Source organism: Bubalus kerabau, chromosome 13, assembly GCF_029407905.1.
Source record: "Bubalus kerabau isolate K-KA32 ecotype Philippines breed swamp buffalo chromosome 13, PCC_UOA_SB_1v2, whole genome shotgun sequence".
Taxonomy (NCBI): Eukaryota; Metazoa; Chordata; class Mammalia; order Artiodactyla; family Bovidae; genus Bubalus; species Bubalus kerabau.
In genome coordinates, this window is record NC_073636.1 from 35,732,251 (window position 1) to 35,804,339 (window position 72,089).

At 44.1% G+C, this 72,089-nt stretch overlaps 1 long non-coding RNA gene across 1 annotated transcript; it reads left to right on the forward strand.

The window, feature by feature from the left end:
- Positions 1-4,494: 4,494 nt before the first annotated feature.
- Positions 4,495-58,777, forward strand: LOC129625528 (uncharacterized). The gene is made up of 3 exons (XR_008701515.1): positions 4,495-4,561; positions 9,546-9,809; positions 58,354-58,777. It is a non-coding gene; the product is annotated as an uncharacterized LOC129625528 (long non-coding RNA).
- The last annotated feature ends 13,312 nt before the right edge of the window (positions 58,778-72,089 follow it).

Genomic DNA, 72,089 nt, shown 5'->3' on the forward strand with positions numbered 1-72,089 from the left:
GTGGAGGTAAGAGAGAAGGAGTGAAGGGTGACTTCTGGGCTGTCGTTTGGTGAGGGAGTGGATGGCAGAGCCCTGACATGGGGACACAGGAAGGGGCGCAGGTCACCACCACCAGCCTTGGAGGAGACTGCTCCAGCCTCAGCAGAACCCTCTTAGCGTGACACCAGAGTCATTAGTCATTGGTTTGGTTTGCTGGACAGATGACCAGTCAAGTTCATCCTGTTGGAATTGGTCTTTCCCTTCTTGATTTTTGTGCAAGGTGAGGATTTTGGCTGAAGGATGAGGAAGAGAATCAAGCCTTGCTCAAAAACGTGACACCATCATTTGAAAAGTTGTCGGTTTACAGCAAGTGATAGATACATGGCCCAGAGGAAATTTCCCAGAAGTTGTTATTGCCGTGTGCGGAGACTAAGCCTCACTTCACGATTAGACTGGCCTGGCGGGCTTCTCTCCCTGCTTCAGAGGAAAGGAACCCGTCTGCTGCTCTTTGTCGGTGGTCATTGATACAATGGAATATGTAGTTGGCATAACAATTTTGCTTAATGAGCTGTACACTTTTTAACACAGGCAGCTCTTCGTGTAAATACTAGTCAGGAAAGAGGTTTTTGGTTTTTTTTTAATGTTCAAGAGCTGTTTTAGTTAAACAAAGGGCAGGGAGTTCCTTCCTGAATGGTTAAAGTCCTCCTGATTGTATTAGCAATGTGCTGAATACAAACTGCTCCTTGGCTACTTTCATGACATTTATCAGAATTCTTGTTAAATAGCATTTTCCCAAAAATGATGTGAGGAAAATCAAACAATGAAGCATACAGGTGATTAACCAGGAAAAACACAATGAATAGAAAAGTTTTTATGCTTCTTCACTTTGACATAAAGGAAAAAAAATACACTTTTCTCTTTAAAGATATAATTTGTAGGTAAAAACTCAGTTTCATTGTCACTATTATGTATGTTAACTTTTCATGCTCAATGCAATCTTTTAAAAAATTAACATATTTTAAATAGATGCTTATATTATAGAATATTCAGACAATACAGGTAAGCACAAAGAAGAAAATACTCATCTCTCACAATTACTCCATCAGTTTTCTTTCCTTATGTGAAGAGAACAGCATTCACCGGTTTGTTGTGGGAAGAACACGGTCAGTGACTGGAAGGAACATACGGATGGTTTGATCACTGGAGGCCATGAAGGATAAACTCAAATACAGATACCCAGTCTGCTGGGGGCCCTGAGCGGAGATGTACTGGAGGATGGAGGTGTGTCATTTTGTGCTTCAAGTTGCAATGAATGGAATCTGCACTTCTGGATTCACGGGGCCAAAAACTGAACTCTTCTATGTAAGAGAGGGGAGAGGATTCTGAGGTCTCTTTTGGGAAGGAGCAAGATGCCAAACTAGGAGGAGGAAAATAAGATCAAGAGAGGTGGCCATGGCAGGAGGGACAGGGAGATGAGAAAAGTTCTCAAAGCTATAGTGTCTGGAAAGGACTTCTGGTTTAGTGTGAGATACATGGTGCATCCCGTGTCTTCTGAGATTCTTCCCCAAAAGTCAGGAAATTCTTCATCAGTCACTAATGCTTTTGAGGGAGTAGGTTTTTGCTTCTTTAAACATAGGATCCTTGCTACCTGGCTATTTATTATCTGAGTCCCCCCAGTTACCAGTTCTTTTATTTTCCACTATGGTTTATCTCAGGATATTGAATATAGTTCCCTGTGCTATACAGTAGGACCTTATTGTTTATCCATCTTATATATAATAGTTTGCATCTGCTAACCCCAAACTCTTAATCCATCCTCTCCTCCCCTCCCTCTTGGTGACCATAAGTCTGTTCTCTATGTTTGTAAGTCTGTTTCATAGACAAGTTCATTTGTGTCATATTTTAGATTTTGCATGTAAGTGATATCATATAATATTTGTCTTTCTCTGTCTGGCTTACTTCATTCAGTATGATAATCTCTAGGTCCATCCATGTTGCTACAAATGGCATTATTCCATTCATTCTTGTGGCTGAGTAGTATTTTATTGTGTGTGTGTGTATACACACACACACACACACACACACATATATAAAATCACATCTTCTTTATCCATTCATCTGTTGTTGGATATTTAGGCTGTTTCCATGTCTTGGTTATTGTGAATAGTACTGCTATGAATTTAGGGCTGCATGTAGCTTTTTGAATCATAGTTTTGTCTGAATATATGCCCAGGAATGGGATTGAAGGAGTAGATGGCACCCAGTTGCCTGTTTGTTGAAGGAAGTCCAAGCTAACTAGCGTTAACATTCCCTAATGCAGGGGCCAGAGAGAATCAGTCAGTGCTAAACCACCTCTCCCCATTTTTCACTCCAGAATTATGTTTTGTATTTTGTCTTAAGTAGGCGTTTTCTTTCTACCTAAAATGAAGAAGTAGAGTTGATCCCCACCCATTTTTCTCTTTTTCTACGTGATTGATGTGGTCAGCTTCCGGAGAGTGTGACCTCAACACAATGCACATCACTGCAAAGTGGATTTCAACTCTTGCAAAAGAGGTTGGGATTTCATGAAAGTTTGCAAGTGGTATTGGAAGAACTACTCAAAACATCTGCCAAGTCACTGACACGTGAGGACCTGGCTGCATTAGAGCAGTTGGTAATAGAAACCAACAAAGAAGACCTCAGATGCTGCTTCAATGAGTGTGACTTTCCTATCAAAGAATTAGGGAAGGCTCCTGGGGAAAGGGATGAAACACTTGAACTGGGCAAAAGCCCCCAACTAGCTTTCTGGATTCACTGTGAAACTCAAGAGTGCAGCAAAGCACATCATAGATCTATCTAGGATTAACTCTGTTCTTTCTGAAAATTGGTGTGTGGATAGTTTTAACCTACATCATGTGGGGCTGGCTTCCCTGGTGACTCAGTGGTAAAGAATCCACCTGCAATGCAGGAGATCTAGGTTTGATCCCTGGGTCAGGAAGTTCCTCTGGAGAAGGAAATGGCAACCAACTCCAGTATTCTTGGCTGGAGGATTCCATGGACAGAGGAGCCTGGCCGGCTACAGCCCATGAGGGTTGCAGAGTTGGACATGAACTTTGTTGGATTTATGAACAGATTATGAATGACTAGCACTTCGCTTTTGTTAAGTGTCAAATAAACTTGTTTTTGCCTTTGTTAGTTTAGTTTTCCCAGATGAAGTTTGAGTCAAACCTCATTTTCAGACTCTTGACTATAAAAATTTTAGTTCATAATAGAAAATCTAAAACATGAACGAATATAGAGGTAATAGTGTAATAACCTCCCTTGTATCCATTATCCAGCTTGAACAGTTAAGTCCCCTACATACAAACCTTCAGGTTGCAAATGTTCAAATGTGTGTTCCATCAATATCAGGCATGAGTGAAACTGCATCTCGCCCTCCGTCGCCTATTGCTGATGACCCTTCAGCTCTACCATCTCCCACCTCCTGTCCCTCCTCCAGTCAGTAACTCTTCTTGCCTGTCCACTCGATGCCAGCCCTGTGTGCCAGCTGTTGTACTCTAGTACTGTACTTCAAGGTACTGTACTGGCAGATTAAAAATGTTTTCCTTGTTTGTTTTTTATGTATTATTTGTGTGAAAGTATTGTAAACCTATTACAGTACAGTACCTATTACTGTATAGCCGAACATGTTAGTTGGGTAAGTTAACTTTGTTGGATTTATGAATAGATTAGACTTATGAACATGCTCTTGGAATGGAACTGGTTCACTTGTAGAGGGCTTAACTGTATACATATAATACACTCACTCTACTCTCCTCATCCCCAACTCTGTATCCTCTTGCCAATGAAAAATTAATCAGTTGATCTAGGAAAGAAACAGGAAATTTTACTTGAGTCAAATACATGTATATATTTGTATGTGCATATATGTGTGTGTGTGCGTGCATGCTCAGTCTTGTCTGACTCTTTGTGACCCCATGAACTGTAGCCTGCCAGGCTCCTCTGTCCAAGGGATTCTCCAGGCAGGAATACTGGAATGGATTGCCATTTCCTTCTCCAGGAGATCTCGACCCAGGGATCAAACCCACGTCTCCCGTGTCTCCTGTATTGGCAGGCAGACTTTTTTACCACTGCACCACCATGGAGTATAGAACATGTAAATCATATCTGTATGGCTTGTAAATTTCCACCAATTTAAAATTATATTTATTAATCATACAAACCAAGAGATGCAGTATCACCAGCACCCCAGAGGCATGCTTGGGCTCACTCCAATCACTTTCCTCCCAAAGGAATGACCATCCTGACTTTTAACACTGTACACGAGGGCTGCACAGCCAATCTTGTCCCCTCCCAGCCCACTCCACCCTCCTCTGCCCAACTCTGTATCCTCTTGCCAACAAAAAATTAATCAGTTGGCCTACGAAAGAAATGGAAATTTTTACTTGAGCCAAATTGAGGATTCTAAGCCAGGAAGAGCCTCTCAGAAAGCCTTGAGAACTGTTCCACCCATTAGAGGTCAAAGCACAGTTGTATGAGTTTTTGGAGACCGAGGGCTGCGCATTCGATGACATATGATTGGCGGTTTACACAGTCCAGATCTGTAAGTACAAAGTGATGGGTCATTGCGGCCCCTACAATATGGAGGAGGAATGTTTTCTTTAAGGAGTTGTCTTGTTGGTGCTGGGAGAAGGTTGCCCTTTGCGGTTAAATAGGTATTTCTGCTGATGGGGGAGTCTGGCCTGATGCATAACGCAGATACAAAATGCACAACTGGGGAGAGAGTGGGCCAAAGGGCAGAGAAAATTCTTTCATGTTTAAATTTTTCTTGTCTTGCCATAAAAATGAATTTTATATCATGCTACCATTTCATCTGAAAATATTTCAGTATGTAAGTCTAAAACACAGAGACCTAAAATATAACCATGATGCTGTAAAATAACATTTTAAAGCTTAACCATAATAACTGAATGTCAGCAGATATCCTGAACACAGACATTTCCTTGTTTGTCTCATATGCGTGTGTGCTCAGTTGTGTCTGACTCTTTGCAGCCCCATGGACTGTAACCCGGCAGGCTCCTCTGTCCATAGAATTTTCAGGCAAGAATACTGGAGTGGGTTGCCATTACCTCCTCCAGGGGATCTTCCCGACCCAGGGATCAAACCCAAGTCTCTGTTGTCTCCTGCTTTGGCAGGAGAATTCTTTACCACTGTGCAACTAGGGAAGTCCTGGTTTATCTCAAAGATTCAAGATATTGGAAGTTGCTTGAATTATGATCTAAATAAGATCCACAGGGGTTCTGAAATGTTTTTTAACCTGTAGGTTCCCCTTCTCCCTTTCCCAATTCCTAGCACTTTCCCCTCCTGTTTTCTCTCTTCCTCACTGAAATATTATTTTTTTGGTTGTTGAACTGGATATTCATTCTACAGAACATGGTCTGACCTTCATCACTGCATGCTGTGGTGGTGGTTATCACATCTTTCTGTCTCATTTTGATTCTGTAACTTGGTCGTTGTTGGGTTTGATCCGATTCAATTTTGCTATTTTGGCAAGAATCCTTCACAGGGGGAGTGGGGTTCTTCTAGACACATAAGGCTGGTTGTCTCCTGGTTGCGATGTTTGCAGCTGTAGATCATCATTGTTTAGACCCACTGTCCTTATGGATTTGTAAAATGGTCATATTCTATTATTTCTTTTTCATTTATTAGACATAATGCTTCTAAAAAGAGAAAATTACCCTCATCAATAATTTGATTACCCTGAGGGTCAGTTTATATAGGAAATGAAGAATAAATGCTCAATTTTTACCTTTTTATTTACAGCAAAATAAAAATGAGTTGGTGGCCTACTATCTTTGACAGGTGACTTTTGATTCCTGGGTCGGGAAGATCTCCTGGAGAAGGGAGCGGCTATCCGTTCCAGTATTATTGCCTAGAGAATTCCACAGACAGAGGAGCCTGGTGGGCTGCAGTCCTTGGGATCTCAAAGCCTTGGATACAACTGAGTGACTAACATTTGCACTTTCCCTTTTCATGAACTCTTGTCATGCTTTGAAACATTTTTAAAAAATGTAAACCTACTTAAAAATTAAAAATTTTTTTTTCTGATGTTGGGGGTCAAAAAGGGAGGGGGCGCCAACCTACAATATGTCTTGCCAACCTCTTAGAGACCTTGGCACTGGAATCCATCTTGGCTAAAAGATGTGCACATACATCAGGAAGGACTTTGAGTCAGATCAGAAATGAACAACGAGCAAGATGATTGGCCAGAGGGAACCTAGAGAGGTGCCCCTACAGAGACAATACAAGCCATCCTAAAAGCACAATGCCCTCCAAGCCCACTCATCCGCATGTACTTTCTCCTAATAAACACTTAATCTGTTACACTACTCAGTCTTTTAGCTGAATTTTTAAATCCTTTTTATTTTAGATTGGAGTAGAGGTGATTACTCTTGCCTGGAATAGCCCATGGACAGAGGAGCCTGGTAGGCTGCAGTCCATGGGGTGGCTAAGAGTCGGACACGACTGAGCGACTTCACTTTCACTTTCCACTTTCATGCATTGGAGAAGGAAATGGCACCCCACTCCAGTGTTCTTGGCTGGAGAATCCCAGGGACGGGGGAGCCTGGTGGGCTGCCGTCTATGGGGTCGCACAGAGTCGGACACGACTGAAGTGACTTAGCAGCAGCAGCAGCAGCAGCAGAGGTGATTAACCATATTTTAGGTGTATAGCAAAGTGATTCAATTATACATATACATGCATCTATTCTTTTTCAAATTATTTTTCCATTTGGGTTCTTACATAATATTGAGCAGAGTTCCCAGTGCTACACAGTAAGTCCTTATTTTAAATATAGCAGTGTGTACGTACATGTCCATCCCCAAATCCTGATCTAGCTCTTCTCCCCCACCCTTCCCTCAGGTAATCGTAAGTTTGTTCTCTAAGTCTGTGAGTCTATTTCTGTTTGTAAATAAGCCAAGGGATCTTTGTTGAATTTTTTTTTCTCCAAAGAAGACAAGGACCAGGGAGAGACTTACATCACACCCAGAGGCCCTCATCGACTAGTGGCTAGGATTTGGCACTCTAAGTGCCACAGTCTGGGCTTGATTCCAGGATAGGGAACTGAGATCCGGATTTGAGCTGCTGTACCCCAAGCCCCACCCATCAATCAGAACTAGCTTGCAAGCCAGAGCAGCTGGAAGGCTTTGAATGGATGTTTCCGATTCTCTGTCAATCTGAAGATTTGAATCTCAAAGGTGGGCTTCCTGTGCTTCCCTGGAAGGAGACCACCCTCTGCCAGAGAAAGTGATGGGGAAATATTTGTAGAAGAGAGACTTCATTGAGATTTCATTTTCAAAAAGACTATGATTTACTGAGCTTGGACGATGTGCTTTTATCTCATTACCCACTTATCTCTGGATATCACCTGGGTTTAATCCCTGGTCGAGAAGATCCTCTGGAGAAGAGAATGCCAATCCACTCCAGTATTCTTGACTGGAGAATCCCATGGATAGAGAAGCCTTTGCAGGCTACAGTCCAGGGGGTCACAAAGGGTCAGACACGACTGAGTAACTAACACACACCCACTTATCTCAGAAACATTGTGATGATATGAACTCAGATCCCTTTTTATAGAAGAAGAAAATGAGGTTAGCAAAGCCAGAAGCTCATCGGGACCACTTGGCTTGTCAGAAGCCTACAGGGCCTCTCATCTGTCTGCGTGGCTTCTAGGCAAAGTGGTTTCATATCCCCCTGTTCACAGCCCTCTGTGCTGGGCTTTCTGGGGCACAGAGCCCTGCCTGCTCCACAAGACACCTGCGACACCCTTGGAGGACCACATTTCAGGCTTCCTCTTGACATGATACCCCTCCCACCTCCCTCCCCCCAAGAAAGCAGGCCTTCTCGGACCCTCTACGTAAAATGGCAGCCTCCACTTCCTTGTCCTGCCCCCTTTCCTGGTTTTGCATCAGTGCCTTCTTCTATATAAATATTTTGCATATTTATTGTGTTTGTTGTTTGCCTGTCTCCCCATTAGAGTTTATGCTCCACGGGAGCAGGGATTTCGGCCTGTTTTGTCCACTGCTGTGTCTCTGTGTAGCATAGTCTCTCAGAGTGCACGCAGAGCTGTGTACCCAGGGCTCCGGGTTGTCTGCTGTCTGTGTGGGTTGGAGATGCGTCTAACCTTCAGGCGGACTCCCCATCAGCATTTTATCACGGTGATGCCTTCGGGGCCCGAATGATCTGCATTTCCCGGTTCCTACCAGGAGGTGGCAGTGTGCTCGCTCAGCCGGAACCGGCTCTGCTGAGGTTTCCCCGATGCAGCAGCTGCTTGGTGCCTCTGGCCCAGGACTGCCCCCACTGCTGCTGCTGCTGCTGCTAAGTCGCTTCAGTGGTGTCCGACTCTGTGCGACCCCATAGACGGCAGCCCACCAGGCTCCGCCGTCCCTGGGAGTCTCCAGGCAAGCACACTGGGGTGGGTTGCCATTTTTCTTCTCCAATGCGTGAAAGTGAAAAGTGAAAGTGAAGTCGCTCAGTCGTGTCCGACCCCTCAGCGACCCCATGGACTACAGCCTTCCAGGCTCCTCCGTCCATGGGATTTTCCAGGCAAGAGTACTGGAGAGAGAATTCTCTGTCGATCTAGGCCTGAAAGACCTGTCATAAAACCAGATGAAAAGCCCTTCTCTATTTATCCTGCTGAAGTCAGAACAAATCGTTAGTAACACTTAAACATAGATCATGGGGCCTGGTCAAGTATACATTGAAATTACCTGCAAGAAATTCTTGGGGGGCACTTTCATTTCTCTTGGGATGTTTCTTCGTTGTGATTGTTTAAATATCTCCCCTCCCCCACCTTCCCAAACACCTCTATGCCAGTTGTTTACTGAGCTAAATTGAACAACTATTTCTTATGTGCCAGACAATTTGGGAAAAACATAGAAATTTTCTTTTGGGAAAATGTTCTTTGTTAAAAATTAAAAAGCAGAAAAATAAGAGCACAGTTCATGTAGCTTTCAACATGAGCAAATATTCTGATGCTGCTGCTGCTAAGTTGCTTCAGTCGTGTCCGACCCTGGGCGACCCCACAGAAGGCAGCCAACCAGGCTCCCCCATCCCTGGGATTCTCAAGGCAAGAACACTGGAGTGGGTTGCCAGTGGGTTTCCTTCTCCAATGCATGAAAGTGAAAAGTGAAAGTGAAGTCGCTCAGTCGTGTCCAACTCTTAGCGACCCCATGGACTGCAGCCTAACCAGGCTCCTCCATCCATGGGATTTTCCAGGCAAGAGTACTGGAGTGGGATGCTAGGCATGTTTAATAATCATGCAAGAAGTATTACAGATTAAAGAGCAAGACAATTTAATAAACATTTCTTGGGCACCTCCTGTGTGTCTGGCACTAAGTTCAGTTCAGGGAAATAAAATATGAATCAAAAAAGGTCATTGCTTCCAAGGAACCTAATCCCTAGTGAGAGTCAAAGATATTTGTACAATAAATTATAATACAAACAGAATAAAATATATGATAAAAAAATAAACTGAAAGTGTTCATAGACTATTCACCAAGATTTTTTCTTTTTTTTTTCTGTGCAGTCATGTCTGACTCTTTGTGGCCCCATGGAATTCTCCAGGCCAGAATACTGGAGTGGGTAGGGAATCTTCCCAACCCAGGGATCAAACCCAGGTCTCCCACATTGCAGGCAGATTCTTAACCAGCTGAGCCACATGGGAAGCCCAAGAATACTGGAGTGGGTAGCCTATCCCTTCTCTAGGGGATCTTCCAGACCAAGGAATTGAAAGTCATCTCTCAAAGATACTACGGGACCAACTCATTTTTATTACGCTGTAAATAACAAGGTAAAACTTGAGCATTTATTCTGTATTTTCTATATAAAGCAGAGTCTCCTGCATTACAGGTTGATTCTTTACCAACTGAGCAATGAGGGAAGCTCATTCACCAGGATAGACTGTATATATTCTGAGTCATACAGAGACTTCACTTCAGGTGAAAGAATAAACTTGGATCTGTTACAACTGATTGCTATAAGAAAAACTAGTTCTTCATTGATATCAAAAGGTGTTATGTCATTAAAAACTTTGGTATGAATACAGTGATAAAATTAAAACCAGAAAAATTAGGATCTAAAAGAAAGTGCTTAAGGATTCCAAGGCTAAAGTGTATGTGTGTTTTGTGAGTCCATCAACTCCCAAAGAAGTCTATCAATAATAGATAGATGATGTTTTTGCTGATGTTTTGATGATGCTATTTATGTAAATCTACAGTTATATATGTGGAGTTAATAAATTAACAAATATTGATTAAAAATAAAGTTGATACCAGCAATGTTGCACAGGAATGTGGAAGCTGGAAGAAATAATTTTGGTCAGGGAAATCAGAGAAGACTTCCTGAAAGAGGTGGCTTTTACACCATTGCTTGAAAGATGAGCAGGACTTTGGTAGACTGAGAATGGGAAAGAAGTGTATTCCAAGCTAATACACAGGCAAAACCAGAAGCCCAGAAGTGTGATCATTTTGTGATCTTGTGTATTTGGAGTGTGGGGCTGGGGTTGAATGTGGATGGTGTGGATCTAGGAATGTCCAATTCCATTTAGCAGAAGAAGTGCCTAGTGGCAGGGGCTCAATAATTGCTTACTGAGGGAAAACAGGCAGGAAAGCCAAAAAGAAAGAAAGAATAAAGGGGGAAAAAAAGGGTCAAGGTCTGGCAAATAGACGCTTACTGTGGATTATGAGAACCAAGAAGTAAATCAGAACGTGCGACAGCAGGGCCCTCTTCCCACCTCCCAGTTCTTCCCATTTAAACAAAAATTCTTTCTTTCTTTATTTTCGGCTGTGCTGGGTCTTTGTTGCCACACAGGCTTTTCTCTAGTTGCGGCAAGTGGGGGCTGCTCTCTAGTTGCTGCGTGTGGGCTCCTCGTTGCGGTGGTCTCTCTTGTTTTGGAGCACGGGCTCTAGGGCATGTGGGCTTCAGTGGTTGTGGCACATGAGATTAATTGCCCTGCAGCATGTGAAATCTTCCTGGGAGAGACATCAAACCTGTGTCCCCTGCATTGGCAGGCAGAGTCTTAACCACTGGACCGCCAGGGAAGTCCTCCCTTCTTATTCCAGTTTTATTGGAAAAATAAAATGGAAATAGCAAAATATTATCCCTTCTTCTTCCACCTTTTGACTGTCTGGAAAGAGTATTTAATAACTAAAACTACAGTAAATGTTCTGTTGTTTGAATGTACAGTTTATCTCTCCATTCCCCTACTAGAGGGCATCTTGATTTCTTTCAAGTTTTGAAAATTACGAATAAAATAAGTATAAACATTCATGTCCAGGTTTTTGTGTGGACATGAAAGTTCAGCGCCTCTGGGTAAATGCCAAGAAGTTTGATTGCTGGATAGTATTGTAAGAGTATGTTAAGCTTTGTAAGAAACTGCCAACTGACTTCTGAAGTGTCTATACTATTTTGCATTTTCACCAGCAATGAATGATAGTTCCTCTTGCTCTGCATCCTCATCAACATGTCAGCGTTTTGAATTTTGGCCATTCTAATAGGTGTGTAGTGGTATTTCACTATTGTTTTCATTTGCAATTCCCTGATGACATAGGTGTTGAACAATTTTTCATATATTTATTTGCCATTTATCTGTCTTTGGTAAGCTATATGTTCAAGTCTTTTATCTTTTTTAAAATTAAGGGTTTTTTTTAATTGTTGATTTTTAAGAATTCTGTATATATTTTGGATAATAGTCATTTATCAGAGATGTCTTTTACAAATACATTATCTCAGTCTATAGATAGTCTTTTTCTTTTGACAGTGTTTTTCTCAGAGCAGTTTTTAATTTTAACGAGGTCCTGCTAACCAATTATTTCATGGATTGGGCTTTTGGTGTTATATCTAAAAAATCATCAGCTTAACCAGAGTTATTTAGATTTTCTCCTACTTTTATAATTTTGCATTTTAATTATAGATCTGTGCATAGAGAACAGACTTGTGGTTGCCAAGGGGGAGGGGGTGATGGTTTGGAAGTTTAGGGGTAACAGATGCAAACTATTATATGTAGAATGGATAAGCAACAAGTTTCTACTGTATAGCATAGGGAATTATATTCAATACCCTATGATAAGCCATACTAGAGAATAAGATGAAAATGAATGTATATTTATGTATAATTGAGTCACTTTGCTATATAATAGAAATTAACACAAAGTTGTAAATCAACTGTACTTCAATAAAAAATAAACAGAGGTATATGATCCATTTGAATTAATTTTTGTGAAGTGTGTGAGGGTGTGACAGAGATCTAGATTCACATTTTTGCACTTGAATGTCCAATTTTTCTAGCAACATTTGTTGAAAAGATTCTGTTTGTCTGTACTGCTCAATACATGAATGTGGGTCTATTTCTGGGCTCTCAGTTCTGTCCCACTGATCTATTTGTCTGTGTCTTGAATTCAAGTAGCTACCATCCTTCAACTTTGTTCTCCTTCAGTATTTGGTTGGCTATTCTGAATCCTTTACTTCTCCATACAAAGTTTAGAATCAAGTTGTCAATATCCATAAGATAACTCTCTGAGATTTTTATTGGGATTGCATTCAATCTTTAGACCAAGTTGGGAAGAATAGACATCTTGACAGCATTGAGTGTTTTTGTTCATGAACATGGAATATTTCTCCAGTTATTTAGTTATTCTTTGGCCTGTTTAATCTGAGTTTTGTAGTGTTTTCAAATAGATTTTGTATGTATTGCTATATTTATACCTAAGTATTTCATTTTTAGATGCTAATGTAAATGGCATTGTGTTTTTAAATTCAAATTTGATTTGTTCATTACTGGTATGTAGAAACTGACTTTTATATATCAATCTTACATCTTTCAGCTTTGATGTAACTATTTGTTAGTTTCAAGAATTTGTTGTTGTTATTGACTCCTTTGGAATCTACCGACAATCCTGTCATCTACAAAGACTGTTGTTTTCCTTTCCTGTCCTGTCCGTACACCTTTTGTTTCTCTTTCTTGTCTTATTGCACTGGCCAGAATTCTAGTATGATGTTGAAAAGGAGTGATGAGAAGGGATACCCTTTTCTTGTCTCTGGTGGAGCCATTTTAAGATTTCATTTTTATACTGTTCATTGCAAATGTATAGAAATACACTTGATTTTTGTATACTGGTCTTGTATCCTGACCACTTCATATGCAATCTTCACATTTATCATTTTAATGGTTGCACACAATTTCATCAAGTAATACCCTATAACTTCCTTAATCTCCTCAACCAGTTAGATTTATATGCTGTTTATAAGGTTCTCATGTTTATAAACACTCCTGCTGGAAATAATTTTGTACATTCAACTATTTTCTTTGTAATTATTTCTGTAGACTAAAGGGTTAAAGGGAATGGATATTTTGTATGTTTCAAATTTTTATTGCCAAATTGGCCTTCAATGGAGTGTTAAAGCCTGAAGCTGATGCATACATGTGCTTATTACCTACAGCTCATCTAGCATCTCATGACAGCTTATCCAGTCTACCACAGTACGCTGTTTTTTGAGGTCACCAAAATATGAATAAGTTAGAAGGAACAGATGGCCCTTTGGCATGATGGTGTCCTGTTTTGTGTTGGGTCACTTTGACTTCCTTTAACTGTCGTCATTAATTCTCTTGTAGACATGCACAAGGCTACTGACTTGGTGAGAAAGGTGGGTATAAGTCTTTGGGAATCACCATCACTCCCATCAGAGCTAGAAACACGTCTTGGAGCACCCACCCCATTGATGGTAAATTGGTATCATCCTCTGCGTTGCACAAAGCAAATGACTGTCATCAAAATCATCAACATGGATGGTGCTTATCCCTCGCTCGCTATGTACAGGGAACTGTGTTATGTGCCTAACATCTTCTTTAGTCTTCACAACCCTGTGAGGTAGGTAATGTTAATATTCCCATTTCATAGGTGAGTTAACTAAGTCTTTGAGAGAGTAAATAACCCTTCAAGCTCTCTCCAGTAATAAGTATTGAACCAAGGGTTGAAGGTAGGTTTGTGTGGTCAGCGTTCTTGCACTAAAGCATCATGACGTATTTGATGAACTGAAGGACTGTGCTTTGCAGAGATAATAGCAATAGTTTTATAAAGATACTAACATGGTAAATCATTTGCTCCACCTCAAAAATAGCTATGAGACATCACAGCACTGCAATGAAATGTTTAACCACCAAGTAAATAGCTTCAGGCCAGCAGATGAAATAATTTGATTGTCCAATTAACTTTCAGGGAAACTGGCCAGGTCTGCCTGTGGTCCACTCTGGCCATACGAGCTGGCCTTTCTGTTCACAAGGCCTGCACCTGTTTGGTATAATTCTACTTTCAAACCCTTCTTTTCCTTGTGCCAGCTCCCTCACAGATATGAAAATAACAGCTTTCTAGTAGGCTTCAAAACCTCCTTCTTTTCATATAAGATGTGGAAATGATAAGACCATGCAGAAAAGTTCGTGAAACTAGCACGGAAGTTTAGTAATGTTTCTAAAAGTAGAGCTCTGAAAGATTTAACATTATAAGTCACTGTGATCCCGAGAAAAAGCGATGGTGATGGAGATGTCTTCCAGTAAGTGCGAAAGTGTTTTTTTCTTACCCCCTCAAGAACATTTTCCTTTGTAATGTGGGGTCGCCTGGCATTTTTCAAAGGACATAGATAGTGCTAGTGAATTCAGATGACAGTGAAGTTGTGGTGGGGTGGGGACCCTGGGCAGTGTCGGCAGGAACTTAGGATCAGGTCCTGACTGTGTTGGGCGACCTTGGACAGATCATGAGCCTCTGAGTTTAGTTTGCTTGTATGTGAAATAGGAGGTCACAATACCTTGCATCACAGAACTGCTGTGAAAAACAGCTCTAAGTGAGATACTATTTGGAAAAGAACTTTGGAAATAACAGAATTACCCAAATGCCAAGTAGCGGTTGCACCACCCACTTTCAGCTTGTTTGAGCTGAGAGAGATTCAATCAGCTGAAGTGCCAGGGGCAAAGATCCTGTGTTTAATTTTTTTTTTTTTTTTTTTTTCCTGTGTTTAATTTGATTTTCTGATATTTTCCAAGATTCAGTTAAAAGTTCTTACTGACACAAACCTTCTTAGAGATTTTTCCAAGCTTCACGTGGCTTCTTGCTTGTTTTATCCTTCTCCACCATGCTGAATGAACTTCCTCTTCAGTTAATGTGGTGTCTACCAGGTTTCTCTTTCATAAAGTTTCAAATTTCTCCTTTCTGATTAAAAAGTAGTTTGTGGGGAGATACTTTGAGACTGCATAAGTATCCTGTTCCTATCAAGCCTTAACCGTTTGTTTTAATGGATTCTGATTCCCTTGTTCCTTCTACATCCCTTGGTGACTCTACTATAAGAAAGGGCTATCTTTTTCCCCCGTTTATTATTATTATTTTTTATTGTGTGTGTGTGCTCAGTTGTGTCTAACTCTTTGTGGCCCCATGGACTGCAGCCTGCCAGGCTCCTCTGCCTGTCAGGCTCTTCTGTCCTTGGAACTTTCCAGGCAAGAATATTGGAGTGGGTTGCCGTTTCCTACTCTAGGGGATCTTCCCAGCCCAGAGAGGGAACCCACATCTCTGGCATCTCCTGCATTGTCAGGTGGATTCTTCACCAGTAGTGCTACTTGGGAAGCCCATTTTGTTTATGAAAACTCACAAACTCATGGATTGTCATTCAGTGCAATGGGGCATAATCTATCATTATCATGACTTTGATGGTCAGTTGTCTCTACTTTGACCAGAGGCAGGGGTTTAAGGGTGGCCAGGATTGTTTTTGGAGAAGGCAATGGCACCCCACTCCAGTACTCTTGCCTGGAAAATCCCATGGATGGAGGAGCCTGGTAGGCTGCAGTCCATGGGGTCACGAAGAGTCGGACACGACTGAGCGACTTCACTTTGACTTTTTACTTTCATGCATTGGAGAAGGAAATGGCAACCCACTCCAGTGTTTTTGCCTGGAGAATCTCAGGGACTGGGGAGCCTGATGGGCTGCCGTCTACGGGGTTGCACAGAGTCAGACACGACTGAAATGACTTAGCAGCAGCAGCAGGATTGTTTTAATCAGGTATGGTGGGATGTACAGATATGACAATGACTATCATGAAAGGAGACCTATGTCTTCCTCATGGATCCCTAGACATGGGAGGATGCTCACGAGACCATGTGGGGAAGCACCATACAGGGCCAGTCAGGAGACAGAGGAAGTCAGGGGAGAATGTGGGAGCCTTTATTATCATTTCCACAGGAAGGAATGGGTGAGTTGCAGTGGGTGGGGTCAGGATGGGCTGGTTTCACCCTTTCAGCAGGCTCTGAGACCCAAGGACTGCCCTTCCTTGTCGAGAGCCTGGCCTTGCAGTGATTCAGGCAGGAGAATAGGGACCCTGACTCTGAGAGCCCAATAGAGGATGTGGTTGGGGTATGGGCTCCAGAATGGTTGATTTGCATATGAAATGGTTGATTTTCATATGATTGCATATGAAAAACAGGCTCTGGAGGAGTTATTGACTATCTCTAGGAATTAGCTAACCCTGGGAGGGGCAGTCCCTCCAGAGTCAGCAAGGCCACAGATGTCAGCGCACCAACTACAGAAACAAGGAAATGGCTCTTACAGGGAATCCCAAGCTAGCGTCTATATCCTTTTGACATATCCCTGCCAGTCTCTTGAGTTTTCCTTATTTTCTGGCACAAGAAGTCTGTCCTTCTTGTTTTGATATGAAGATCCATTTTGTCTGGCTTGTGAGCTTAGAATTGTTTTAACTTTCAAAAACCCAAAAGGAGAAAAACCAACAACCCTTAATTTCAAGTTCCTTGTTGTTGTGTCACTCAGTCGTGTCCAACTCTTCTCAACACCATGGACTGCAGCACACTGGGCTTCCCTGTCCTCCACTACCTCCTGGAGTTTGCTCAGACTCATTGAGTTGGTGATGCCATCCAACCATCTCAAGCTCCTAAAGGATTTCTAAATCCTGGCAACTGTGGGTTGGAGGTAGGCAGTCTTGTCTCCTCTGAGGATGTGGGTCTCGGACGCCAGAGAAAGGATCTAGGAAAAACTGTGGGAGCATTAAGTCTCTGTGATCCTGTGTTTTCCTCATGGGTCACCTCATTATTTCATCTATAGGGCGTCTTAGGAAGCAAAGTGGTTCTACTCCACTGGGTCTGGACCTAGTCTTTTCTTGGGAGTTTGGGCAAAGTCATATTTAGGTCTGGAGATGTTGACCTACTGGATAGGACACTGGTTGATTAGACTGTGTTTGCGGGGAGCCCTCAAAGTGGGGAAGCAAATATAGTATATTAACACATGTATATGGAATCTAGAAAGATGGTACTGATGAACCTATTTGCGAGGGCAGCCATGGAGACACAGACATAGAGACCAGACTTGTGGAACACGGCAGGGGTAGGGGGGAGGAAGGAGCGGGCGGGATGTGAGGAGACAGTAACATGGAAACATACATTCCATATGTAAAATAGATAGCCAGTGGGAATTTGCTGTGTGACTCAGGAACTCAAACCTGGGCTCTGTAACAATCTAGAGGGGTGGGATGGGGAGGGAGGTGGGAGGGAGGTTCAAGAGGGAGGGGACACATGTATACCTATGGCTGATTCATGCTGATGCTTGGCAGAAACCAACACAATATTGTAGGACAATCATCCTTCAATTAAAAACAAATAAATTAAATTATATATTAAAAAAGGAGGGAGGGGGGAACCAGTACTGAGATCTAATGTGAAAACGACAGCCATTGAGCTAGACCCGAGATCACATCAATTATGGGTGGACAGCCTGACTTCTTGTTTCTCCAAGTGTGGAGCACAGACCAGCGACCCTGGCACCCTCCGGAAACTTGGTAGAAATGCAGACTCTTGGGCTCTGCCCCAGACTTGCTGAATCAGAATCCTTGTTTGAACATGATCCTGGAGGTTCCTGGGTGTCTTACAGTTTGAGGAACACTACTCCAACAGCCCAACCTACTGATCTAGAGCTTTGGGAGTGACAGAAGAGCGAGTCTGTTCTGACAACCAAGTGAAGAAACCCAGCAGAACCTTTGAATCTTTCCACCTGGCTTCAGAAGGGTCCCCAGCACCAAGAGCAGAGGAAGAATGGAGGGGAAATGAAAGAATTATCATTCTGTGTTGTGTGGAGTCTGTTCAAGGTGCTGGGCACTTTGTTTTCTTAAAATAGATTCCTATAAAACCACATACAATCCTGTTCATAAAAGCATGTGGGGATAGGATTAGTGCTCTTAGAGAATAGACCCCAGAGAGCTGCCTGCCCCTGCCACCACTTGAAGACACAGCAGGAGATTCCATCTAGGAACCAGGAAGCTGGTCCTTGCTAGACCCCCAATCTGCTGATGCATTGACCTTGGACTGCCCAGCCCTGAGGACCGTGAGAAACAGATGGTTGTTTAAGTCACCAGTTTGCCATTCTTTTGTTATAACAGCCCAGGGTAGATTGCACATCTCACCCACAACACAGTCGTGTTTCTGGAGGCCAGTGGTGGTGGCCATTGAGGCAGGACCTCCTCCCTGGGCCTCACCCATGTACAGTGGGGAAGATGTCTGTAAAATCAAACCACCTCTCTCTTCTTCCAGATGAAAGTTTCTCAGTCATGTCTGACTCTTTGCCACCCCAGGGACTGTAGCCCACTAGGCTCCTCTGTCCATGGAATTCTCCAGTGAGAATACTCAAGTGGGTGGCCATGCCCTTCTCCAGGGGATCTTCCCCACCCATGGATCAAACCCAGCTCTCCCACATTGCAGGCAGATTCTTTACTGTTTGAATCACCAGGGAAGCCCTTCTTCCAGAGCCTTAGGACAAATCATGCCTTTGGGGCCAGACAGTGGACATCCTCACCAGGCGATCTGGCCCTGAGGAAGCTTGGTGAGGGATTAGCTTTTGGAATCTTCTTCTCATTTGTCTAGGCTGAGATCCCTTTTAACAATTGGGTTACCCAACCCAAGTATAATTTGTACAAGTCAGAAAAACCCTCGGTGTCCCCCAACTCATGAAGTACACCTGCTTTGCAAAAACAGCTTCATCGTTCTTAGGTTGTGGAGATTCCATCTTTCCTGCTAAACCCATGTTTGTCTCACTCTCCCCACCAGGGCCCCTGCCTCCCTGTGCTATGCCATCTGCTTCCACCTGCCAGTCTCACAGGATGCTGTCCCCTCTGCAGCCCTCATGGCTCAGTTCTGCAAGTCTGTGGTTTCCCACCGCTACCCAAGAGAAAAAGGAACAGGGTCCGGCAGACGACACTTCACCCCACATCCACTTGGTCTGTTCTGTCCAGTGGACTTTCCACAAAACTTCGGATTGTTTTTCTTTCAGTTTCCCTGCCTGCCAGCCAGGGCTCCTTCATGACCTTGTAGCATGGATTCCTGCTCGCCTTAATGGGTCTTTGTGAAACACAATACAGAACAAGAATTCTTTCATTTATCCTGGATTCTTTCTCTGCTCTTAGCACTGGTGAACTTTCTGAAGCCGGGTGGAAAGATTCAAAAGTTCTACTGGATTTCTTCACCTGGTTGTCAGAAATGGAAACTTCTGGGTGGACCCGGGTGCTCTTGTTAGTTTTTGAAACTCTAGTAAATTCCAGCGTGCCCCTGCCTTCATGGCTGTGATGGCAGCAAGGACTCTTATCTAGATTCCAGGGGCCATGAAGCCAGAGATGGATCTAGAAGGTAGAAGGATGGTCTAGGGAGTTACGAAAAGCAGATATCCTGGAGCAGTGATACAGGTGGGGCATGGAGCCTGTGGAGCCTGGGGGTGGAGCTCTGGGTAGGGGGTGGAGGGGGAAACATCTGCCCTGGCTGCCTCAGGGGTCTTTCTCAGCTGGGGAGGGAGTGGGTGGTTCCCTGGGGCCTGAGCTGGAGGGAAGGTAAGTTCAAGTTAGTGGGGAGTGCTAGGGGACTCCCCTGGGGACCACACTCAAAGCTGGCTGCTGCTTTGTTATTTTCATTCATTGGTTTTGTTTTAGATTCCACGGAATAGAAACAGACTCACAGATGCAGAGAACAAACTGGTGATTTTCCCAGAGGAGGTGGGGAAAGGGGCTGATCAGGGAGGGGGATTTAGAGGTAAAGCTGCTGTGCTGTGCTTCGCTTAGTCACTCAGTCGCGTCCGACTCTTTGTGACCCCATGGACTGTAGCCCACAGGCTTCTCTGTCTGTGGGAATTCTCCAGGCAAGAATACTGGAGTGGGTTGTCATGCCCTCCTACAAACTACTAGGTATAAAATAAATAAGTAACAAACAAGTAATGTACAGCACAGGGAATATAGCCAATATTGTATAACTTTATTTGAGGTATATAATCTATAAAAATATCAAATCACTATATTGTATACTTGAAACTATGTAACATTATAAATCAACTAGGCCTCAATTACAAAATAGGAAAAACTGGTTGTTGCTGGGAACCAGGCCTGATGCCAGAGGTGCCTTGCGAGGTGTCCCTGCAGCCTGTGGGACCCTTGCAGAGAAGGGCTGGCTCCTGGGAGTACATGTGGCAGGGGGCACAGCCCAGGAGACCCCTGAGGGCTGAAGGCTGGGAATACCAGTTGTGACAGGGGCTAATCAGACCCAGAACCCCTGTTTGATAATAGGGCATTTGTTAAAAACTCTTTTTCTATCTCAAAATGAATGGTTAATAGAACCTCCTTCACTCGAAGCTCATTTTTACGTCTACATGATAGATGATACCATGGATGGGTGATTCCAATGCCCCTCTGCTCAAAGCTACCAGGAATTCACCTGCTCCAGCGTAGATGGACAGAGGTACTTAGTGTGGGTGACTCATTGACTGTAGTGCAGACTCAACGTGATTAATGAGATTTTACAAAATTGTCAACAACTCTTAGGAAAGTAAAAAATAGCACAGAAAACTATCTTCCTTTAATTAGCAACAACATGTACTAGAACATCCAGTGTATTTGTGACCATGTGGAAAATGCTCACATTTGTGTGTGAAATGGAATTATGTTCTGGGCTGGGCAATGCTGAGTTTGTCAGCTTCATGAATGTTCAGTTATTTGACAACCATACAGGGCCATGGGGTGATTTTAATGTCAAGGGGCTGAAGGGAGCAAAATAGTGTCTGGTACCCTAGACCATCATATTTCATTACTGCTTCCCCTGTTGTTATGACAACCCACCATCCCACCGCAGGGAGGAGGGGAGAGAGGGGCCATATTTTGTGGATCAGCTCTAGGAACCAAGTTATAGGTGTAGTGGTTTATATACATCTTTTAATAGAGATAAATTTGATGAATAATATTATGTAAGTCACAGGTGTACACTATAACAATTCACAAAATTTAAAGGTTATACTCTTTTTGTTATTGTTGTTGTTTAGTTGCTAAGTTATGTCTCTTTTGTGACCCCATGGACTGTAGCCCGCCAGGCTCCTCTGTCCATGGAATTTTCCAGGCAAGAATACTGGAGTGGATTGCCATTTCTTTCTTCAGGGGTTCTTCTTGACCCAGGGATTGAATCTGCATCTCCTGCATTTGCAGGCAGGTTCTTTACCACTGAGTTGCCAGGGAAATTCCTTTTACATTTATTAAAAAATATTGACTACATTGCCTGTGTTGTACAATAGAACCTCGTAACTTTTCTGTTTTAAACTTTAGTGGTTGGTCCTTCGTAATCCTTCCCCCGTTGTGCCCCTCCCGCCTCCCCTCTTTCCAATTGTAATCTCTACTTTGTTCTCTGTATTTTAAAGTTTGTTTCTTTTTTGTTATATTCATTAGCTTTTCTTTATTCAAGCCTTGAAACGCCTTTAATTGGGGTGTATTCTAACAGTGGTTTTACAAATGGAGAAAGCGAGGTTCAGAGAGGGCAGGTAACTTGCTTTTAAACTCACACAGCCAGAGAGTAGAGGAGCCTGAATATGAGTCAAGTCTGTTTCAATTCACAGCTGAATATGAACAAAAAGGTGCAAACAGTGAAGACAGAGAGGCAGAGGACCTATCTGGTCAGATCTCCCCTGGAAGCTCAGTGAAAAGGAAAGGGTGTTTGGTTTGTTCCTTTACAGTTTTGGGCGTGGCTTAGGAGTTGTTCTGCCTGGAGATGTGGAATTAACCAGGTGAGTTCTTGGGATTCATCCCAACTCTATGAATTCTCTTGTTATGAAAGCTCCTTCGTTTTTTAAAAAAGAAATTTCAGCAGTGAACACTTTAGATTGTCAAGTACACTTTTTTCTCTGAATTGCATATTAATAAGGTTTTAAGTGGGCAAACCATCAGGAGGACATTCATCCCTGAAACTGGAAGTTTGTCCTTTGGATCCTTGGCCCTGGTTTTACCAGGTTCCATCACTGCGGCTGAGGAGCTGGCTGGCCTCAGGTGTGCCTGACCTCGGATGTGAGGACTGCTTCTTCCTTTGGGGTTATTGGTTCTAAGAGGCTTCTGGCCTCAGTGCCTTGTTCAACACTCAGGTCTCTCTGGGGAAGTGGACCCAGGTGGTCCAGCCTAAGCTACTACACTACAAGCCTGCTGCTGCTGCTGCTGCTAAGTCGCTTCAGTCGTGTCCGACTCTGTGCGACCCCATAGATAGAAGCCCACCAGGCTCCCCCGTCCCTGGGATTCTCCAGGCAAGAACACTGGAGTGGGTTGCTACTGGCACAGAAACCCTTGGGGTCCAGCAATCCACACCCATCGCAGCAGAGATGTGGCCTCATTTAAGGACCCGTGATGCCCATGGCGGCTCCGCTGCAGTCAACGCAATTCACCCAGCACCTCTAACACCTGCTCTGTGTCAGGCCCCAGACCCTTACGGCACTGACAGCGCCCAGAGCAGCCGGCCCCGGGGAGGAGACACCCACGCAAGGCTCTCCCGCAAGTGTGCAGCTCCAGGAAGTATCACTGACTTACAAATAGTAGGTCCAAAGGGTTAGGAGCTGCTAGGCAAGTACGGAACAGTCAAAATGAACACTGCATTGAAATCAGCAAATAGCATTCAGGTTACAAAACTGAATTTGCCCTGCTTTTCTGGAGTATATATATTCAGGGAATTTTAGAACTTAAGAGACTTAAGAAATCACCTATTGCATTGGCATGTATTGCTTAAAACAAGGCATCCATACTGGTGCTGTGACTGTGAACTAGCAAAAATGTGTCCCAGGTAAGCTGTAGATCTGGTGTGGTTTCAGAATTCTAGGCAGAACTTGAATGGGATTTTTGTTAAGTGGTTGGTTATATATTATACACAAGAATTCCTTGTCTTAGTTTTTTTCTTCACATTTTACCTGTATGCTCTTATGATGCTGTATTTTAACACAGTATTGACTAGAGATGTATTGATATGTTTTTAGAGAGTGATACAGTTAACATCACTGTCTGAAGGTGTTAGAGATTAAAATTGATCTAAGGTTCATTATATAACTTAATGATTGTCGTTACCATTCACATTTTGCTCTTTTGGGTTTTTGTTCCAACCTTGTGTATATTATAAACACAAGTTTATCGCCATAAAAATTCCAAAAACGATACACCACAAAATTTTGAGTGAAGAAGAATTTTTTGGTGTATTTTAAGCAGATACTTTTTCTAATTGTCTGAGCGACCTATATACTAGTGTCTCAAAAAATGATAGCTCTTCAGAATATAGTTCTGATTCAGACAATGTGAATATTATACCAACAAAAAGACAAAAACCTTAGTGACTGATCCTGATACGGAGAGTGAAAATGAAACAGTGATGGAGATGACTTTATAGATGTGGCAGTAACTAATATAATAACCTGCAAGTGTTAGTGAAATAACTAATTTTTGGCCAGCCAAAATAAAAATCACCTGCCACAGGTCTTATTTTCTGCAAAACCCCTCTGTCAATAATGAGTTAAAAAGTGATGTTTGCTTTGAAATCTTGAATCTGGTCCTTTTGAGTTTCTAATGGGCTCAACTTACTCACCATGCTTTGGAGAAGGAAATGGCAACCCACTCCAGGGTTCTTGCCTGGAGAATCCCAGGGACAGGGGAGCCTGGTGGGCTGCCATCTATGGGGTCGCACGGAGTCGGACACGACTGAAGCAACTTAACAGCAGCAGCAACTTACTAAAAAAAAAAAAAAAAAAATCTGATCATTTTATCTTTGCTTTCCTAGGCTGCCATCTACAGGCAAATCAGGGTAATAAAACACATACCTCTGCAGAGAAGCTGGAGAGGAGGAAGGGGTTGCAGGGAGAGCAAAAATAATTGATACTTCTTTCTCTGCTTTACTTTCTAAGGGATACTTACACATATCGTGTTTGTGTCTCTACACATATTTTGATTCTGGTGTTGAAAGTCTAAACGGTCTTTCTACGCTCTTCTCTGGCTTCCTCACTTTAACATAACAAGAGGTCCCATTTATCTCCAGTCCTGGAACCTTATTTAATTCATTAACTAAAATAATATAAAGACAATCAGCTTCTGGGGACACAGCCTGGCCTCAGGAGCCCAGACTGCAGTTTTGCAGGAGGCTTCATCTCTGGCCGCCTGCCCCCACGAGCCTCCGCTGAAGGGGAGGAGGGGTCCCTTTGCATAATCTCAAACACTTAAAGTTGGAGGGGGCTTTAGTGATTGTCAAGCAGTGATTCTCTTGAGAGTCCCTTGGACTGCAAAGAGATCCAACCAGTCTATTCTGAAGGAGATCAGCCCTGGGATTCCTTTGGAAGGAATGATGCTAAAGCTGAAACTCCAGTACTTTGGCCACCTCATGTGAAGAGTTGACTCATTGGAAAAGACTCTGATGCTGGGAGGGATTGGGGGCAGGAGGAGAAGGGGACGACAGAGGATGAGATGGCTGGATGGCATCACTGACTTGATGGACGTGAGTCTGGGTGAACTCTGGGAGTTGGTGATGGACGGGGAGGCCTGGAGTGCTGCAATTCATGGGGTCGCAAAGAGTCGGGCACGACTGAGCAACTGAACTGAACTGAACTGAGCAGTGATTCTGGTCCTCCCAGATGACTCAGTGGTAAAGAAGCTGCCTGCCAAGGCAGAAGACATGGGTTCGATCCCTGGGTTGGGAAGAGCCCCCGAAGAAGGAAATGGCTATCCTCTCCAGTATTCTTGCTTGAAAAATCCCATGGATAGAGGAGCCTGGCAGGCTACACACAGTCCATGGGGTCACAGAGCTGGACACAACTTAGTAACTAAACAATAAACCAGTGATTCTATCCTAGAAAACTAGCTTACTGTGGCTAGAATTGCTCCAGAACTGTAATTCTTGATGGTTGATCTTTTCCCCAAATCCTGGGGAAAACAATAATGAGTAGAATGTTCTCAACTTACAGTCTTCTCCCATGCAGTCTTCTTAAATCTTTTTATCTACTGCCCGTGTCTAAGTGAACAGGCAACAAGACTGGAGATGGAGACTCTGGGGGTGGATGAATGGGGGTCAGCAGCTGCTCTCTTCCTCCTTCCCCAAAACTCAAATAAAACACGGAGATTTCAACCAGTCTAATAAGACTATGGAGATAAGATCTACTTTTCCTTTTTTTTCCTTTCACTTGAATTTTAAAACAATTTCTTATGATAAAATGAAATCTATCAGAACTCCATGAGGAGCTCACATGGCTGGCTGCACTTCAGGACTCAGGAGAATGTGTCAGCCCAAACCCCTCATTTCACAGAGGAAGCAGCCCAGGCCCAGAAAGGTGAGGTGAAAGAGCAGAGCAACAGGGCTGGTAACTGGAAGAGCTGGGCCCTTCTCCCATCAGCTCCCGTCACATCCGGTCCAGCCTGTGTCACTTCTGGTCCAGCCTGTGCTGCTTCCAGGACTACAGACGAGTTCTCCCAGGTGAAATTCCATCCATGCAAACATTCTCCTTCAACTGAGACATGCCATGTCTGGAAGCCACCTGTCCAGGTGTGCAGGGCAGCTGCCACTCGGGGCACTTTGTCCCCACTCCCATTCCCCCACTCCCCCACTTCCCCCTGCAGGGAGTGACTTGGTGACTTGTCCTAGTGGAAGGCTCTCCCTGCAGGGGAGTTTAGGGCACTCAGTGCTGCTTGGGAAGGCAGGTGTATGGACCCGTCTAGGGTCCTGGGGAGGAGAGGGAGCACCCCCATGTGGGAGGGGTGTTGGGCTCTTCATGTCCGACTCTTTGCAACCCCATGGACCATAGCCCACCAGGCTCCTCTCTGGCCATGGAATTTTCCAGGCAAGAATACTGGAGCAGGTTGCCATTTCCTTCTCCAGGGGATCTTCCTGACCCAGGAATCGAACGTAGGCCTCCTGCATTGCAGGCAGATTCTTAACCGAGTCACCAGGGAAGCCCCAGAGGGAAGACAAGGACCATCTTTTTCCTTAACTGTCACTAATGACCTCTGACCTCCATGTTGCTAAATCAGTGGCTAGCTCTCAGCCTTCAGCTTCCTTGACCTCAGGGCCCTATCACCCCCATTCACGGTCTTCACTTGTCTTCCCTCTCTTGTTTTCACTCTCCCGTTGGTCCCGCCTCTTCCGTGCTGGGTCTCCCACTGCTACTAACTCTCAGTCTGTCTTAGAGTCCCTGGCCTCTTCCCTTTTTGTCCCCACCTGCTCCCTTGAGGTTTCACCTGCCCCTTGTCTGTAAACAGCATCCATATAGTAACTCCCAAATGTCTAGTCCAGCCCAGACCTCTCTCCAACTCCATACTGGATACCTTCACAAGCTCAGGAGACAGCAACCTGGATGTGTACAAATTCCCTCCATATCTGCCCCACCTACAACCTTCCCCCATCCCAGGCGTCGGCAGCTCTATGGGTCCAGTTTCTTAGGCAAAATCTTTAACTCCTCTTCATATCTCACCTCCAGTGTACCAACCTATGCTCTGCCTTCAACCTACGCTCTGAATCAGATCACTCCTCACCTCCTGGCTGCCTGCTGTTACCAGACTCAGGTTTGGCTACTTCCCACTCTTAAGAGATGAGTGTGAGTTGGAAAGGAAAGCCTGCTTTATTCAGGAGGCCAGAAACCTGGGAGAAGGTGAACTCATGTCTGAAACCCAACTTCAAAGATTCTGCTCTACCATGAAAGTTTTTAAAGGGAGAATTATTTGGGGGAGGGAATCAGAGTCTCCCTTATCTTCCACTGTCTGTAGACTTTCTTCTGATTGGTTGGTGGTAAGGTAAGAGAGTGGTATTCCAGGAATCTTGAGCTTAGCATGCATTCACCATCCTCTACCTGGGTGGGGGCCTTAGTTCCTACAGAAGAACCCAAAGATATTGCTATGTGTATTTCTTGAGGAGGAGCCAGAACCCTGTCCCATGACTGCACCATTTTTTTTTTAAGGTTTGTATTTGCTTTTTTTTAATTGAAGTATAGTTTATTTACCATGTCATGTTAGTTTCAGTTACATAAAATTATATACACACACACACACATAAATGGGCTTCCCTGGTGGCTCAGATGGTAAAGAATCTGCCTGCAATGTGGGAGACCTGGGTTTGATCCCTGGGTTAGGAAGGTCTCCTGGAGGAGGGCATGGTAGCCCACTCCATTATTCTTGCTTGGAGAATCCCCATGGACAGAGGAGCCTGGTGGGCTACAGTCCTTGGGGTCGCAAAGAGTCAGACGTGACTGGGGGACTAAGCACACCATAGCATATATTCAGATTCTTTTCCTTGCAGGTTATTATAAAATATTGAGTAGAGTTCCCTGTGGCCTATAGTAGGTCCTTGTTGGTTATCTATTTGATACATAGTAAGGTTTATATGTTAATATGATCCTCCTAATGTATCCCTCCTCTACTCTACCTTTGGTAGCCATAAATTTGTTTTCTATGTCTGTGGGTCCATTTGTGCTTTGTAAATGAGTTCATTTGTGTAACTTTTTTTCAGACTCCACATGTAAGTGGTATCATATGATTATTTGTCTTTTTCTGTCTGATTTATCCACTTAGTATAATAATTTCTAGGTCCATCCATGTTGCTGCAAATGGCAATATTTCATTCTTTTTAATAGCTTAGTAGCATTCCGTTGTACATATGCACCGCATCTTCTTTATCTGCTGATGGACATGAAGGTTGCTTTCATGTCTTGGCTATTGTAAATAGTGCTGCTATGAACATAAGGGTGCGTGTATCTTTTCCAGTTATAGTTTTCTCCGGATAGATCCCAGGAGTGAGATTGCTAGATCTTATGGTAACTCTATTTTTAGATTTTTTAAAGAACATCCATGCTGTTCTCTGCAGTGTCTGCACCCATTTGCATTATCAACAGTGTAGGAGGTTCCCTTTTCTCCACACCCTCTCCAGCATTTATTATTTGTAGACTTTTTTGGGCAGACTTTTTGATGCACTTTGTTTCTTGTCAGCTCCTCCCTTGTCTCTGTATCCCCTCCCTTCCCTGATTAGCAACTGTGTGAACCTTCCCTTTGGAACTCAGGGAAGATCAAGGGGTCTGAATGAACTCTTATTTCCTCCAAGCAAGAAGTGGTGGTGCGGGGGTGGGGGAGACATGGAGAGGATTTGTGCTGGGACCCGCAGAGTCCCGCCTTGTTTCACCCCAGCCCCCACCAGCCTCAGGCTGCCTGGATCACCGCGGGGCTTCTGCTTGGCCTCATTTCCACTCTTATTTCTCCCAGGGGTTTGTCTCCTGAGACGCTGACACCAAGGTGGCATTAAATGAGGGAAGATTTTGTGAGGGGATCTGCCCATGAGGAAACATTGGGAAAGGGAAGAGGAGGCAGGGAAAGCCATGAAGCTGCCAAGTGAGTCAGCCCCCAGGTGAAGAGGAGAGGGAGATGGACAGATGCCAGGAGGACACTGGCTCTGAAGGTGCGCATATCTCTGGCAACCCCCTCCCCGCTCCTGTCCTGCAGAGGGGTTCGTGTTTCCCAGACCAGTGTGTGCCTCGGAGCCCTTCTCTGTTTCGTCACTGGTCAGGAGCAGCCTTCAGAATCACAGCCTCAGCACAGACCTGGGTCTCACATTCTGGCAGTGATTCAGATATATAAAAGAATATATATACCCACGCATGCACAATGGGTGTATTCATATTCTTTTATATAACTGAAAATTCCCTTGTAGGTTATTATAAAAGATTGAGTTCCTTGTGCTCTACAGTTGCACAGTTTCACCCTCATGGAATGGGAGTCTGGGAGGCCCCCGATAAACCACCACCCCACATGATCTTGTCCCACCCTGGGACTTTTCTCTTTGACTTTCATGCCCAAGTCGTCTTCCCATCACAGGTGAGAGGTGATCTCCCTGTGAGGCCTGCACCTGCCGCTTGCTCCACCTGGGTTGCTTTCCCTGAAGATTAGCTTGGCTTCTGTCTCCCAACATACCCCTTCTCCACTTCCTGTTTCAGGGAGGCCGATCCCGACTCCATGTTTTTAATATGTCTACCTGCATCTCCCATACGTGCACTACTGTGGCCCTTCATCTGTGTGTCCTCCCTTGTTTGTGACAGGCTGCATAACTACTGACTTACTATGTCTGTTTTAATGGCCCGTGTCCCTCCCTGGAATGTCAGCTGCATGAGTACAGTGGTCTTGGTTTTGTGTATTAATATGATCCAAGTTCCCAGAACAGTGTCAGGCACATGGGAGACCATACATTTTGGCTGAATGAGTGTTGCCTCTCACTTGCCCCTTTCTGTATATGTTTCTCTATCAGTTCCCTGTCTCTGCTGTTGGTTGAGGGTCAACACTCGCTTCCAAGGCCCCATTCTGGGGGCAGGGCTGGTGGCCACTACCAGGCCTCCATGACCCCTGCCCCCTGGGCTTCAAGCGTTTGTAGCCTCCCCATCTCTTATCTTCTCCAGGTGGGTCTGTGTGGCCAAGAGGTCACAGCAGAAGTGATTTCCGAGGTCATTTCCGAGGTTTCAGCATAGAGACATGGTGTCTTCTTTGTGCTGTCCCTCAGATCACCTACCCTGGGGGATGCCAGTTGCCATGTCATGAAAACACCTAGATGGCTCAGGAGAGGCCCACAGCGAAGGAACTGAGGCTTGGGGGTGCGTGGCCCCAGGAGGGACCCGTGTGTGGGGAGGCAGAGCCCCAGCCCAAGTTGAGCCTTCAGAAGAAGTGGCTCCAGCCCACACCTGCCCTGTGGGAAGTCCTGAACCCGTGCATCCCTGCTGAACTGCTCTCGGTGCCTGACCTTCAGAAAATGTGGGATATTATCCATGTCTGGGATTCTAAGCTGCTAAGTTTTGGTAATTCGCTCAGGCATCAATAGATAACGAGTACACTGAGTACTAATATCATTCACTTGATTTCAGAGATAATGAACCTGAAACTCATAGAAACTGACCTGCCTAAGTTCCTGCACCACAGATGGAACAGGCAGGGCTTCACTCTCTGGAAGGGCCAGAGTCCACTAGTCCTCACAAATCACTTTCAGCTCTGCATTTTGTATGTTGGAGGTGAAAGGTCATGGCAGAGGGAGACTAGCGTGGGCTTGTTAATTAAATCAGGAAGATGAGTTGTTGTTCAGTTGCTAAGTCATGTCCTACTCTTTGCAACCCCATGGACCGCAGCACACCAGGCTTTCCTGGCCTTCACTATTTCCCGGAGTTTGCTTAAACTCATGTCCATTGAGTCGGTGATGCTATCTAACCATCTCATCCTCTGTCTCTCCCTTCTGCTCCTGCCCTCAGTCTTTCCCAGCATCAGGGTCTTTTCTTCGCATCAGGTTGCCAAAGTATTGGAGCTTCGGCTTCAACATCAGTCCTTCCAATGAATATTCAGACGAGGCTCAGCTACAAAAAACCAGAGAGTGGGTCACTAGGTAATGAGACCTCCAGAAGAGCTGAAAAACAGAACCACATGCCTGGGCGATCTGCATCCGTATCCTTTGGCTCAGAACGTCCAACCCCACGTCTGTCTAAAAAACGACATCAGGCCAGAGGAATGCGAAAGCTGTCTGCCCCACGAATTGTACCTCTTTACCCGTCTGTAATAAAGCCAACCTCGCATCCATTTCAACTTGGCCAGGCTTTCCGTCAGGTTTGCGGCTGTGTTTGCTTGCAGTAACCAAGGCTTTAAAATCTCGGTGATGCAATCTTGCCCACTGCACCTCTCAATTTAAAAATGCGTGGATGTGGCAAAGCAATTAAGTCATTTTGTTTCAGCTCCTGATTTGACTTCTCTGCTCCCCAACTCTTTTGCAACATTCATTCCACTGAGTTAAAAAGAAACCTGGTTGGAACCGCCTTTTTATTACAGTGGTCAGCAGCTCCCCTTTGTTGTGCTTTATCTGTAGGATGGGGGCCAGGGTTTACCGGTTGATCAGTGAGAGCTGGCATGCATCACCCCCTCCTCCCCCAGAGTCTGGGCTCAGCGGGAGGCCACTGGGCCGTGGCAACTCCCCAATGACATTATTTCTATTAAATGACAGCCGAGGGTTTATGGGGTGTTTCTGGCCCCAGCTCAGTGGAACCAGCAGGGGTGGGGGCGGGGCTGCTTCCTGTCTCCTCTACCTAGTGGTTCCTGCTTCACCAGGAAAGATCACAAGAATATTTGATGTCGGTTCTTGGAACAGCAGTCAGTTAATTAAAACTGCTGAGTGTTTGAACACATGGAAGGTGAGGGGCACATCACTGCCAGCGCATGCTGGTGTCAGACAGACAGAGGCCCTCAGGGGAGCAGGGGGTGGGGGAGACAGACATACGGCAGCATCTTCTCCTGGACAAATGCCCCTGACTCTCCTGCCAGCAAGTCTCTCAACCTGAGAACTAATTGTGGAAACAAAATGACCAGTTTGATTTCAGCTCTTCATCTTTCCCGTCTGAAGGCAGCCCCACGGGAAGGGGAGAGGGGCAAACAGGACATCAGGGGTTCTGAGTGACCTCTGAACTTGGCCATTGTCATGACTAATGCTGTCCTCAAACACACGTGTGTTAAGGTTGTTGGAAATGGAGACACATAGTCACCGAATCGTGTCTTTTTTGAGAGACTCCTCTGTTTGGAGGCCTGGCTTCCTGTGACAGACTGACCCCTGCATGTTGTCAGGCCCTGAAGGAGCCAGAAGGGACCAGTATACTGGTGCTTTCTTAGGTCTTGGGAGGTAGTAGGGTTTGTTCTCTGCTTGTTTATGTCACTCAATTCAAAGCTGTTTATTAAGTGGCCCTGGGACCTGCTATCAGCTAACCTAGGTGCAGGGCCCTGGGGCTCCTGAAAATATAGATAAAGACATTAAGATGTCTCTGCATCGAGACAACAAAGATCCCGCTTCCCTCCACGGCAGGGGCTGAACCCACACCTGCCAAGGGCTTCATGGCCTGAGGTTTATGATATTCACAAACTAGAAAACTGTGGGTTTCTGTTGAGTAAATTGTGAGGATGTAGTCAATACTTCTTGTATTAAAATGGGCCTATTAAACATGGTCTGGCCTTAATGAAAGTCATCCAAATATATTTTCTACAATTATCAAGATAGTAGAATCTTGTATATAGGGCTTCCCTGGTGGTTCAGTTGGTAAAAAGTCTACCTGCAATGCAGGAGACCTGAGTTTAATCACTGGGTCGGGAAAATCTCCTGGAGAAGGAAATGGCAACCCACTCCAGTATTCTTGCCTGGAGACTCCCACGGACAGAGGAGCCTGGCAGGCTACAGTCCATGGGGTTGCAAGACTCAGACATGACTTAGCAACTAAACCTACCTACCTACCTACACACACACACACACACACATACATAGAGAGAGAGACTGTTTATGCCTGAATATCTTCACATGCATACAAATTCTCTGTTATAATTGGGCAGGAAGTCAAATTAGAAATGATTTATAAATCTAAGCATTAACCTCATGTTTGGAACAGGGCTATACTAGAATCACACTACCCAGTGTTCAGGCATGGAAATATGAACAGTCTCCATCAGAAGACTCAACTGGGGAATAATGGGTAGATGGTGAATCCCTGCCACTACTTCAGGTGCAGAAGGAAGACAGTCTTCACTTACATATCAGCCACACTAGTGAGTGACTGTTTTGAACCGCTGCACTTTTATGAGCTGCATTCATCTGCTGATGTCCAATTGCAAGGCTGGTTACTATTTCAAAGAAAGTTACATAAACACACTTAACCTGTATAATCCCTTCCTTTGCAGTCTGGAGATCTGAGAGGCTCAAGCTGGGGAATGGAGAAACCTTCTGTATAGTTCTCCCTTTTACTCAGTAGGCTTTATAGGTGAGAAGTGTGAGAATGAGCGAAGGCAGGAAGGGGCCCAGGGCACATGGCTTGTCTGGGATGGAGGGCATGAGGAAGTCAGTTTTTCCTCCTGGGCTTACAGCTAGCCTATCTCTCCCTACTGGCTGTTTCCCTCCACCTATAAACACCATCAGATCATTTTCTCCCCATGGAAACAAACAAAACAAACAAAAAACCAAACCCAAAATAAAAATCACCAGAAATAAAACCTCCAGCCCTTCTTCCCCAGGGACCCTCAGTGCCCTCCTAGGACCGCCCAGCGCACATCTCTTCTCTTCTCACACATGCACCTTGAAGGACCCCTGTGTTGGGCCATCTCTCTTACTGTCACCCCGATCATCCCAGAGCAACTATCAAGGGGCTTCTTCCTATTGCAAATCCAAGGGCCATTTTTCCATCTTCTTGGTGGCTTTCTAACGTTGTCCTTTCATGTTTCTGGACACTCCCCTGCCCTGCTTCTGACCACGGTCCCCTGAGTTGCCCTCCTGACTCTGAGACCTTCTGCTCTTGCTAGACACCCACATCCCAGAGCTTCTCACTTTACACCCAGTCCTGGGCCGTGTGTTCCCCTCTCACAATCAACTACAACCTGGGATGTCTTCCCAGTTACAATCTACAGTCTGAACGTCACTTCAAAGCTTCCATCTGAATATCCAGCTCTACCTGGAAGCACCATAGAAACCTCACATTAGCAAGTTCAAGGTGATCAGGATAGGGGCTGTATCCCGGTCATCTTTGTATCTCCAGCACCTAGCATACATGAGGCACTCAGTAGTGAAGTAAGTCAGACAGAGAAGGAGAAATATTGTATCAGTCAGTCAGTCAGTCAGTTCAGTTGCTCAGTCCTGTCTGACTTTTTGCAACCCCGTGAATCGCAGCACGCCAGGCCTCCCTGTCCATTACCAACTCCCGGAGTTTACTCAAACTCATGTCCACCGAGTCGGTGATGCCATCAAGCCATCTCATCTTCTGTCGTCTCCTTCTCCTCCTGCCCCCAATCCCTCCTAGCCTCAGGGTCTTTTCCAATGAGTCAACTCTTCGCATGAGGTGGCCAAAGGATTGGAGTTTCAGCTTTAGCATCAGTCCTTCCAATAAACACCCAGCACTGATCTCCTTTAGAATGGACTGGTTGGATCTCCTTGCAGTCCAAGGGACTCTCAGGAGTCTTCTCCAACACCACATTTCAAAAGCATCAATTCTTCAGCGCTCAGCTTTCTTCACAGTCCAACTCTCACATCCATACATGACCACAGGAAAAACCATAGCCTTGACTAGATGGACCTTTGTTGGCAAAGTAATGTCTCTGCTTTTGAATATGCTATCTAGGTTGGTCATAACTTTCCTTCCAAGGAGTAAGCATCTTTTAATTTCATGGCTGCACTCACCATCTGCAGTCATTTTGGAGCTCAAAAAAATAAAGTCTGACACTGTTTTCACAGTTTCCTGATCTATTTGCCATGAAGTGATGGGACCATGTGCCATGATCTTAGTTTTCTGAATGTTGAGCTTTAAGCCAACTTTTTCACTCTCCACTTTCATTCTTCATCAAGAGGCTCTTTAGTTCCTCTTCACTTTCTGCCATAAGGGTGGTGTCATCTGCATATCTGAGGTTATTGATATTTCTCCCAGCAATCTTGATTCCAGCTTGTGCTTCTTCCAGCCCAGCGTTTCTCATGATGTACTCTGTATATAAGTTAAATAAGTTAAACATAGGAAATATCGTATAACATCCCTTATATATGGAATCTAAAAAGAAATGATACAAATGAACTTCCTTACAAAACAGAAAGAGACTCACAGACTTAAAGAATGAACTTATAGTTGCCAGGAAGAAGGATGGGGTAAAGGGAGAGTTAGGGAGTTTGGGATGGACATGAACATGCTGCTGCTGCTACTGCTAAGTCGCTTCAGTCGTGTCCGACTCTGTGTGACCCCATAGACGGCAGCCCACCAGGCTCCCCCATCCCTGGGATTCTCCAGGCAAGAACACTGGAGTGGGTTGCCATTTCCTTCTCCAATGCATGAAAGTGAAAAGTGAAAGTGAAGTCACTCAGTCGTGTCCAACTCTTAGAGACCCCATGGACTGTAGCCTACCAGGCTCCTCTGTCCGTGGGATTTTCCAGGCAAGAATACTGGAGTGGGGTGCCATTGCCTTCTCTGATGAACATACTGCTATAACTTAAATGAATAACCAACAAGGTCCTACTGAATAGCACAGGGAACTCTGCTCAATGTTATGTGATAGCCTGGAGGGGAGGGAAGTTTGGGGGAGAATGGATACATGTATATGTATGGCTGAGTCCCTTTGCTGTTCACCTGACTCTATCACAACATTGTTGATTGGCTATACTCCAAAACAAAACTAAAAGTTCAAAAGAAAAAAAAAAAAAAAAAAAAGAGGCACTCAGTACTTGTTTGTTGGCTGAGTGAAGATCTTACTCAGAAAGCAGGGTCAAGCAGAAATGTTTGAGAACCTAAGGAGCAGGTGTCAGTTCCAAAGGGATGTGGAATGTGTCCAGCCCATTAGGCAGTGCTTCCTAGCACCAGCCAGTGGGTATCCCAGGTCAGCCAGCATCGTCTTTTAATTCAAAATGATGACACACTTGAAGAAATGCCCTGTCATAGCACTTGCCAAACATTTTGTACAAATTGCCTCATTTAATCACTACAACGTAAATATTAACTTCCCCATTTCATGGGTTTGCAAACTAAACCTTAGAAAGTTTAAGGAACTTGAATGTGGTCACACAACTGGCCCCAACACTAACCTTCACCACTCAGCTTTGGACGTCTGTACCTTTGTTCTATTTGTTTTATGTAGTCATTGTTATTTTAGATCATCTGTTAAAGAACATGAGCCAGCAATGTATGGGTCTCTTAGACTATGTCAGAGGCACTCTAGTAGTAAAAGTAATGCCAACAGGACAAATAACCACAAACACAGGGCACGTGCTGGATACACAGGCAGGTGTGGTGTTTCCCATGTATCAGGTTTATCGCTGCAGCCGCCCTTCAAGCAACCACTCTTGTCAGGCCTATTTCACGTTCCCAAGGACAGCAGCTGGTCTTGATGGAGCCTGAATTCAACCAGGTGGTCGCGCTCCAGAGTCAGGCTCTTAATCCCATCAGAACGAACAACATCCGGAAGAAGCTCCAAGGTTCCAAAGTACATGGATGTAGGTTCTCTCATTCAAGTTCTGTGATCCTAGAGCCATCCCATCCATCCTCTCAGTGCCCAGTGTGGACTTTCTAAAAATGGAATTTCAGACACCGCTTATTGAATGAATGACCCTGTGTGAAGGTGACATTGGGTGATGATGGCTTCATGCATCCATCACCCAAGTGCTTTCTTTTCCCTTTATTAAGAACTTTCAGGAGACAAGCTGCCTTAATCCAAAGAAAGTATTCCCAGTTGTCGGGGGCTGGGGGAAAGTTCTTTTCAGTACATGGCGCTGTCCTCACCCCAGCCCATGGTGACTGACTTTTGAAAAATTTATCTATTTGACTGCATTGGATCTTAGTTGTGGCATGCAGGATCTTTCATTGCAGTGTACAGACTTGTGGCACACATGCTTCGAGGCATATGAGATCTTAATTCCTCCCACCCCGACCACCCAACCAGGGATCCAACTCTCCATTCATACATGACTACTGGAAAAACCACAGCTTTGACTAGATGGATCTTTGTCGGCAAACTATCATAAAGTAAGCTGAGTGCTGAAGAATTGATGCTTTTGAACTGTGGTGTTGGAGAAGATTCTTGAGAGTCCCTTGGACTGCAAGGAGATCAAACCCGTCAATCCTAAAGGAAATCAGTCCTGAATATTCATTGGAAGGACTAATGCGGAAGCTCCAATACTTTTGCCACCTGATGCTTCAAAGAACTGACTCCTTGGAAAAGACCCTGATGCTGGGAAAGATTGAAGGCAGGAGGAGAAGGGGACAACAGAGAATGAGATGGTTGGGTGGCATCACCGACTCAATGGAAACGAGTTTGAGTAAGCTCCAGAAGTTGGCTATGGACAGGGAAGCCTGGTGTGCTGCAGCCCATGGGGTGGCAAAAAGTCGGACATGACTGAGTGACTGAACTGAACTGACTGCCAGGGATCAAACCCATGTCTCCTGCATTGCAAGGTGGATTCTTAACAACTGGACCACATTGAAGTCCCACCCACTTGTGAAATTTATGTTGAATGTGGGTACAGGGCTACATCCCCGTGTACTTTCTGTTTCAGCCTTTGCACTTAGTTCTGGGTGGCCCACGGGCCCAGTCCTTATGTTGAATTATTTGGTACATGACTGAACAGCCCTGATTTGACAGCCATGCCATTTGTACCATAAGGTTTCAGTTTTGTGCGAGCAACTTGCTCCCCTTCTGAGAGCTCACAGCTACAAGCTGGGAGATGCTTTCCAAGCGACCTCTGTCATGCTTAGACTTGCTTTTATGTTACAGATAGCAAGCAAAGCAGTTTCAAATGGCGTGTCTACTTTTGAAGAATTTATAAAGAAGGAAAACCTAAAAAAGGAGTATTCTTAGTGGAAACTGTCCTTCATAATAGGGTCAATTGTGAGAGATCTTAGGTGAAAAAGACTCCCTGAGATATTTGGCCAATGTGTGAGGTAGTGAAACAAAACTTTGGATGTAAATTTTAACTTTTGAACTGAAATATTGAAAACAGTGTGTGCTACTGAAGATCAATGCCTCCATTCACGTATTGGCTAGCTTAGCATTTTTCAAGATCTTTCCTGCTCACCCTCAACGAATCAAGGTTTATACTATACATCTTTTGTATTTTTTCCTATTAGTCATCCTTGGACCCTCACCCTGAGATGTAATTTCCAGGGACCAAATATTTCTATGTAATTTAAATTTGTCTGCTCTGATTAATTTACATTTTATAAACGGAACCATTTTACTTCCTTCCATCCATCTCACTTTCTGTCAGTGGCGGGATTCCTCAAGCTTCCAAAAGGCAACATTACCTGAGCTTAACGTGAACTTCTGGCTCCCTGAGGTATAGCCCAGGGACATGCATTCCCACTTGACTTTTAACTGGAAAGAGCACCTGGGGAAACACAGAAATGGTTTCAGATTTGACTTGCTTTACTAGGTGAAGATCTGGTTTGGAGGGGTAATTATCTTAAAAAGAGTTTCCTTCCTGGCTCAGTGATAAAGAATCCCCCTGCCGGTGCAGGAGATACAGAAGATACAGGTTCAATCCCTGGGTCAGAAAGATTGCTTGGAGAAGGAAATGGCAACCCACTTCAGTATTCTTGCCTGGAAGATTCCAAGAACAGAGCAGCCTGACGGGCTACAGTCCATGGGGTCGCAAAGAGACAAACACGACTTAGCGGTGAGCACCTTAAGAGGCCAGGTCTGAATGGTAAGGACAGAAATACTGAGAGGGAGATGAGTTTAAAAGGGGTTTGGTTTCTCAAATAGTAGATAGTTTTTATCATAAGGATTAGATAAGAGAAGAATATTGTGGTGACCTAAACTGTCCCCCCACCCACTAAATTCATATGCTGAAACCTTAAGCCCTGATGTGACTGTACTTGGACATGGGCCCTTTGGCAGGTAATTAGAGGCTTTACGAGAAGATGAGGCTAAGACTGCTCTCTTCCTGCTGTGTGAAGACTAGAAAGGAAGTGATTCCCTGAAAGCCAGGAAGAGGGGTCCTTACCAGGTACCACATTGTCCAGCACTTTAATCTTGGACTTCCAGCATCCAGACCTGTGAGAAACAAATGTCTGCTGTTGAAACTACCCAGCCTATTGTATTTTGGTACAGCAACCCAAGCAGACTAAGACAAATATGATTTAGAAAAGAGTTATCGATTGCTTTTTCCAGTGATTTTAAACACTTGAGATGTGTTTGCGACCCCCATGGACTGTAGCCCACCAGGTTCCTCTGTCCATGGGATTCTCCAGGCAAGAGTACTGGAGTGGATAGCAATTTCCTCTTCCTCTTCCTGGGGATCTTCCCAACCTCAAGACTGAACCCACGTCTCTTACGTCTCCTGCATTGGCAGGCGGATTCTTTACCACTAGCACCACTTGGGAAGCCCAAACACATGAGATAAACATGACATTTTGGCTTTTTACAAAATAATGTGTTTTTCCCCTTGTGGTCTCATGGTCAGGCATGGCATCTTGCATTTCTCAAAATGAGTCTTAGTTTGGTTCAGCAGAAACTCTTTATCACACCTGTGCAGATTGCACCTATCAATAGGGCTGGGCATATTACAAGGAAGGAAACAAGTACATATCACAAGGTCAAGAGAATTGTTTTGCTCATCCCTGAGTCTCTAGACCCAGAATAATGCATGGAAATGTAGCTGATACTCAAAACTCTTCTGCTGAATGAGTAGGTGGAGTGAGGTCATGGAGCCTGGGGCTGGAGATGGAAAGAACTGGCTTGGGACGCACTTGGGTCAGGATCTGCGTCTTCCAGGGAATAAAGAGATGCAAGGTGATGAGTTCCATTTAGCCTCATTTTCCTCTTCAAAACGGGCGTCCTAACACCAGGATTGCAAGGTGCCGATGAAGATTCAGGACGAAAAGTACACAGTGTGGGGCAAGGGCCCAGAGGTGGACAGGGCCCTCTGTGCTATTGCAGCTTGTTTCAAATAAACCCCATGGGTTGGAGGTGGCAGAAAAGAGCTCATGGAAGAGCCAGAGCTTGATCAGCATTCTAAAGGAATAAGGATAAAGAGAGACGGAAAGATTTCTCATACCATTAAGGGAAATAGATGATAAATATGTACAAAACAGGAAAATCCAATCCAATTCAATCTGCTCCAATTCAGTCAAGAGAAGGCAAACCTAAGCCAGTTCAATCCAATCCAATCTAATCTAGTTCAGTCCAGGCTAGTCCAGTTCAATCTGGGACAGTCCAATAAATTTCAGGCCAGGCCAATCCAATCACGGCCAGGCCAATACAGTTCAATACAGGCCATTTGAATCCAATCCAATCCAGGTCAGGACAGGCCAGTCTAATCCAGGCTAGTGAAATGCATGCCAATCCAATCCAGTCCAATCCAATCCAATCCACCCTAGGCCAGTGCAATCCAGTCTAGTCCAATGGAATTCAATCCAGCACAATCCAATCCACTCCAGGAAATCACAATCAAATCCAGGCCAGGACAGACCAGTTCAAAATAGGCCAGACCAGGCCAGTCCAGGCCAGGCGAGGCCAGTTCAGTTCAGTTCAGTCCAGTCACTCAGTCATGTCCGACTCTTTGCAACCCCAGGCCTCCCTCCCCATCACCAACTCCCGGAGTTTACTCAAACTCATGGCCATTGAGTCAGTGACGCCATCCAACCATCTCATCCTCTGTCATCACCTTCTCCTCCCACTTTCAATCTTTCCCAGCATCAGGGTCTTTTCCAATGAGTCAGTTCTTGCATCAGGTGGCCGAAGTATTGGAGTTTCAGCTTTAGCATCAGTCCTTCCAATGAATATTCAGGACTGATTTCCTTTAGGATGGACTGGTTGGATCTCCTTGCAGTCCAAAGGACTCTCAAGAGTCTTCTCCAACACCACAGTTCAAAAGCATCCATTCTTTGGTGCTCAGCTTTCTTTATGGGCCAACTCACATCCATACATGACTACTGGAAAAACAGTAGCCTTGACTAGATGGACCTTTGTTGGCAAAGTAATGTCTCTGCTTTTGAATATGCTATCTAGGTTGGTCATAACTTTCCTTCCAAGGAGCAAGCGTCTTTTAATTTCATGGCTGCAATCACCATCTGCAGTGATTTTGGAGCCCCCCCAAAACAAAGTCTGTCACTGTTTCCATGGTTTCCCCATCTATTTGTCATGAAGTGATGGGACCAGATGCCATGATCTTCGTTTTCTGAATGTTGAGCTTTAAGCCAACTTTTTCACTCTCCTCTTTCACTTTCATTAAGAGGCTCTTTAGTTCTTCTTCACTTTCTGCCATAAGGGTGGTGTCATCTGCATATCTGAGGTTATTGATATTTCTCCTGGCAATCTTGATTCCAGCCTGTGCTTCATCCAGCCCAGAGTTTCTCATGATGTACTCTGCGTATAAGTTAAATAAGCAGGGTGACAATATACAGCCTTGACGTATTCCTTTTCCTATTTGGAACCAGTCTGTTGTTCCATGTCCAGTTCTAACTGTTGCTTCCTGACCTGCATACAGATTTCTCAAGAGGCAGGTCAGGTAGTCTAGTATTGCCATCTCTTGAAGAATTTTCCAGAGTTTGTTGTGGTCTACACAAAAGCTTTTGCATAGTCAATAAAGCAGAAGTAGGTGTTTTTCTGGAACTCTTTTGCTTTTTTGATGATCCAATGGATGTTGGCAATTTGATTTCTGGTTCCTCTGCCTTTTATAAATCCAGCTTGAACATCTGGAAGTTCACAATTCACGTACTGTTGAAACCTGGCTTGGAGAATTTTGAGCATTACTTTGCTAGCATGTGAGATGAGTGCAATTGTCCAGTAGTTTGAACATTCTTTGGCATTGTGTTTCTTTGGGATTGGAATGAAAACTGATCTTTCCCAGTCCTGTGGACACAGCTGAGTTTTCCACATTTGCTGGCATATTGAATGCAGCACTTTCACAGCATCATCTTTTAGGATTTGAAATAGGTCAACTGGAATTCTATCACCTCCACTAGCTTTATTCATAGTGATGCTTCCTAAGGCCCACTTGACTTCACATTCCAGGATGTCTGGCTGTAGGTGAGTGATCACACCATTGTGATTATCTGGGTCATGAATATCTTTTTTGTATAGTTTTTCTGTGTATTCTTGCTACCTCTTCTTAATATCTTCTGCTTCTGCTAGGTCCATACCATTTCTGTCCTTTATCGTGCCCAATTTTGCATGAAATATTCCCTTGGTATCTCTAAGTTTCTTGAAGAGATCTCTAGTCTTTCCCATTCTATTGTTTTCCTCTGTTTCTTTTCATGGATCACTAGGAAGGCTTTTTTACCTCACCTTGCTATTCTTTGGAACTCTGCATTCAAATGGATATATCTTTCCTTTTCTCCTTTGCCTTTTGCTTCTCTTCTTTTCCCAGCTATTTGTAAGGCCTCCTCAGACAACCATTTGGCCTTTTTGCATTTCTTTTTCTTGGGGATGGTCTTGATCACCACCTCCTGTACAATGTCACGAACCTCCGTCCATAGTTCTTCAGTTCAGTTCAGTCCAGTTCAATACAATGCAATCCAAACCAGTTCAATACAGTCCAATACAATTCAATCCAAGCTAGGCCAGTCTAATTAAACTCAGTGCAATGCAATGCAATACAATCAAATCCGGTCCAATCCAGGCCAGTCCAATCCAGTCAATCTCATCCAGTCCAATGTCGGGCAGTCCAATCCATATAATTCAGTCCAGTCAAATACAATTAAATCCAACCCCAAACCGACAGTATGATATCAATAATAGTTTATTGTTGTTTCTTAAACTTGACCCTAAGGGCATGCACATTTCTGATTGTATAGATATGCTGTTGCAGTAAATTACCTTTGGCTAAAAGAGGGGTAAATTTGGAAGGGTGACCATAGGTCTTCAATTGTATTTTTTCTATCATATTGTTTATACTTCTAAAAATAAAAGAATGCAAAAGAACAAGAGGTGGCATTCTACTAGATTGAAAGGGGAGGGGATTCCAAGGCAGAGGCATACATGACAGATCTATCGCCTAATTTTTTTTTTTTTTTTACATTAGCAAGAGTGCTTTTAAAAAAGACATCAATCAGAAATGTTTTCCTGACTTCCCCTCCTCCATCTTTCCTCCCCACATCAGTTAAAGGGTGTTTCCCAGATCTCCCTTTTCTGAACCTGTGGTTTAAGTAGATAGAAATCTTATATCCTGAGCTATTTCACTGGATTTTGATTCTCATATCCAATACTTGTGTATGAAACAGAAGAGGGTGAAGTTTCTGGAATATGTGATTACCTGCCTTCCTCGTCCCCGTACTCCCTCTTGGCTATTTAATCATGGGGGTGGGGGGAAGAAAAGAGCAGGCTGACCTTTGCGCTGAGTGTCACAGGCAGGACGCAGAACACAAGACATACTCCACCCTGTCAAAGACAGTTTTTCAACGTTGACAACCCTTCCTTCAGAAACCCAGAGATCGCCCTTTAATTCCACGTCCTTCACCTCCAAATAGCACCATCATTGGCTCCTTGACCCTTAAAGCTTGCAGGAAACCTGGGGAGAGACAAAGAGCCCTGGGCCACAGAATGAATTGGCATCAAAAAGGGGTGGAACCCAGATCTCCTAACAGCGAGTAAAAACCTCCCTCTTCCCTGACCTTGCCATCTGCTCCTGTGCTGAGAAAGGCCAATGTCACAATCTGCTGTCTGAGCCTAAGGCTTTTTGCAGCATTGAATGAGTTTGTTTCCCTTTGTGTTTTCAAGGCTGCACATTCCCTGCAAACAGTGCCCTGGTAAGGATCTGTCACCATTAGTAATAATAACAGGCAGCATCACATGGAGCAGGCGGGCTTGACATCAATCAGAGCTGCCCTCTGGCCGTGATGGGAGAGCAGAGCCCGGGTAGTTCTGAACCAAGAATATGATGTGACTGCAATGCTATTTCTGGTATATACGCCTCTCCAGGGACCCATGAGTGTACAGAGGGTAGGAGAGCTGATTTTATTGGAATGTCAATCTGTTTCACTTTTTATCACACATGGCGTTTCTCTGAGCTCATTTCCTCTACCAAGTCTGGAGCTGTTGTGATTTATGTGGACCGAGGGCTCCCAATCGTGGGATCACACAACCCACGCGGCCAGGCTGGAGCCTGACCTGTTGCCTGCCCGAGTGTGTTGGGTTTGGCAGCAAAGCCGCCAACCTTTGGATGATGTGTGAGGCAAATGTGTTCAGGCTTTCAGAAGAGGTGTGAATCCTCACTCCGACCTGGCTTCCCTGGGAAATGTTCATTTGGATGCATTTTCTGGTAGCTCCTTCTCCCTAACCCAGCTGTGAGGCTCATGGAGAGTGGTTTTGGTCACGTCTTAAAACACAATTTCTGAAAAACTGAATCATGGGTTTCAGAGATTGCTCAGGGAAACGGAAATTGGTGGAACTTCCCGGGGTCCTCTCCAGGCCTCCATCTGCAGATCCTTCTCCCTTTCAGACAGCCTCCTCCAGGGCCTCCTCCATTTCAAATATCCGCCCCCATCTTAAAATAAAAAAGAACTGTCCCATTTGTCCCCAAAGCATCCCTCTCTGTGTCACTGTCTTCCCCAGGATGTGTCTGTACTGAGCGCCGCTGGCTGCTCTGTGACAGTGCTTGGCACCTGCAGTCTTAGTGAATCCTTGCCCCTAGCCCCAAATATGTGCCACCTTTTCCTCCATGAAAGATGGGAAACCAAGCCTTGTGGAGGCGAAACACCCTGCCCAAGGCCATAGGCTAAGAGCCCACATCCTGGCTCCAAAGAGAGTTCTCTCAGTGGTGAGCTCAGATCCCCCCAGAGCTGGTGTGGACGTGCCTCATTTGATGAGTCACTAGGGAGAGGAAAGGCCATGATTTGGAACAACTTTGCAGGACATTGGGTCCTGGGCACATCATAGGATTGGCTGAGGTCTTCGTTGTGTTGGTGGCAAGCCTACTTCTCCCTCTGCTCAGTTCCGCTCTCTACATCCTGTGTCACAGGTGTTGATCTGAGAGTCCTTCTCTGTGAACTGCTGACATGCCGGCCTGCATTCCAGAGCTGACTTGGGGTTCAGTGGGGCTTGTTTGCCACAGTGTATCTGCACCAGGAGACCCTGACCTACAGAAAGGCCAAGCTTATTCCCTCATCTTCAAGGTAAAACCCTCCTCCCAAACCACATTCCTGTGCCAGGATTGGCTCTCAGGCTGATGGACAGTGGGATCATCTTCTCTCTGGCCTCTGAAGGCAATTTCTCAAAAAATGCAGAGCCCCATCAGGAGTTTGTTCTGGGATGTTAGGTCTTAAATACAAATTGACAAGGGCATCAGCAGCCCCACCCTCACCCCATTTAGGACACATTACAGCCTACCTTCCAAGGAAGGGGCAGTAGTGAAGACGGTTCCTGTAAGCTTACCCTGAATTCAACTACTTTGTGTGTCTCTTGAGAACAATTAATTGAAATTTGACAAAAACAATCAACACTTTAATTTTAGGCACAACTAATAGTTTCTTCCTTCCCAAATCAAGAAATTCTTAAGAGGTCACAAAACTAAGGGCAACCCCCAGAACACCAGAACAAAGACATTTCATCGGGTCCAGAATGTGAGATCAGGTCATCTCTTGCTAATTTGAAAAACACACATGTGGCTTTTCATTTATGAATATTTTGAGATTTAATTTATCAAGCTTTAAAAAAGAAAGATTTGGGGTCCAGTCTCAAAAAGGTCATCTAGTTACACTGCAGAGACATCGATGAATGACCTCATTACAGAGGGATGTGGAAGGACCTCATGGGAAACTTCCCACTTACATCTTATTACTGTGAACAGCTCTGAGTTCTTGGAACAGCTGCTCTGTTTTTATCTCGTGGGCTTGCCAAATTGCAGAGCTCGAGGAGATGGCATCAGAGCACAGGTCCAGGGATAAGATTGGTTTTGGAAAGAAGAGATAGGACCATGGATGTGCTAAGTCACTTCAGTCATGTCCAACTCTTTGTGACCCCATGGACTGTAACCCACCAGGCTCCTCTGTCCATGGGATTCTCCAGGCAAGAACACTGGAGTGGGTTACCATTTCCTTCTCCAAGGACCAAGGATCCTGAAGGTTTATTTGGATTCCAAGCAAGTTGGATGTTTGCGGCAGCCCCACCTGTGTGGCCCCAAGCATGTGTGGGAGGAAGTTTGTGTTGACTTAAAAAACAGTCACAACCTAAAAGTTAAGGATTATGAGAGAATTTTGTTCCCAGGAAGAGTCAGGTTATACAGAAGTTTGCAACAAAAGGGCAAGTAGTCCGAACATGAACAGTGTTTTTGTTAATTAAAGGAAAGCAGATATCCCAAGGTAACAAATTTAGTGTTTTCCTGTGTAAGGAAAGATGCAAGAGTCTGGGCTCACTGAAATCATTCCTTTCCTATGCATCTCAGCTATGTGGGTCAGGCATCCTGTGTTTTTCTCATCCTTAGTTGCTCAGGGCTCCCCATAGCGAGTGGCTGCAGCCTGATGTCTGCTGATCTCAGGGATCCTTCTCCTTCCCGAGTGTTATGGAGGGCTGGAATCGCTGATGACTGTGACATCCTTGTATATTGCTATGGCAGGAAATACTCTATGTCACAGCTGGCAGCTGGATTCCCTCCACTGGACGGGAAAGGCCCTGAGGGAGAGAGAGCCTTGTCCTTCCAGGAGGGAAGGTCCCCTGGGGAAGATGAGGAGTCTAATCCTGGGGATGTTCTGGACCAGATCAGTGTGGATGAAGGTGAAGGCAGCACACAGAACCCAGTGGTCTTGAAGGGAATTGTTCAGGACAGTGGGTCTTAGAACTCTCAGTTCAGTTCAGTACAGTCGCTCAGTCATGTCCAACTCTTTGCGACCTCATGAACCTCAGCCTCCCTGTCCATCACCAACTCCTGGAGTTCACCCAAACTCATGTCCATTGAGTCGGTGATGCCATCCAACCATCTCATCCTCTGTCGTCCCTTTCTCCTCCTGCCCTCAATCTTTCCCAGGATCAGGGTCTTTTCCAATGAGTCAGCTCTTCGCACCAGGTGGCCAAAGTATTGGAGTTTCAGCTTCAACATCAGTCCTTCCAATGAACACCCAGGACTGATCTCCTTTAGGATGGACTGGTTGGATCTTCTTGCAGTCCAAGGGACTCTCAAGAGTCTTCTCCAACACCACAGTTCAAAAGCATCAATTCTTCGGCGCTCAGCTTTCTTTATAGTCCAACTCTCACATCCATACATGACTACTGGAAAAATCATAGCCTTGGCTAGATGGATCTTTGTTGACAAAGTAATGTCTCCACTTTTTAATATGCTGTCTAGGTTGGTCACTAACTTTTCTTCCAGGGAGTAAGCGTCTTTTAATTTTATGGCTGCAATCACCATCTGCAGTGATTTTGGAGCCCCCTGAAATAAAGTCTGTCACTGTTTCCACAGTTTCCTGATCTATTTGCCATGAAGTGATGGGACCAGATGCCATGATATTCGTTTTCTTAATGTTGACCTTTAAGCCAACTTTTTCACTCTCCTCTTTCCCTTTCATCAACAGGCTCTTTAGTTCTTCTTCACTTTCTGCCGTAAGAGTGGTGTCATCTGCGTATCTGAGGTTATTGATATTTCTTCTGGCAATCTTGATTCCAGCTTTTGCTTCATCCAGCCCAGCATTTCTCATGATGTACTCTGCATATAAGTTAAATAAGCAGGGTGACAATATGCAGTCTTGACGTATTCCTTTTCCTGTTTGGAACCAGTCTGTTGTTCCATGTCCAGTTCTAACTGTTGCTTCCTGACCTGCATACAGGTTTCTCAAGAGGCAGCCCTCACATTCTGCTTTTTTTTTTTTTTTTTTTTTTCATCTTCTAAGAATGAAGTCATTACCTTCTCCTGTCCGCTTTGCTCTGTTCCTGCTGATCCTTGCCTATAGCCTCCCATCTTGGTATCCCGGCCTCTCCTGAGAGCTGGGTGCTGATGGGGGACACATGACTTTTATGGCACCTGTGACCTTCTCAGGTAACTCCTACCCATCTTTTTTTTCAAGAAAGCTTGAAGACTTTTTAAATTGACAGTTCTTCATATATACAGAAGTCCTTGTAATTTCTCCTCTCAAGTGTAAATAAAGCAATAGCATTTTATTCTCATATCTCAACAGGACACAGGACCCCAAGGAAGGGGGTCTACCATGTCCAGCCTGATTCTCCAGGGACTTGTCCCCCTGGGCCTGGAGCAGGCCCCTGGCTCCTAGACTGGTTGGCCTGGAGAAACCTGGGATGACCCAGGATGACCTAGGATGACCCCTAGGATGGACCTAGGATGACCCCTGTCTCCCAACCTGCCTTCTTGGGTCCCTGCTTAGAGTATAGATGCATCTTCACCTCCCAGAGTTCTGAGTCCCAGGTTGCCCATGAGTCCAGGGAATTGTCCCAGCACAGGAGAAGTCCCCCACCCTTCTTATCCTGTTCCCTGTGCCCCAGGTTTCCAGGAACCATGCAATAAATAAATGCTTCAAGAAAGCAGGGAAGCTCCTGGGCAAGGAAGGGGTGACTGAGCCTACTCATGGCTTAGGGAGAGACACTGTGCCCCTAAGAGACTGTGGACATGGAACTATCAGAGACGGGATGGGGACCCCAGGTGGCCTTATGCCGTAACTGAGACTGTCCTGCTGAAGAGCAGGCCTGGAATATGAGACCCAGCCCAGCAAGATCCCACACTTCCCAGGCCCCCAAAGCACTCCCACTCATCTTAAACTCACAAGGTGGTGGACTTTGAGAGTATAACCCCTCACTCTCCCCGCTTGCTCTTGGAGAGGAAAGTGTTTATGTCTGCTAACCCCCACCTCCCACTCCATCCCTCTGCCGCCCCCTCCCCATTAGCAACCACAAGTCTGTTCTCTCTGTGAGTGTGTTTCTGTTTGGTAGATAAATTCATTTGTGCCATATTTTAGATTCCACATGTTAGTGATATCACATGGCTATAATTACATTTTTGAAGTGAATCTGTCTGCTGAATGAATTTTAGTGTGAAGATCAGTTATTTTCTTTTTAATCCAAATTAGGGAAGAAGAAAATGAAGTTGTGGTCATAATTTTTTTCTAATCAGTGGCTTTCAATACACTTGTGAAACTGCCTATTGTGAAAACAGTATTTTCTTTTCCAGACAGGGGCAATTAACTGGAAGTATTGAAGTCTAGGCTATGAATATTCTCACCAACCTGAGGTTTTTATTTTAGCTCTTAAGAGGAAGGTCATAAACATTAGAGTTGAGATCAAGCTTCCATAATTGAAAGAACCTCTGCATAAATTTTTATGTGTGTGATAACCACCCCATTTGTTGGTTCCTAACCCTGGATTTTACGGTGAGGTTTTAAATCCACTTTCTGTTTTTTGTCCAAAATGGAAGGGAATGTGTTACATTCAAGAATCAGCTACACATGGACTGTTACTCCTGAGTGATCATTGATGACACATATCTTGATGTGCTTGTTTCCTCAATTTCAAGTCCTAGTAACCTGCCCCTGGTTCATTCCTGCTTCTTCATTAAGAGCATCTCACTCTTACAACCTTTTCCCCTCCTGTTACTATTTGGGGCCTCAAGTTAATCACTCAGCTCAACATCTGATATAATCTGCTTTTGTCTTATCTTTCTCTCTGCCCTGTCCACTAACCTTCCTGAACAGTAGTCCTCTGGCATTTTGTTCAATTCCCCCTAAAATGATTTAGAAAAATTATATATCTGCTGGCCCATCTTTATGTTGACACCTAAAATTTAAGTGATTACAAAAGATGTAAATCTCTAGTCTAAACACTGACATTGAAAAATAAACCTGTTATAGTTCTCTTTAAATATATCTAGTAGAATCTGAATAGTACAGTTATTTGATACCTGTTCATTTAAAAAATGCATGGGCAAGCATGAGTGGGAAATTTTATTTAAAATCATATTTTTATCCCATTTTCTTCCCTAAATATCATCTTACAGGCATGCTAAGTTACTTCAATTATCTCCAACTCTTTGTGACCTTATGGACTGCAGCCTGCCAGGCTCCTCTGTCCATGGGATTCTCCAAGCAAGAATACTGGGTTGCCATGCCCTCCTCCAAGGGATCTTCCCAACCCAGGGATCGAACTTGAGTCTCCTGTGTCTCCTGCATTGTAGGTGGATTCTTTACCTCCAAGTCAGTAGAGAAGCCCAAATACCACCTTGGAATACTTTCATTAGAAACTTTTATATTGGTAACCCTCCTGCTTCTCTGAAGCAAAAATATGATTACAAAATCAAAGCTTAAAAATGCTTTCATTTCTTTTCTTCAATGCAACTGTCATTAGTGAGATGTCTATGAAAGTATCATAACTATCTTACATACTTTTATAAGTAATTATTAAACTTAATAGTAAAAATGTATTGGAACCATGCCTCTTAATGGGGTGGCTGCAAAGGGAGTAGATTTGGGGTATTGATTAACAAGAAGCCTCACCTACCCCAAAGATTTTATTTTAATTTTTTAAATTGAAGCATAGTTGATTTACAACTATGTAATTGTGTTAATTTCTTCTGTACAGCAAAGTGACTCAGTTATACACATATATACATTCCCTTTTGTATCCTTTACCCCTATATTTTAAATGATCCTGTGTTTGATATACATTGTTATACCTTAGGGCAATGCATACCTACAAAGATGTGAAATGGGAACAAGCAAGAGTTACCTTAGTCAAATGAGAAAAGAGTGACTGTGAAAGAGGAGACAGAAAAAGAGAATCAGAAAATGCAAAATGCTCATGGGTGGTTTTAGGGAAGAATACATCGTGGAAGCTGAGAATCTGAGAATGGATCCCCTTTAACTCTCCTCCCTGCCCCCAGAGCTGCACAAACCCAGTTCTGAGATGATGGCCCTAAAGTACTATCATACCATGACCGGTAGGTGGAGTTTCTTCTGCCTTTCTTCTTTCAGGGAAAACTCTTCTGAAAGAATTAGTTACAAATATTTTGAATGTATTGAACATCAAGGTTTGGTGGGCAGGGGAGACTTTATCTCCTGATAATATTAATGTAGTTACAAATACATTTTCTATTAAACTATTGTATTTCCACTATGATTCTCTGTGACTTTGTTGAATGAATGTATATTTTGTGTCTATTACCCCAACTGAGCTCTGTGTTCAGACCCAGGGCAGGTGCTGGCTTGGGCCAGGACCCAGTGATGAAGGCGGGTCCCTGGGGATTTCATTCCTTCACTCTGGTCTCAGTGCTGCAAAAGCATTACCTGGATAAGTTGACATGGGCTTGTCAGCTTAACCTGGCATATTTCAAATACATGTTAATTAGTGCCAATTTACCACCATTTCATTTCAGGGGAAAAGACAAAGACAGACAAAATAATAAATGTAAAGTTATTAATAAAATGTCACCATAAGATTTTATCTAAGGCTCATTATATATCATTTTGGATATAACTTATGATGAATCATGAAAATATTATACAGATGCTGTATAGCTTGGATATATTAACAGCTTTTAAAAGCTATCTTAGTTCTCTTCCAATCTATCATGCTTTTTGAAACTGCCCTTATTTCCTTTGGTAATTAGGGCAGTTTTTTTGTTTTTTTGTTTTTTTCCTGAGAATCCCATTGGTCTTTAGACTGATTGTTAACTATTTGTCTGCCAAATAATAAGTAATGAACCATTTGAATTTGCCATCACTGTGCTAAAAAGTTAAGGTCTGTTATCCAAAAATGCATTTTTTTCTAGATTAAGAGTTATATCAAGGTTGAGTAGACTGAGAAAATAAACCTTACTCTCATTCCTGCTTTTCTGCCCTTTAGTATGAAAAGCTTTTTTTCCAGCAGCTATCTGTACTATTCAGTTTCTCAGAGTCACAATCATGAATTAACTGAACTTGATTTCAAGATCAATTGATCCATCATCGAGGTTTTGGCATGAAAGTCTCCTTTCTTCTTCTGGTGGAATCAAAGAGCTGGAGGGGATTGTGAGAGAGTTGGGAAGAGGTGGGGAGATGCACAGATGAGAGTGGTGTAAGACCTAGGTTAGGAATGTGGGTGTTTTCAGTTCAGGAACACCCTTTGGCTGCTGCTGTATTACATTTTCTCCCATTGGGGGAAATTATCTTGAGGTGGAGCTATGTGGTTTGGCACATCTCATTTGTTCTAAGTCTGAAACTAAATGTGCCCTATGTATTTAATTCCATATGGGAATACCGGAACATGCTGAAATAGAAATGCCAAGTACTCTGTAGGACTGAGCAAAGACATAATTCGATTTCGGCCTCGTCTATGTTTCTCTGGACTATGTTGTGATGGGAATGTGGAAGCATTTTGCTCCTTTTGTTTTTTAATCTTTTTTTTGTTTGTTTTTTTTTTTTTGTTTTTTAATCTTGACAGTGAGAAGTAAGAGTTTCTTTAGGGCCTTGAGTGGGATTGTTGCCACTTTGCTCAAGCTCACCTCACAGAAGGAGTGTACATTTCTGCTGTCTGTCTGCATAAACTTTCCACAGATCAGAGTACAATTAGTGGGAAGATCTCAAACTGGGAATTGGAAGTCGGGACCCTCAGGTCTGCTTCCAAAAAGTCAGCTGACCTTGGGCAGGTTGCTTCCTACCTCTAGTCTTCAACATCATCTTTAAAATGAGTGTTGTTGTTTTTTAATTGGAGTATAATTCGTTTACAATGTGTTAGTTTCTGCTGTACAAGGAAGTGAATCAGTTAAATGTATACATATTTCCCCTCCCTCTTGAGTCTCCTGCACCACCCAATGCCTAATCCTACCCCCTAGGTTGATCATCACTGAGCACCAGGCTAAGCTCCTGTTCAGTTCAGTTCAGCTCAGTCGCTCAGTCGTGTCCAACTCTTTGCCACCCCATGGACTGCAGCATGCCAGGCTTACCTGTCCATCACCAACTCCTGGAGCCTGCTCGAACTCATGTCCATCAAGTTGGGGGTACCATCCAACTATCTCATCCTCTGTCGACCCCTTCTCCTCCCACCCTCAATCTTTCCCAGGATCAGGGTCTTTTCCAATGAGCCAGTTCTTTGCATCAGGTGGCCAAAGTATAGGAGTTTCAGCTTCAGCATCAGTCCTTCCAATGAATATTCAGGACTGATTTCCTTTAGGATGGACTGGTTGGATCTCCTTGCAGTCCAAGGGACTCTCAAGAGTCCTCTCCAACACCACAGTTCAAAAGCATCAATTCTTCAGTGCTCAGCCTTCTTTATGGTCCAACTCTCACATCTATACATAACTACTGGAAAAACCATAGCCTTGACTAGATGGACCTTCATTGGCAAAGTAATGTCTCTGCTTTTGAATATGCTGTCTAGGTTGGTCATAGTGTTCTTCCAAGGAGTAAGCATCTTTTAATTTCATGGCTGCAATCACCATCTGCAGTGATTTTGGAGCCCCCCAAAATAAAGTCTGTCACTGTTTCAACTCATTCCCCATCTATTTGTCATGAAGTGATGGGACCAGATGCCATGATCTTAGTTTTCTGACTGTTGATTTTTAAGCCAGCTTTTTCACTCTCTTTCACTTTCATCAAGAGGCTCTTTAGTTCCTCTTTGCTTTCTACCATAAGGGTGGTGTCATCTGCATATCTGAGGTTATTGGTATTTCTCCTGGCAATCTTGATTCCAGCTTGTGCTTCATCCAGCCCAGCATTTTACATGATGTACTCTGCATATATAAGTTAAATAAGCAGGGTGACAATATATAGCCTTGATGTACTCCTTTCCCAATTTGGAACCAGTCTGTTCCATGACTGGTTCTAACTGTTACTTCCTGACCTGCATACTGATTTCTCAAGAGGCAGGTCAGGTGGTCTGGTATTCCCATCTCTTGAAGAATCTTCCACAGTTTGTTGTGATCTACACAGTCAAAGGCTTTGGCATAGTCAATAAAGCAGAAGTAGATGTTTTTCTGAAACTCTCTTGCTTTTTCTATGATCCAATGGATGTTGGCAATTTGATTTCTGGTTCCTCTGCCTTTTATAAATCCAGCTTAAACATCTGAAAGTTCTCGGTTCACGTACTGTTGAAGCCTCACTTGGAGAATTTTGAGCATTACTTTACTAGCATGGGAGATTGCGTGCAATTGTGCAGTAGTTTGAACATTCTTTGGCATTGCCTTTCTTTGGGATTGGAATGAAAACTGACCTTTTCCAGTCCTGTGGCCATGGCTGAGTTTTCCACATTTGCTGGCCTCTTGATGAAAGTGAAAGTGGAGAGTGAAAAAGTTAGCTTAAAGCTCAACATTCAGAAAATGAAGATCATGGCATCTGGTCCCATCACTTCATGGCAAATAGATGGGAAAACAGTGGAAACAGTGTCAGACTTTATTTTTCTGGGCTCCAAAATCACTGCAGATGGTGACTGCAGCCATGAAATTAAAAGACACTTACTCCTTGGAAGGAAAGTTATGACCAACCTAGATAGCATATTCAAAAGCAGAGACATTACTTTGCCAGCAAAGGTCCATCTAGTCAAGGCTATGGTTTTTCCTGTGGTCATGTATGGATGTGAGAGTTGGACTGTGAAGAAGGCTGAGCACCAAAGAATTGATGCTTTTGAACTGTGGTGTTGGAGAAGACTCTTGAGAGTCCCTTGGAGTGCAAGGAGATCCAACCAGTCCATTCTGAAGGAGATCAGCCCTGGGTGTTCTTTGGAAGGAATGATGCTAAAGCTGGAACTCCAGTACGTTGGCAACCTCATGGGAAGAGTTGACTCATTGGCAAAGACTCTGATGCTGGGAGGGATTGGGGGCAAGAGGAGAAGGGGACGACAGAGGATGAGATGGCTGGATGGCATCACTGACTCGATGGATATGAGTCTGAGTGAACTCCGGGAGTTGGTGATGGACAGGGAGGCCTGGCGTGCTAAGGTTCATGGGGTCCAAAGAGTTGGACACGACTGAGTGACTGAACTGAACTGAACTGAGTGCAGCACTTTCACAGCATCATCTTTTAGGATTTGAAATAGCTCAACTGGAATTCTATCACCTCTACTAGCTTTGTTTGTAGTGATGCTTCCTAAGGCCCACTTGACTTTGCTTTCCAGGATGTCTGGCTCTAGGTAAGTGATCACACCATCGTGGTTATCTGGATCATGGAAATCTTTTTTCTATAGTTTTTCTGTGTATTCTTGCTACCTCTTCTTAATATCTCCTGCTTATGTTAGGTCCATACCATTTCTGTCCTTTATTGTGCCCATATTTGCATGAAATGTTCCCTTGGTATCTCTAATTTTCTTGAAGAGATCTCTAGTCTTTCCCATTCTATTGTTTTCCTCTATTTCTTTGCATGGATCACTAGGAAGGCTTTCTTATCTCTCCTTGCTGTCCTTTGGAACTCTACATTCAGATGGGTATAACTTTCCTTTTCTCCTTTGCCTTTAACTTCTCTTCTTTTCCCAGCTATTTGTAAGGCTCCTCAGACAACCATTTGGCCTTTTTTCATTTCTTTTCCTTGGAGATGGTCTTGATTACCACCTCCTGTACAATGTCACAAACCTCCATCCATAGTTCTTCAGGCACTCTATCAGATCTAATCCCTTGAATCTATTTGTCACTTCTATTATATAATCATAGGGGATTTGATAAAGGTCATATCTGAATGGTCTAGTGGTTTTCCCTACTTTCTTCAATTTAAGTCTGAATTTTGCAATAAGGAATTCATGATCTGATGAGCCTCAAGAGGGAGGGGCTACATGTATGTATACATACATTTTCCATGGGTTGGAGTGCAATTAGTGGGAAGATCTGACATTGGGAATTGGAAGTCAGGACCCTGAGATCTGTCTCCAACAAGCCAGGTGACCTTGGGCAGGTGGCTTCCCACCTCTGGTCTTCAACAACCATCTTTAAAATGAGGGTTTGTTTTTTTTTTATTAAATTGGAGTATAATTACCTTACAATGTTGTGTTAGTTTCTGCTGTACAATGAAGTGAATCAGCTACATGTATACATATTTCCCCGACCTCTTGAGTCTCCTGCACACCCCTCCCCCAACCCACCCCTCTAGGTCATCACAGAGCACCAGGCTGAGTTCCCTGTGCTGTATAGCAGCTTCCCACTAGCATCTGTTTTACACATAGCAGTGTATGTATGTCAGTGTGTGTGCCTGCTCAGTTGTTCAGTCTTATCTGACTCTGTGACCCATGGACTGAAGCCCGCCAGGCTCCTCTGTCCATGGGATTTTCCCAGCAAGAATACTAGAATGAATTGTCATTTCATCCTCCAGGGGATCTTCCTGACCAGAGACCGAACCCATGTCTCAAACCCGAGTTTTCTGCATTTCAGATGGATTCTTTTCCACTGAGCCACCAGGGAAGCCCCATATTTTCCCCTGGGGTCAATTAAATTGCTTTCTCTTCACCCTGTAGTAAACCTCCAAAATTTCCTTATAACTAGTTTTTGTTTTATGGTTTGGCTGCTGATGGCATGCAAGTTCCATGACACCAGGGATCCTGTGTCCCAATTACTATGTCACTATTTCATAATGACTGTTATGGAATGGATGAATGAACTATGTTAGGACTAATGAGCAGATAAGGAGAAGCATTGCTGTGCAATGCAACACAGAATTGTTGCATGCAACAAAGAATGAAAAAGGACATTGAAGCTATTACGGAAAATATTCTGTAACTAAAGAATTCAAAGAGCTGGTCTCAGCTGAGAAAAGCCTACAAGGAAATGACACATGTGAGCAAAAGTTCTGTGAAAACAGGGCTCAGAGGGTCAACTCCTTTAGCTGTCTCAGTATTCTCATACTTCAGGGACTCTTGGGATGCTGGGAGCATGGAGAAGACATTTGGAGAAGACATTTGGAGAAGCTAGATAGCGTATCTTTTTTTCCTTTGTTTTAATCTGTCTGTGTACTTCAGTCATCCTCCTAGAACCCTCCCAGAGTCCTTCTAGATTGTAGCATTCCTGACAGGAGATCAAAACTAATACAATTATGTAAAGTTTAAAAATAAAATAAAATTAAAAAAAATCCTAAAAAAAAATAAATAAATAAAAAAGAAAAAGGAAAAAAAAAAGCCTTTTGAAAAGTAAAGTGAATGTATTAGTTGCTCAGCTGTGTCTGACTTTTGCATCTCCATGGACTGTAGCCCACCAGGCTGCTCCTCTGTCCAGAGGATTCTCCAAGCAAGAATACTGGAGTGGGCTGCCATTTCCTTCTCCAGGGGATGTTCTGGACCTGGAGATCGAACCCGGGTCTCTGCATTGCAGGAAGATTCTTTACAGTCTGAGCCACCAGGGAAGATCTTAGAAGCAGAACATTAAATGAGGGACCAAACTTGATATCCTGAGATGACTGAAATTCAGGGAAAATGTTTATTTTTAGTTCTTCTCCCAAAAATGGGCCCCCAAAAAATCTCTCTTAGTATGTTAGCGACTAGATAAAAAGTTAATTATTAAAATGAAGATTTTTTGTTTTATGGCCCAGCTTCCCATTTGGAAAGAAAACATCTTTGCAATTCAATTTCCTGTGGAAAATTCTTCTAAAAAAAAAAAGAAAATGGCTTTTCACAGGCCAAATCTTGAAGTTAAAAATGTATTTTATACATATACAAATAGATGTATAAGTGTACATGTGAATGTATATAAATATTTAGTATATACATTTATATTATAAATCATTTTAGGGGAACTAAACAAAAAGCTAACACAGTATATTAGTTTAGGAGAGTTCCCTGGCCCATATTCCAGTCCCAATAATAAAGATTTCTGGCAGGGGGAGGAGGTCCCCAGCCCACAACCTTAGTTATCCTATTGAATTCCTTTTTAACTGGGTGAAAGAGGTTGCCAGCAAATATAATCCCAAGCTCTACCTCTGAGAAAGTGGATCTTTGCCCATCCTAAGTGAAGATGGAGTTTGTATTTGAAAAGGTCTTTGAGGAGATCATAGGAACAATCTAGAGACCTACCTCCTCTGTCTGCCAAGTCTTTCCCCCAGAAATCTTGCTTTCACATTGATCTTAATTTGAATCACTTTCTGTGGATTTACAGGGGTGGGCATGGTGCACACCTTCCTTTCAACCATCTTCTAAGTTAAATCCAGGGCTTCCCTGGTGCTCTGATGGTAATGAGTCTGTCTGCAATGCAGATTCCTGGTTTGGGAAGATCCCCTGGAGGAGGACATGGCAATCCACTCCAGTATCCTTGCCTGGAGAATTCCATGGACAGAGAAAGCTAGTAAGCTACATAGTCCATGGGGTTGCATAGAGCTGGACACAATTGAGCAACTAACATTTCCAACTTTCAAGTAAAATCCACTCCAACTTCTTTCCTATAATACCTGCACATTCAGGAGCACTTGCCACATTTCAACTATGTCCCAGGCATGAGTAAGACACAGGGAACCCAAATGCCGAGGACGTGGCCTCAGTCCCCAGCAGCCTCGCCCTGCTCAGGAATGGCCATGTAAACATCCACCTTTGTGGCTCATGGGGACATAGCCTGTCATGCAGAGGCCTGGAGAAGGGATCCTGCCCTTATCCTCTTCATATTTTGCAAACAAATTTGTTTTCACTCCTGTCTCCCCACATCCCTGTTTTATTTTTTTTTTCTGTTTGATTTCACCCTTAGGAGAATTTACCAAGGGGCAATTTACCAACCAGCTGCGGTAAAGGAAGCAGAGGCCTGAGCATCTCTCTCGCACAGGCTGTCAGAAGAGCAGAGGAGACAACCTGCAGGAGGCATTTCCTGCCTGAAGCACCTGCAGACTCTTGTGTTCAGAGTCAGCCCCAGGTTGACCCCTGAAACTCCATCTCAGTGAGCGCATCTCCTCCTGGCAGGAGGCTTTGGAAAATCCCACCAAAGTCATGGGGATCTGCCTTCTGAGAACGTAGGCCTGTGGGCCTGGGGAGGCCGAGGGCCTTGGGGAGATGTCCTCCCAGACTCATTACTCTATTTTTTTTTAGTGTATAACAAGGGTCCCCAACCTCCGGGATCTCAGGCCTGATGATCTGAGGTGGAGCTGATGTAATAATAACAGAAATAAAGTGCACAATAAAGATGATGTGCTTGAATCATCCGGAAACCATCCCCCTGCCCAGGTCCATGGGAAAACTGTCTTCCATGAAATGGGTCCCTGGTGCCAAAAAGGTTGGGGACTGCTGATATATAGGTTCACAGGATTCTATTTGTTTATTTATTTATTTGCTTATTTATTTTTGGCTGAGGCATGTGGGATCTTAGTTCCCTGACCAGTGATTGAATCCTCACCCTCTGCAGTGGGAGGGTAGAGTCTCAACCACTGGACCACCAGGGAAGTCTCTCATTTCCTTCTTTTGTTTTGGAAATTTCTTTTTAAATTTAAGAGACTCTCTGCAGTGGCCCGGGGGCGGGGACAACTCTGGCATCTTGGTGTGTGGCTACTTTTTGTAACTTCACCCCTGAATCCCTCTTGTTCAGTTCCGTGACCCTCTGTGTCATTCTTGCCACGAAATCCTGTTGCTCTCTGCTTTCGCTCCCAGTGTTATTTCTAAGATGTGAGCTGGCACTATGGAATGCCACCAAATAACCAGAGTGTCCTTGTCAGCCCAGCCTGGCCAGATGGAGTCCCCAAATGGGAACCTGATGTCTGATGAATTATAATGTCACCCCAGTTGAATTTTGCCTTTATCTCTTTCTGTAAAAATGATGATGAAGTGCAATGATTCCTATACAACCTGCCCAAGTATTAGCGTGTGTCTTTTTTTGATCAGATGTTAAGCATTTAAAATATTCATGGAGTTTTCATACAAACTAGTTTCAGTGGTGTTAAACTTTCTGGGCACTTCATTTTGCACAAGTAGGATCTCCCTCTGCTCACTGGTAACGGTTGCTATGCAGCGGGTCACTAGAATTCCTCCACAGTGCTAGTTTAGGGCTTAGCATTGGTTTTTCTTAGAGTTCAAACCCTGACTCTCAGATCCTGGGATCTTCTGAAAAATGAAGTTAATCCACAGCTTGATATGACAGGAGGTCATTTCAGTCTTTTATAGCCATACTTAGAAAGTACTATGCTATTAACATTATTAATTCCCAAGAACATTTCTATACCTGACAGATTAAAGTTTATTTTCCAGTATTGAAAGCAAAACCTTGTCCCCCCGGTGATTCCTGAAACTCTGCCTGGTGGGCGTGTAAGTCCCTTCATACTAAAATTAAGCTTATTTTCACATTCTTTAGGTGGGAAGGAACATGGGATAAATCAGTTGTGCCCATAGCTTGAGGTTTGCATTTCTGGAACTTGCCTGATTTTTTTTTTTTAAACCAATTAAGTAATATATTTCTGCTTGGGAACCCTGGGCTTGGTGGAGGACCTGATTCAGCTATTCAAGTTTTAAGGGAAGAATGGATTTCTGATTTCTCATGGTGACTTTTGACCAGAGATGCCAATGTTTTTTGAGCATATGGTCCCTTTTAAAAGTAAAAATACAAATGTGCACACATGCCATATTATAAAGCTGTATTCTTAACAGCCTTTGATGGGAAAATTCATAAGTTACCACGGATTCTAGGACCCTGGTCATAAATCTCTTGTGCTCTCCGTCTCAGTCTTTGGATAGGGAATCAGGGCTGGAAAAGAAGGAAACCAAGTTCCTGCTGGTTTAACTCACTCCCCGTGGGTCACTAGGAAGGATTTCAAAGGAGGTCTGACCTGATTCCTCCATGGCCTGAAGGATACACACCCCCCAGTGAGCAGAGAGAACTTGGACCTGAATCCGGCTCCTTGCCCTGCTTGAAATTACCCTTGAAAGCTCCTGGGTCCCCCAGCCTGTGGGTGGCATTGTTGGAAGATGAAGGCGATACACAAGCCAGTGATTCACGTCCGTGTGGGTGGCCCCTGAAGGCCTTTTGCAGAGGACGTGAGATTGTTTTAAAGCTTCATAAATGAGCAGCACAGGGCTCTCTGGGGGCCTATCTGGGGTTTACTCTTTCAAAGAGATGCAAGCCAAGTCCAGCTACCCAAGGTGAAGCCAAGGTTAGGTTGCTCTGGCCGCTTCTCCAAGGCGGGGAAATGATGGGTTTCTCAAATGTGGACCTCCCAGTGGCCTTCTGGAAGGTTCTTTGTAGTCGTGGGAGCCATGGGTACAAAGGGAAGCCCTAGCCTCTTCTGGGGAGGGCGACCGCAGAGGCGCAGGAGGATGGTGAGCACCAGTCTTCCTCTATGCATCCTGATGATTCACATCTGGACCCTTTGGATGCTCCCCTTTCCTTTGGTGGTTTCGGAGGTCAGCGGGGCTCCCCCTCTGTGGTTGGGCCCACCTACACGGGGTCCGGAGGCAAACTCACCCCAGAGGCTCTGCGGAGAGTGGATAAGTGGGGAGGGTGTTTGGCAACTTCCCCACAGCGCTGGGGACTCTCAGAGATACAAGTGAATTCTGTGCCAGACATGGGGGCCGCCCGTCTCCAGGGCAAGGAGCCTGGCCATCCGGGTCCGAGGGGGCAGCTGCCCAAGCTGAATCGAGACCCCGGGGTGGGAAGAAGACCCCCAAAGGGCCCCACTTTCCCAAACTCCAGCTTGGACCTCTCAGGGCGGTGAGGGCTGCCCCCAGCCTCCCTCATTATGTAAAACCAGCCCTCCACCATCACTCACCCCAGCTTCCTGTTTTGAAGCGGCAACATAATGGAGCCTCTGTAGTTCGTTTGTTTGACTAAGGAATCTAATTCTGCCGTGTGGCTGGCTCCCAGAGTGGAAAGATAAAATTCAAACTGTCAGGAACTGTCAGGGGTTTTTTTTTTTAGGCCACAGGAAGTGGGAATGAAAAAGAACACATCTCTTTCAAGTTAGGTTTGAGCATAATTGTAAGCCTATGATCAGAAAGGTTTTATAAGCCCACCTGGACACCGGAAGGAAGGATTCCCATCCTGCTCTGTCAGGTCAGGGGCGTCCTCACAGGAAATGTGCTTGGCTAACTCTGTACTTAAGAGCCGATTTCTGGGAGGCATCAACTTTTGCAAGTCAGCATGCAGCCAGCTTGTGCTAAGTGGGAAATGGAGCATTTGGAGAGAAAAAATAAATTAGCCTTGGCACCACACCTTGACATTTTCTTCCCCGAGCTGTAGAAAAAAGTCCCAGAGAATGGGCCAAAGATTATAGAGGAGAATGGAATTGAGGAAAACAAAAGCTTTGGAAATACAAAGATGAGACTTTGGCCCGAGACACTCAACAAACACAGTCACAACATCCCTATCAATATGGTAACAAAGTTGTTATGCCATTTATTCTGGGGGCTTGCTCTTCATATGATTTGGGTACAAACTGGCTGGAAAGGAGACTTGGGAAGGCTTAGGGACACCTGTGGTTGATATTAGAAGCTGAGATGCCTCAGCCCTGGGCTAGTTTCCCTGAAGACAGAGGCAAGGGAAAGGTGACTACAAAATCTTTATCAACCTGCAGTTCTTTATGTTCAGAGATGCAGAGCATTCTTGGCATGAGAGATGCCAAAAATCTTTACAATTCCAGTCTCTGGGGAATGGCATACGCTGAACCACGAGGCACTGAAGAAGGTCTCATCCATGTGCCATGTTTTCAGCGGGTTTTCCAGGAGAAGACTTGTTTGTGGGACATGTGTGGGTGAAATGGTTGGATTACTTCTGTTCCTCTCCATCCCTCCACTTCTCTTCTGGCTTTTGTTATCAGGACTTAGAGTCTAAAACTACAGAGAAGTTACATCCAGTCTTCTCATTCCTATTTCCTCAATTCCCTTAATTCACCTGGACCTTGATGTCAAAGAATGACATCTCCCTTTGTTAAGGGTTAACCCTCCTCCCAGCATCTCAACAGATCCAGCACTTTTGGGAGATGATGACCTATACTTACTTCATCTAAAATTCCTCAGCCTCCAAGATCTCAGCGATACCTTATATATTTCTTTCAGAGTTGAGAAGCAGCAAGGAACCCAATGGGTCCTCATTTTCCTGCCTTAAACACTATAAACTCCCACGAAAAGATGTGTACATCTGTCAGTGACATGAGCCCTAAGAGCCCACCCCTCACTGAGCCACATCGGCACATGGCAAAGCCAGTAGACCTGCCCTCTGCCCCTGTAGCCCCACCTTGACATGATGGGCAGCAGGATGCTGTGGGAAATGACCAAGTCTGGAATTTCCAAGCTCAGGTTTGGACCATGGTCTTGACACTGACTACTTGTGTGATTTGGGGCAAGTCACTGAACACTTACAAACTCTCCGAGTCTCGGATTCCTCCTCTGTGACAGGGTCATATCTACCTCACCGGGTTTCCAGAGGATGGAATGCTCTATGGAGACCTGTTCAGATGTGAGTTGTTTCCACGCTCATAAGCTGAATGATGAAGCTGCTTATTGCCTTGATTTTCTAGTAAATATAAACATCTTCGTCAATATTTACAGAATGTTCACAACACACTGGTCTCTGTACTGGGTTATAGGAAAACAATATTTAATATGTCTAACACTACAACATTATCATCCTTCCCATCTTTCCCTTCTCGAACCTGTTCCCCTCTGCTGGACCTTGATTAATTTCATCCCCATCCACCTACTAGTTCAACCAGAAACTTTAATGGCACGCGACTCATTTCCCTCACTAATCACATTCAATGGGTTCCAAAGCTGATTAAGCAATTTTCTTTTTTTTTCCCAAAACACAGATTTCTATATAGAAGCCTAGATGGCTTTTTGTTTTGACCAACTTTTAAGTCCGAACTCACTTGCCCTGATACTTGGTCCATCACTATCTGATTCCAACGTAAATTTACTGCATCTTCTCCCAGACTTCACTCAGCTCCTCTTTGCTGGTAATGCATGACCAGTTGCTTTCCACAAATTTTCCAGCCTCCACATCCCTCCAGCTGTAGCCTCACCCAGGAGTCTCACAAGCCAGCCTCCCTTCTTTGACCCTCTCATCATTTATCTTTCAGTGTCTCAGGTTAAATGTGTCATCTGAGAAGCCTCTCCTTCCATTAGAAGTCATCACTCTGCCTCTGTTCTCCTGCATCTTTTTTTTAGTATTACTATAGGGCAAGAAGTGGGACAGAATTACAGCAACGGTGTACACACCAGCCCCTTCCAACTTGGAAGCACTTGAAAGCCCAGATGCTCCAAGTCTAGTAGTTAAATTCTACTTAAGCCCTTTTATTCAAAAAGCTTACAGACTATGTGGGAGCCAGGCATTAACCATAGAAAGATCAATGACAATACAACAGACATCAGTTCCACTGGCTCCCAAATGAGTGCTGTCCTGCTGGATCGTGGTGTCTGGGAGCAGGGGTGCAAACCCAGGACTCCCTAGACCCCCGTGTGCAACAAACGCTGCCGAGCAGCGAGGCTTTCTCATCCTGAGAGCGCAGACCCATCAAGGGCAGCTTCTAGAAGGCAGTGCTAGCTTTACACTCAGCCTTTCACTTGTTCATGGGACTTGACTGAGTGTCTGCTACATGCCGGACTCTAGAGAGTGAAACAAACCCCAGTCCCTACCTTCAAGGAGCTTCCATCCCCCAAGCAATGTTGGTGATGTCATTGCCAAGGGAACCAGTGGTTGGAAAGGCCTGAGGATGATAGTGAAACTGACCACTCAGAGCTGACGGTCCCAGATTGAAGGGGTACCTTCTACGTCTGCCTTGATGATCAGAACTCCCAGGGCACCACCAAGAGACAGAAAGAGGCAGAATCACATTAAGCAACACCATGAAAATGTCACTTCTGATGACATTTTCAACCTTGTTTGACAGATGTAGGGCTGATCTGTAGCTGGAGAACTCTTGGGTACCATTAAAGAGACCCTGGGGACAGCCCAGCCCACGTGGGCTGCAGTGCTGATGACAGCGACCCTCATGACACAGATGACATCACATTGGTTTGGTCAGATGCACAATCAGGAGCAACAGGGGAGAATACTTCAATAGAAGGCCATTTGAAAAACAAAAAAGTTTATTGATAAAATCTCAGAGGACAACAAAGGAAATTTTAATTTTTTTTGAAGTAGAGAGCTGACTTTGCTTTTTGATTTTCTCGTAAGGACCTGAGGATCATCTTAATTTAGAAGATTTGGTACAAATAAAAAAATTTTTTTTAAGCACAAAATTATAAAACCATAGAGATGGTTGAGTCAAATTCTGTAGCTTTATAGAAATTTGGGTTACGAGAAATTTTGCCTTGCCCAAAGTCATGTGACGAATTACTGGCTAAACCAGGATGCATTGCTTGGTTTTCCCACATCAGAGGCTTCTCTTGTTGCAGAGCATGGGCTCTAGAGCACCAGGCTCGATTGTTGTGGCACACGGGCTTAGTTTCTCTGCTGCATGTGGAATCTTCCCAGATCAGGGATCAAACCTGTGTCCCCTGCATTGGCAGGTGGATTCTTTACCACTGAGCCGCCAGGGAAGCCCGAAGTGTGTTATTTTTAAATGCTTGCTCTGTGCAGGACCCTGGGCTGAGCATTGCAGGGGCTACAGTGATAAACACGATGCTACTTTTAAGGAATTTACAACCTGTGGGAAATCTGACTCATTTAGGGAAAAAAAGACTTGTCCAAAGCAGATTGTGTTTTGTGTCATCACAGAGGTAGAAACTAAATGAAATTATGAGAGGTTCAAAGAGATCACAATTATAATTGTGAAGATGGGGCTGGAGATGGAATCAAAAGAGGCTTCACAAAGGAGCTGCCTTTGACCTGACCTTGAAGGATGGATAGGATTTCAGTAGTTGGCGAGGTAGGGAGGGGGTTGTTATGTGGGGGGACCTGAGCCAGATGACCCCTGTCATTACAGACATTCAAGGCTGAGGTCTGTCACAGACACTCCTCACACAGCAGGGAGTCAATAGCATATGTTGATTGATTGCTGCTCTGTACTAGGGTTCCTGTCACTCATCTCTGCCTTTGGCAGGTGAGGTTCACAAGCGCTATGAAGTCTCTAAAGACCTTCATCATGTTCATGAAGCTCCTTGCTTCTCTGCTTTGCCTCTGCAATGTACAAAGTGCCTGACTCAAATATTTGTCCCTTTCCTTTCCAGAAGTCAGAGCACACCTGACTTCCAGTCCACAGTTGTCATTTTAGATGCTGATGGTGTCCCATTTATCTGGGCAAAATCTAAACCCAGGTTCTGGGGTTTTAGCTCCATCCTTTCCACGGCTGGAGCTTCCTACTGCCTGGCTCCTGGACATGGCTGCAGACCCTGTGGGTATAATGAAAGTGCTCATTCTGTTCTGCCTGTCTTCCTTGCAATGGAACAGCCAGGTCAGCTTTGTTAACCTGGATGTATTGTGCCTGCTGGATTTTCCTCTCCTGGCCTTTCTCCAGGAATCTGCCCCAGGAACCCATTAATTAAGCCAGAGTCTCTGCAGTGGCTGTGTCCAACCCTCTCTAGAATTGGCAGCTAATGTTCTTTTGCTGAAATAGTCAGACACCCCGATCTCAGAAGCTGAAAGCAAAGCCATTGTCTAGAACAGTGTGGAAATTCATTGGGGAGTTCTGTCAGTGGGACTGTGTTGCAAAAATAAAAAATAAATGAAAGCTAACTTAAAAAATAGCTACAAGCAAAAGAACCTTTAAGCTCAAAAATCACTTAGCAAGAAAAATTAGAAAGGATCCAGTATTTTTCCCATCATGATGTCACACTCATTTCATGGCCTGAGGTAGGAGAGAGTAGACTCACAGGGCAGCAGGCTTGGGTAATCCCAACACCTCCACCCTGGCCCACGTGGTCCTGATGGGTCAGGTGCAGGGTGGGGCCCATCTGTGTGGCTATTCAGTGACTCAAATGGTGACCTTCCAGCAAATGACTCTTCAGATATGACCAACTGTGAGCTGGCATCCCAGGTTTAGACAAGGTGGCCTTACTCACTCAACCATTATATCCTAAACCCTGTACCACAGTTGCTCAGTTGTGTCCGACTTTTTGCAACCCCATGGCCTATATCCCTCCAGGCTCCTCTGTCCTTGGGGATTCTTCAGGCAAGAATACTGGACTGGGTTGCCATGACCTCCTCCAGAGGATCTTCCTGACCCAAGAATCGAACCCAAGTCTCCTGCATTGTAGGCAGATTCTTTACTGTCTGAGCCACCAGGGAATCCCAAGAACGCTGGAGTGGGTAGCCAATCTCTTCTCCAGGGGATACTCCTGACCCAGGAATTGAACTGGAGTCTCCTGCATTGCAGGTGGATTATTTACCAGCTGAGCTACAAGGGAAGCCCTGCCTTTTGGAGCTCACAGTGGATTAAGGTCCCTGTGCTATCATCAGTAGCCATAACCTTGGACCACATGGGGATACAGGCATGGGAGAGGGCATGCCAATTCACAGATGACTTACAACCCACCCGGACATGATATAAGCAGATTCTTGAAGACTTTGCTCGCTGGGTTTTGTACTTGATTGTGTCTTTGCCACAGTAACTCTGTGGCCTTAAATGCTTTCATTTATATATATAAATATATATATTATATATATAGGCTTATATAGGCTGTGCCCTCTCTTGGGGTGGGATCAGGAGATGTACCTGGTCACTGACTTACCAACCAACCAGAGGTTCCATCTACTCTGTCACTTTTGTGGAGTCCTGTCCCAAGGCCACAGGTGTGAGCCCTTGTACTCAGGACACAAAAGTGGAGTCCAGAACCCAGGTCATCTCCTAAGCTGACTGAGCCCCTTTGTAACTGTTGCCAAAAGCCCCCCTGATCATCACTAACAAACTTTTTGACCCCAGATTAGGCAAAAGTGCCCACCCTTGTACTTACCCTGCAGCACCCTAACCAATCATCTAATGCCAACCTTCCAGCAGGACTTTTCTATCTCAAGGCTATAAAAATTGGCTACTAACCCACAAAAACTGTCAACTCTCCCTGGTCTGTCAGGAGGTCGTCCCGCTGCACTTGCAACACCTTCATTATCTCTTCTCCTTGCTCTTAATGAACTCACTCCCTTCTGAAATGCTCTGTGTCTGGAAATTCTTCTCCAACCTGTGCTTTGACTACCTCCAGAACTTTATCTGTAAGGAGAGATCATGACATTTTGTCCCTTGGGTCAGCATGGAGGCTCTATGATAAGTGAGTTAATATAGGATTTCTCAGGAAGGCAAGTCATACAGTTTCTTGGGGCTGCTGTAACAAATGACCAAGAACTTGGCAGCTGAAAACAACCTCAATTCATTCTTTTCACAGTCCTGGGAGGCAAGAGTCAGAAATCAAGATGTTGGCAAGTTTGACTTCCCCTGGAGTTTCTGAGAGACAATTCACTCCAGGCCACTGTCTAGCCTCTGGTGGCTGCTGGCAGCCTCTGGTGCCCCTTGGCTTCTGCCTCTGTCTCCATACAGGGTTCTTCTCTGGGTCTCTGTTCCTGCTCCTCTTCTGTCTTTATAAAGACAGCTGCCATCCGATTTAGGGGTTGCCCTAATCCAATATGATGACTTCATCTCCAGATCCTTACCTTAATTACATCTGCAAAGACCTTTATTCAAAATAAGGTCAAATTCTGCCATCCTAGGTAGACATATCTTTGGGGACCCGAATTCAACTCACTACGGTAATTTATAGTTTTGGTGATCTTCAAGCATTTACATGGCAGGTAATCCTATCTGGAGCACCCATACTATCTATTTTGAAAATGCAAAAATAGTTACTATGATCTGAGGTCAAGTCTTAGGCTCAGAAGAGTCAGGACCTGCCCTCCTCTTCCCTATTTTGTTAGCACCTTGAGGAGTTGGCTAATGGTGACGCTCTTTTTTTCCTTTTCTCCCTCTTAAGATCTCCTGCCCGGTAATGTAAAAGAGGAATATATTTGGTTCACATCCATCTTGGCGCTGACCTCTTTTCCCTGCAGAAGAGATTGGTGGCCCTTAGCCAGCAGCTTTATATTCCTTCTTGCCTCTCCCTGTGTATACAGGTAATGACAACATTTCTGAGGTTCACAGGAGTACAGGAAGGAGGCTGCCCACAGCCAGAGCTGCCGAGGCCAGGAGCAGGATCTCAGCACACGTGGGGTGCACTTGCCATGGCCCTTGGTGGATGCCCTGTCATGGGCAGCCATACAGATTGGACCAGAGTGATTGTCCAATTTGCCACCAGCTTATCTGGACCACATTTGCAATGTTTTACCTAGTGGTGTAACCTCGATAAACAGAAACTGCCCCACTGTTTACTTATAAAACTGCATCCCCAAGATGTACATCCTTTCAAGATTTTTCTAGTTCTCAAATGCTGGAGAGGGTATGGAGAAAAGGGAACTGTCCTACGCACTTGGTGGGAATATAAAATGGTGCAGTCATTACAGAGAACAATGTAGAGGTTCCTCAAAATATGAAATGATCTAGCAATCCCTCTCCAGGGCATATATTCAAAAAGATGCATGCACCCTATGTTCATAGCAGCACTATTCACAATAGGCAAGACATGGAAACAACCTAAATGTCCATTGAAAGATGAATGGATAAAGGTGAGAGATATATGTATGTATATATATATGAATATTACTCAGCCATGAAGAAGAATGAAATAATGCCATTCACAGTTATAGGGATGGATCTAGAGATTATCATACTAAGTGAAGTAAGTCTGAGAAAGAAAAATACCATATGATAACACTTATACATGGAATCTAAAAAATATGACACAAGTGAACTTATCTATGAAACAGGAAATAGAGACAGAGAGAACAGACTTGTGGTTGCTAAGATGAAGCAGGGGTGTTGGAGGAGGAAAGGGCTGGGAGTTTGGGATTAGCAGATGCAAACTAGTATATATAGAGAGTAGATAAACAACAAGTTCCTACTGTATAGCACAGGGAAGTATACTCAATATCCTGTGATAAACCATAATGGAAAAGAATATGAAAGAAATGTATGTATATCATACTTCACTTAGTATGATAATCTTTCAATTCATCCCTATAGCTTGAATGGCATTATTTCATATATGTGTGTGTATGCATAACTGAATTACTTTGCTATACAGCAGAAACTAACACAACATTGTAAATCATCTATACTTCAATAAAAATTTTTTTCTAGTTCTTAATTTGCTTATGTAATAGGTCAGAAGTCAGTCAAATAGGTTGGACTAGTCCAGATAAGCACAAATCACTCAACTGGTAGGTTAAGAAGAGGTGCGGACACTAGCTGAAGGGTAGGAAGAGTTAGATTTTGAATTTAGGTCAGGTCTGAACTTTTTTGAATAATTTACACTCCCTGAGACTCAATTTTTCTGGTTATCAGATCAGAACCTTAGTATCTGCCCTGATTGTCTAACATGGTTTCTTTCTTGAGAGTTAAAAAATGTGGAAGTTAATTGCATAAAAGCTAGAATTATATTGTTACTAGTGCACAAAGTTTAAGGAGATGTTCTCAGGCCTCTCTTGTGTCACCCTAGTTACTAGAAATCATTTCATTCAATAAATAATTAATAATGAATGATGGCAGGCTCCTGAAGCTCCATCAGTGTTCTGGGCATCATAGGGAATTGATGATTCTGCTTAGTGTGGAGATGGGCAGATGGAGGGTCAAACTCATGATTCTAGAACCATAAAGAGTCTTTCCTTTCCAGTGTTCTATACAAGTTTTGAATTTCTTTCTTTATCTGAATTATAGACTTTACTGATGTACATGATGGGGTTTGGGGATGCTATCTTTTCTGTCAAAAGGACATCAGAAAGGTAGGAAATATACATTGAGTACTTACTGAGTGTCAAGTACTATGTGCTAGATACTTTACATACATTTGTTAATTTAATCCTAAGAATATCACCATAAGGCAGGTCTTATTATCTTCATTTACAGATGAATCAACTGAAGAGATTAAATACATTTCCAACACACAACCAGTAAATGAATGTATCTGTCTCTGATGTTAAAGTTCAGTATTCATTCTGTTAAGCCATATAGTTAATGAGGAGGAAGTGGAGGACTTCCTGTAAGTGTTGTTGGATGATTTTATACAAATGTTTAGGTACCTAACATTGGAGTGACTGTCGGCTGACAAAACCTAGATGGTATATTAATAGGTGAGAAGGAAAGAGTGAGAATGAGGCAGAGGAATAAAATAAAAAAATCCAGAGAGACACAGACTCACATGCATGGTCCACATTTCTCTGACCTCAGCCAGTCAATGGGAGGATTGGATAGAAGCGGGTCCCTTGAAAGACATTGACTTTAGAAAGGTTGTCAGCGAATTATTCTAACAGCTGTTTGCTGATGATTGTAACCAGAGGCAAAAAATGTGAGTGTAAATTATGTCTGAATGTTATGATGTCAAAAAGAGAAAGAAAGGAAGGAAGGAAGGAAGAATGGATGAATGAGTGAATGAATGAGGGAAAGAGACAATTTGGAATGCCCAGGGACAATCTCTGTTCCCTTGTGACTGTATTTTCCCTTGGTCATGAAGAGTAAAGAACACTGATTATAGAAATGATCGGATTCTTTGTGCTCCTCCTCTTGCTGCTTGCCATCAGTGCTGAATCCTTTTTCTTTTCACACAAACACACACATAAGCACACAGCCCAACTCATCAACAGACCACGTTAAGTACTTAATGCCAAGCGCTGTGAAAGGCACAGTGTGAGGGACTCAGTCCATGTTATTGAAGGTTCAAATATGTGCTTATGGATTCAAACTAAGAGGAGACACAATGCCTTTTAGGGAAGCAATTGTGTAAGCGCTTTGTTCTGTTTGAGAATTTACAGAGTGCGCTTAACACCTATTTCAGTTAGATGTGAATGCATTGAGTATAAAATTAAACTTCTCTCCAGTGGTGGTTGTGCAGCTAAGCAAGATTGGCTCAGAATAAGTGTGACATACGGGACTTGGTGAAAATCAGAGAGGTGGGGAGACCAAAATGTGGGTCGCGTTTGCTCTAGTGGGTAGAAGGTGCTGGAGTGCTTTCGCAGAGCCAGTCTCAGGATAATTGGTAGATCATCCACATGGCAGTGAACTTGGGAATGTTGAAGCCCTTCCCAGGCATTTCCTCTGCTCCTGGCATCAGTCTTTGTATTTGGAAAGCATACCCAGTGGAATGATGGTTTCCTAAGTTTTAGGTCCTGACTGCTTTCCTGAGAAACATTAAAATAATCTTTGTTCCAAACTGTCCCTCCATCCTGCTGCTGAAAATCCAACTAACCACCTCACCAAGGATGTCATATAGGTTCCATATCTGCTAAGATACTTTAAAGAAAAATTTCAGGGATGGTCTCTCTTGATATCATATCAGATCTATGAGATAAAAGAATAAAGAAAAAGAAAACTATGGGAGGGAAGATAAGGATAGATGATGGACATCTTATCCCAAGTTGGCCAGGTGCAGAAGAGCCTTGTCTGAAGAAAACTGCACAGGGATGGACACAGGCTTTGGAGTCAAATGGATACCTGG